This window comes from Silene latifolia, chromosome 11, assembly GCF_048544455.1.
Source record: "Silene latifolia isolate original U9 population chromosome 11, ASM4854445v1, whole genome shotgun sequence".
NCBI lineage: Eukaryota > Viridiplantae > Streptophyta > Magnoliopsida > Caryophyllales > Caryophyllaceae > Silene > Silene latifolia.
Window position 1 is genome coordinate 65,761,365 of NC_133536.1, and position 72,089 is coordinate 65,833,453.

Here is a 72,089-nt window from a genome sequence, read left to right on the forward strand (position 1 = left end):
ATTTACTCCAAGCTTGTGACAATGTTTTCACAAACTCCGCGGATCGTCCAATATGAGGCGGCCGCGGCATTGTTTGATCTCGACTTCAAAGAGGGCCAAAAGGTTAGCCCTCATGTGCTCAAACTTATGGAGCTTGTCGAGACCTTGAAGATTCAAAAGGTTGAAATCCCCAAAGAACTTGTTGTAGATAGGATTCTACACTCCTTGTCCAAAGTCAAAGCATATGTTCAATTCCGGGTGAATTTTAACATGCAAGACAAGGATGTGTCTCTTGAAGAATTGCACAAGTTACTTGTGCAAGCCGAGAGGGACATGGGGTTGAATGTGAACCCTCCAAAGGATGTGCTTAACATAAGCACAAAGAGTAAGGGGAAGTTAAAAAAAGAATGGGAGGAAGGGTAAAAAGCAAGCTCCCACATTCACCAAAGCTAGGACTTGTGAAGCTAGCACTTCAAAAATCAAGAAGGGTCCTCTTGATAAATGCCATTATTGTAATGGTATGGGACATTGGAAAAGAAATTGTTCCAAATACCTTGGTGATATTAAGGCTGGAAAGATCACTCCAGTAGGTAAATGACTATCCCTTCCTTTATGTTTCTAATTCAACTATGGTATTATGATACAAAGTTGTGATAATGTATCTCCCTTTTTATTGTAAATAGGGCCTCCACCAAGCAAAGACAAGGGAAAGGAAAAGCAAACATAAGATACCATCAAGGAGCTAGGAATAGCTTTCATGGAGCTTCGCTTTTTATTGTCTTATTTTATTCACGTTTTGAATTTTAGAACCTTAAGTTTCCGTGTTCGACTTGGAAAGGTATTTTGGATAATGGTTTGTATTTTGGATAATGGTGACTTGGTTTGCAACCCAAGTCACCCGTTTTATCATTTTATCCTTTTGTTCTAAAAATTCATGTTTAAATGCTTACTCTCAGAAACATATAACTTAAAGTGATCTAATAGACAAATATAATGACGGGTTTCATTATATGTCCACATGCTTAAGGCTTGTGTATGATCATTTATAAAGCGATTTTGAGTCTATGAACTCTCTTAAAGGAATGTCAATCACCAAGTACACTTACGAAATCTATAACTATTAGTCAATCTATGAGATAGTTCTCCTTATAACTTCAACATCATTATTTGTGTCTCATATGCTATCTTTGAATCTATAGTGTATTTATTCTAAAGATAGAGTGGGAGAAAAATGAGGACACAACACACAAGACAAGATAAATTTGTGTACTTATGTAAATGAGATCTACGCAAGGTAGAATGATTTGAATGAAGGGTATATCTATTCACATAGTATACCAAATAGATGAGATCTATTGTCTCAAGTAAGTTCTATATGACAAAAGAGACCAAGTGAAGTAATCGAAAGAGCATATTCTTAAGATAACTACACGAGGAGACCAAAAGAAAGTTTTGGAACAAAATGACTAATGTAAAGTCTTAACAAGAGTTTTGACTAAGTTTATGAAAATTTTGACCAATAGTTTCAACCTTGAGATTTACTTAAGAGCCTAAATGAATCAATGTAACATCCTAGTAATAAGCGATATTTATCACTAGAAGTTGCAAGGATTGATATACCGATATCTCCAATAGCCAAAGTTTTAAACCACGCAGATGTCATTACTTAACCTCATTGTGAAAATGAATTGGTTAAACCTCCTTCTAAAAGGGATATTTTGAAGGATGTGTATTAGATATTACTCATATTTAATAAATGATATTGCCACACATCATTATGATATGAATGTGTTAGAGATTTAAAATCTCTTTCCATAAGGTTAAAATGAGACCTCTTCGAAATAGGAATTTTGAAAGGATATGATGGGAACATATATGGTTTCATCTTAATAACTTTGCAAAGCAACATACATTCTAAATTTTTAAATGTGTTCAATTGAGTAATCAATTTCGAAACATATGGAATTAAGTGGGAGCATTATAAATTATCATGTGAAGACATGGGATTTAGTGGGAGCTATCATCCTTTGAATGTTTACAACTCATTACTCATTAAGAATGACGAGCTAATATCTTCTTTCACAAAGAAGTATTTGAGTTTTCAATTCTGGATGAATTTGGACTATGATGAATCCAATTACATCAAGAAATATTGGATTAGTATTAAGAGATACACATCGTATCAACATACACATAGGTTATTCATATAGATGAAAATGGAATTGCCATTAGCAGTCATGGTAGTTCATTGAACCTATGAACGGTTGATCTCATGATTATTAGTAACTAATGTTTCCGCCATTAGAATAATCATGCACATGTCCAATGGTGAATCATATGCATAAGAGCATGATGATTCATTGGTAAGCCATAATAGAAACGTCATGAATTCTCGAGTAGAATCCGATGAGCGATTTCGGTGTTTGACAGAATACTCTATTATGTGTTAAGAGGTTGCACATATTATAGAAAGTTCGAACACACGTAAAGATTTATGAAAATCCTAAACTTTTCAAATCAAAAGGAGAAATAAGAGGTTATTGGAAAGATACTTAGTTGAATAAGAAGTTACTCAAAACTAATCTTTCCTAACTATGCTAGGACTTGTAAGAAGTGCTAGGCTAATAATCTTGACAAATTGTTGCAAGACTCTACAAAACATGTACCTAGTGCATTGTGTGTGGATGGAGTACTTGATCAGTACAAGTTATATCATTCACCACAAATTCGTTCGTTATGTGATAATCGATAAGGAAGTTCTTTCAAGATAAAGAACCAAAACCGAGGTCGGGAACCTTGATGTGTACTTGGTAAGATTCATACTATGAGAGAGAACATGAATGTAAAGGAAAATGCGATTATAAGAAGTTTGAACACATGGACACATGACATGTTAAACTTCTATTGCAATCAACAAGTGTTTATACACTTACGATTTGCATCACAAGGTTGTAATATGGTATTGACTACCCGAGTGTGATGTCGACATTTGTCGTTTGAGTTATTATTAACTCACCTTGTACATTGTTATATCCAAACGGGTTGTGGAGACAATTGAACCCCGTTAAAGTGAACATGGATTAACATTGTATTTGCCCATAGTTACTTACATGAGGTGACATCTCGAAGTGACTACAGTGTGATGCAATTGATGGCAAGTTCAAGTGCCATAGATTCATATGAGAATGACTAGTCGATCACATAGGCGGACTGTTAGGAACATTTTGTCGGGCCTAATGACCGCTTATAGAGTTCTGGCAAATTTATATAGCCTGGTCGTGGCGAGAGCTGCTATAGTATTCAAATGAGTCGATTCTTTTGACTAAAGACTATTCGCCTAAGATGGCACAGTTTCAGATTAACTTTGATTTATGTTACTACGACCTTCGTAAATGGGGTCAAATGGGCATATTTTGGGTTATGATGGCTGTGGCTAGTCGAAGGGAATGAGTGCGATAGGAATTGTCCACCCCTAGTCAGGGTTATAACAATATCTCAGGGCCACTCAAGGAGTAATGAACTGGAAATGCGTGGCCACGCTCGGAAGGTATCTATGATAGATAAATCCGGTCAATCAGTTATTCTCCAGATCGAGGAAACCACTCTCGATATGATCACTTGCAAGTACGACCTGAAAGACACCTTGCATTGAGTGGGAGATAGTAATAGGACAAGAGAATTGGTGACGCACACTTGTCGAGGACAAGTGGGAGATTGTTGGAATATGTGTCCTCCGACAATAATGCGATCACGACTGTTGATCATGATGATCACATGTTTAAATCTCATTATAAAGAATACAATTGGGAAGTAATTTTTCTTGTCAATCTGGTCAACATATATCGGTAATGATTGGTGACTAGAGTTTGACATTCTCGTCGTGCGACGGTGGTGATCAGTTGACCCCTTAGGTCATACCTATAGGGCAACACTCTTAATTGATCATTTAATTAATCGTATAACGTTACGAGTTAATTAAATTACTTGAAATATTGACGGACGATCTTGGAAGTAAAATTTACGTATCTCATTGAAATTTGATTAAATGAGATACGGTCTGAGTAATTGAATTGTATCATTACTCAAATGAAATTATTGTTTAAAGAAACAATTGAAATTGAATGAATTATTATAAATACAATTTATTGTGATTTGTAAATTGGTAAAATATTTTGGTACAAGTAATTATGAATTACTAAGTCGATTTTTGTATATGACGTATTTTTATTAATACGTTGATTTTTAATATGTTAAAAATACATAACAAATTTATGTTACATATGACATGTGACATATTGACAAATTTGACAAAAATAAAATGGGTTCCATTTTATGGAGGTGCCGAAATAAGGAGGAGGTTTAGGCTAATATTGTGTTTGTTTAAATTAGTGGAAAACATAATCATTCACTAATAGCCTAGCCATGCAACCCTAGTTTGCATTGTGAAGACAAACAAAGCCATGCATTGGCTCCCCTACCCTCCTCCTACCCGGTTTTCTTGACAAAGAAAAGCAAGGGTTTTTGCCTTATATTTTTGATAAAACAATACATAATGTTGTTGTTGTTAACACACTTATTCATTCATCAAAAATTAAGAATTTTAGAAAGATAAAATACTTCCTCTCCTCTTCTCTCTCAACCGGTTTTTGGGAGATTAAAAACCAAATTATTTTGGGTCAATTTTCATACAAAATTAATATTATCTAGTATTCATAGTATTAATTTTAATTAAGAGTAAGCTTTGGGTATAAATCCTTGGGAGAGATCCTACACTTGGGTCTTTGTTCATGCAAAAGGGAAAGCTCAAGAACAAGAGAGAAAGGTGATCCTTCAAATTCAACCTCCCCATTCTCTTTGTATGTTGGCCTTGAAACAACACACATGAACATTACTTTAGTAATGTACCTCTTACTTTTAAAACATCTATATGTAGCTGGTTCAATGCTACCAATGTAGTATCTTGAGCTTTGTTTTACCATATAAAACCATTTCTCATCAATGTGCACAATAATGCCCATATCAAAGAATTTAATACACCTTAATAGCCTATCGAAAACTAGTTTACCCATGACAAAATGTAACCTAAGATGCTTATTGTCTTGGGTAAGAGCTAGTTTGATTGCATTTGTATGAGTTTTGCTGATACTTTCCTTTACTCACAATGACATGTTGAAGGTGCATGACCTATTGCCTTCCCCAATCTCTTAAGTGTTGTTCTTTTGGAGATATCTAATGTCATTATCACAGCAACTGGACAAGGTATCCTTTCTTTACCCTTCTTCCCAGCAATTTTACTCTTAACATTGATTGGAACTTCAGCTTGCCTCTGGATTTTTGCCTTTTTCCAGTATTAAAAATGCATTTTTCTTGTTACATTGAATTTGGCAGCCACTTCTTGAACATTACCATGTTCTGGTTTTCAATGTTTGCAGCTCTCAAACAATAGGCAAACGATTCGATGTCTCTCATCATCAGTTAGATTAGGTTTCTTCATTTTGTACCCTAGTATTGGTTGTGTAATTTCAGTAGGTGGATTATGTAAATTTATGAGAAATGTAATTTTAAGATGTGTAATTTCAGTAGGTTTGATGTCATTTCAGGACTTGGATTCTATAATTTCAGTATGGTTGATGTTTGTGTAATTGTTATAGGCACTTGTAGTGGGTTTTGATGAAGTGATGTAATTTTGGGGGAAATTCAAACATTGATGAATATGTTAGGAATATTACTTAGTCATTGTATTATAAATACTGTGACTATTTCATTAATAAGATCACTTCATTATATCGTTTATATTGTCTGACACTTTTGAATATCGGGAATGAAGCATAGTTCGCGTACGATGAGTCATGGCTCGAGTAGCCTGTGAGTAAAGCTGTATAAATGTTTATCTTTAGTAAGTTTAGCATTACACAAACAAAAGGTCTTGCTTGTAACTGTCACAAGTTTGTGACCTCTAATATTCCCTCTCCCACTTACTCTTCCATTTGCTCTCCTATTTGCACCTTGTGAAACCTTTCAATTTTCAAATATGACAAACTTGTTTTTGTAACACCCCCACTTACCAAGGAGCCTTCACAAGATCGTCCCTAATAAGTAAGGGCGGTACCATCTCGGTTGCCCGAAGTGATGTATATCAAATAGACCATAAAAGAACATTTAATAACTGAACTCATACTGTTATAAAAACATAACCAAAAAGGAATACAACTCCGATACAACTGAAAGAACAACTAAAGTATAAGTGACAGCGGCAACTAGTCAGATAGCGTGATGACTCGATCCCATCCATATCCCACAAGCAACATCAGCATCCAATACCTGCTAAGCCAACTGCTCACCATCCCTGAATGGATCACCATAGTTTTGAAACAATAAATGGGGTCAGTCAACTGTGCGATCAAAATAAGAAGTCACAACACAAATAAGGTACAATTCAATTCAGCTGTAGTAACCATCCTTTAAACTCCAGTGATAACCAGTAACCGACTACACACCAAAGTGCGTAGCCCTGCCAGGATACCCATCGCAACAGGTAACCCATACCGCCAGTGGGAGACCACAACCTTGCCCACTTAAGCCTTCTCATCGCAACGAGCGAACTCAAATCATTAATGTGCACATCCCTCTTATGACGGGAGCCATAATAAGCGAACATGAGGTTGGAACCATCTCCCGAAAATGGTCCCATAACAACAATACCAATCAACAATGTAATCTCAACCAATCTCAATCCAAATATACATGAAATACATTCAATCACAATCAATCTCAAATCAATTACGCAATCAACTGAGTAGGGAAACCCTACCTTTCCGCAAATCCACAGGACGCACCCATCACACCACGTCACTCAAGACTCCATATCGTATCCTACAACAACAATCGTACCCTGCCACTAAGCTATTCAAGATCTACTAAAAAGTAGACAATTAATCATAATCTCACCTTGACGAATAAACCGATACCGGTGCGGCAACAAACCCGACTCGATAACCTCATGCATAGACCGCCTCTCTTTCTGGATTAGTGTTCAAAGCTAACCAAAATGTGTAGAGTGAGATGAGAGAATTAGGAAAGAGGGTTTTGATTTTAGGAATGATAAAGTGAACCGTCGAAATGGATTATCTTTTGGTCGTCGCGTTTTAAAATAACACGTTGTCAGACGAGGTACTCGGTCGAGTATGGACATACTCGGCCAAGTACGCCGCACTCGGTCGAGTGCCCCAAATACTCGGCCGAGTGGCTCCTACTAGGTCGAGTATCGAGTCACGATGACTGCGTAGTCTTTCTTACGGTGTGCCTCCCAAGGTCAACGACTCAGTCAACGGATCCCTAATCAGGGCGGGTATTATAGTTTTGGTCTTAGACTTTGGTGGAGGAGGACCTAGAAAACCAAAGTCTAAGACCTGACATATATGGCAAAACTTCTTTTGGGCAAAAATGAGGAGTAAGGATCCTCATCATTTTCTCAAAGGAAATGGAAGCCCATTACCTACTAATAGTCTGAATTTAATTATGAACAAATGTTGGACCATATTGATATATGTTTTAAGTTTTGATAATGACAAGTGTGTGCTTCGTTTTATATATACTCTTGCTCGTAATCGTTTGTTTAGTCTTTACTAGATTGACTTAGGTTTAAAAGTTAAGCAAGTAATGTTATAGCATCATTGGCTATAACATTGAAGATTTGTGAAGCATCGTTCAAGTAATGTTATAGCAGCTTGAGCTATAACATTGAAGATTCTTAAAGCATCATTGCAACTGTAACTAGTTCCTAGTATGATGATCACTCAAGCAAAAGGCTCGATCAAGTCTTTAACAAGCACAAGATGAAGAGCTTATGATCAAGATAAAGAGAAGATCCTATTATGAAGATCTCCAGGAAGATTAGCTAGTTTAGGTCTTCATATAATAACGATATCGTAAGAAGAAATATTAGGAAAGTAAATTTATAGCTATTTCACCTATAACTTTACTTACCAAACTTAAAGTTATGGCTGTTTCTAATATAACTTTGAGTAGCAATTTTATGGCACGATTTTAATAATTTTAAAATCATTTTCAAAAGTTAAAATTTTTCAAATGTATTTTAAAATCATGTGTGTATATAATAGAGATGAAATATGGGTTGTTATAATGAATAATTCGCATTTCTCTATTGGTTAGTAAAACGGCTTATGGGTCGTCATGCTACCTAGGGTTTCTTGATTATTTGACCTAACCCTAATCCAAGGAATGAATTTTCGACCTAGCTGGACACGGCCAAGGGTTCGGCCGCACGGCTTGAGCCACTTTGGTTTCGTGAGTCCTCTAGTACAAGTAATCTATCAAATTAAATCTAATAATATTTTGATAAGATATTCTTATATCTTAAATATATATTTGATTTGATTTGTTTACTTAACAGAAAATCGTAGAGATTAATTTTAGGTAAGATAAGAATTACTTTTATCTTATTTGCTTAAATTAAATTATCTCATGGTTTAAATTAAGTAAGAGATAAGATTTATTTCTTGTGAAATAATCTTCCATCTCACGGCATCCATTAGGGTTTTGTCTAAACCCTAATCGTCCTCTCTACTATAAAAACACATGATAGTCTTTCAGTTGAAATAAGCTTTTCGAAATACATAAATCCCTTGCAAACAATTTTGGGTTTAAATTTAATCAGTTATTTTTATTGTTTTGCATTTGAAAAACCTTTGCGAAAAGTCGTGCTCTTAAAGTTGCATATTATTCTTAAGGTTACGTTATAAGATAATAGTACTTCATATTGTTTCTTACTCGTTCAATTATGTGAACACTTAGAAGAACAATCAAGTGCTTTCTTAGTAACTTAAGATAGTCAAATCGAATATCTAGTGATATTCAAATTGAGTTATAGCTAGAGTTAGCTATACGAGTTGGGTTGATAATTTTGTAATTCGGGGAAAGGTACTAAAATTATTAATCGAGAATAGTGGACGTAGGCTTCGACGTGTGAAGCTGAACCACTTCAAATATCATGTGTCCTTGCAGTTTTCTTTTTCGCTCGTTTCATTACGTTCATAATCGCTTAATTAATTAGTTAAAGTTTAATCAATAAACTTTAAGTAATTAATCGTTGATATAAAATAAAAAGTGGGCATAAGTTTCTTAAATACTCAATTCACCCCCCTCCTCCTCGAGTATTTCGGGTGTGATAGACTTTTCAATTGGTATCCGAGCCTCGTGCTCTTGATTGCCTAACCGCAAAGAAGCTAGATCCGTCTATCTTTTTATCCTTTTATTTTATTTTATTTCCGTTGCTTTACACGAGTGAAATGGATTCCAAGTATCTTAAGTGTCCCGTCTTTGATGGGAAGAGTTATGGACTTTGGAAAAACATGATGACACACTACGTAAAAGGACATGATTGGGAGTGCTGGATGATTATTAAGAATGGACCACACAAAATTTTGGTCGCATCTTCGGAAGGCACTACCTATGAGAAAAAGGAATAAGACTATATTGAGGCTGATTACAAGAAGGCTGAGAAAAACTCGAAAGCGATAAGCTTGTTACAAAACGGCATGACGTCGACTGAATTCGATCGTTTTTCTTCTTGCACTTCGGCCAAGGAAATATGGGATGGTCTTGAGTTGGCCTATGAAGGAACGTCGACTGTTAGGAAATATCGCATTGACTTGCTGATTCAAAAATATGAACTTTTTAGAATGGAAAAAAAATAAGTCACTTGATAGCATGTCAGCACGATTTTCTACTATAATCAATGAGCTTAAAAATCTTGGAAAAACTTTTAACTCCGAGGATATTGCTAGAAAAGTACTTAGGAGTTTAACCAAGAAATGGCGTCCCAAGGTCACGGTTATGGAAGAATTCAGAGATCTCACTTCTCTTCCCTATGCAGAACTTATTGATGCTCTCATGGCTCATGAACTCGTCTTAGAAGACGATGAGGCCGAGGCCAGTAACAGTAAGAGCATGGCTGTACAAGCTTCTGCTAAGGAAGAAGAAGACGTTGAAATAGAGGACGAAACCGTCTTGTTTGCCAAACGATTTAATAAACGAATTTTCAGAAACCCGCAAGCAAAGTCGTTCAACAACAACAACAAGTCCAATGATAAGAAAACTTCTAAGTCAAAGAATACGTTTGCTAATATAGGATGCTTCAAGTGTGGAGAATCCAGTCATATGATTAAGGATTGTCCCACATGGGAGAAAATTAATGACAAGGCAAAACGTGAGAAGACTAAGAAGGAATTCAAGCAAGTGATGATAGCATCATGCTGGGGAGATCTCGACACTGAGGACGACGAAGTTTCAGAAGAAGAAGAAGTTGCTAACCTATGCCTAAGCAACGTAAGTCTTGACTTAGACAATGATTAAAATAGCGTGGACTCCTATTGCTGCTTTCTAGGAGATTCTGACTCAGAAGAAAAAGAAGAGGTAAGCTATCTTGAACTTAAGAAAGGTGTTAAGAAATTGCCTTGGAATGCGTTAATTGAATACTTTCAGCAATCTCTTGATAAGTGTCACGAACAAGAGATGGAATTGAAAGACTTGAAAGAACAAATCCTCGATATTGCTGAAGAAAATTATCTCCTTAAAACAAAGGCCAAAAAGCTCAAATCTAATGTTACAGCTAATATAGCTACAACTTCAGATGTGACAAATGCTGAGAAAAAAAGCTCTTGAGTCTAAAGTTATAGCTAATGAAGCTATAACCTCAGATCTGAAACTCAACATTAAGCATCTTCAAGCCAAAGTTACAGCTAGTGAAGCTATAACCTTGGAATTGAGGAAAGTCAAAGAGCTTCTTGAGTCAAAGGCTACGGCTAGAGAAGCCGTGATCTCATATCAAAAGAAGGAGATTGAATCTCTAACTCAACAATTAAAGGAATCTAAAACCGTCCTATCAAATACTAAAAGAACGCATACCGAGACGGTACGAGTTCTTAATGATAGATTCCAAAACTTTCGTAACAATTATGAAGAGACTCATCCTCACAAGGTCATAGAGTCAGACCATTCCAAATGCAAAGAAGAGATACAATCCTTAAAAGAATTACTCTTGCGTGCTAGAAAGGTTCACGAAAAATGGGAAAGTAGCACACATGTCCTAAATTTCCTAACTGAGCAATCGGATAACAACATGAAAATGGGATTAGGGCACGAGTGCTATGGTCGTAGAGATCACTCTAAATGCAAATAAACCCCTTCCGAACGAGATTTTAGAAGGAGAAAATATACAAATTTACCAGAATATTTGATTTGCAATTACTGTGGTCATACTGGACATATCCAAGAAAATTGTGTCAAATATGCCCAGGATTTAAGAAAAGGGATCAACTTTGTTAAAACATCTGACACTGCTTTCGAGGAAAGTGATTTTACCCCATCTGAACCAAGTACCAATGAAGAACGCAACAATGATTATCGTTGGTTCTACGATATGAGCTTTGATTTCAAGAAGGCTACCAAATCAAAACAAACACCTAAACCTAAAGAGCCCTTCAAAACCAAAGCTCCTTCAAAACAACCTGAAAGACCATGACATAAGGAACCTAGAACTCAACCCAAAACGGTTCCCAGATAAACCTATTCACCTCCAAAACGTAAAGTTACTAAAAGGGTTTGGGTTAGAAAGGATATGGTCTTTAGAGTGACTAACGTCAAAGGGCCCAACTTAGCTTGGGTACCTAAAAACTGTCTCTAATCATTTTGCAGGTTGTAGTGAAAGAAAATAACTTATGGTACCTTGATAGTGGATGTTCAAGGCACATGACTGGAGATGTAAACTTATTTCTTTCACTTGAGCCCTTCGATGGAGGTAAGGTCACATTTGGTGATAACAAGAAGGGTAAGATCATCGGTGTTGGTAAAGTTGGAATATCTTCTTCTCATGATATTAGTGACGTTTATCTGGTTAGTGGTCTCAAGCACAATTTGTTGAGTATCTCTCAATTATGCGACAAAGGAAATAAAGTTGTCTTTCATTCATATTCCTGTCGAATAATAATTGAAGGAACAAGTAGTGTTATGCTTGAAGGACATCGTAGAAGGAATGTTTATATGATTGACCTAAATAATATTCCTACTAATTCATTCACGTGCATGAAAGTAACGATAGATGATCTGTGTCTTTGGCATAAAAGATTTGCTCACATAAATTCAACAACGTTGAATAAGCTAAAGAAATGGGATTTGGTTGAAGGACTTCCCTCAATCAAATTCTATCAAGAAACATTATGTGACTCATGTGCTCGATGCAAACATGTGAGGTCATCGTTCAAACCCAAGAGAATGATAAGTACCAAGGAACCACTAGAACTCGTGCATATGGATCTATGTGGCCCAATGAAGGTAAGAAGTAGAGGCAGATCCAGGTATATCTTCGTTCTAGTTGATGATTACTCTAGATAAGTTTGGCCAATTTTTCTCAATTCTAAAGATGAAACTTTCGAAGAGTTTGTAGTTCTAATGAAGCTTGCCCAAAATAAGTACAAATCAAAATTAGTCTCCATTCGTACGGATCATGGCACCGAATTTGACAACCATGCGTTTATAGAATATTGTAGGGAGAATGGTGTTGGGCATAACTTCTCAGCACCACGAACCCCACAACAAAATAGTGTTGTGGAACGTATGAATAGGACATTGGAGGATATGACACGCACTATGTTATTGTGTAGTGGACTACCTCGTAATTTTTGGGCTGAAGCTATTAGTACTGCATGCTATGTTCATAATCAAGCTTTGATTAGACCCATTCTCAGGAAGACTCCTTATGAGCTTCTTAGGGGACGTAAACCCAATATATCACATCTACGTTGTTTCGGGAGTAAATGTTTTGTCCATAATAATGGCAAAAATAGATTAAGCAAATTCGATCCCAGAAGTGACGAAGCTATTTTTGTTGGTTATTCTAATCATAGTAAAGCATATAAGGTTTTCAACAAAAGAACCTTATGCATCGAAGAAAGTGTTCATGTTGTTTTTGATGAGAATAATATGTTTGACAAAGCCGAACAGGATGAGGAAGAAGATTTGAACAAACCTGATTTGCAACTATCCAGGGATGAACTTCCAGAATTGGATGAGGAAGATAAATAAATTGAGGGCACAAATGATGAACAAGGAAGCCCCTCGAACGTTAAAGGAAAGAGAACTGAGAGTTTAGTTGATGATACTAAAACCTCTTCTCAATCTAAGCAATTGGAGGATAAAGTTATAACTGATGATGCTATAACATCAACTCCAAATCAACGAACTAGGTCCAATGTTATAACTGATTCTGTTATAACCTAGGATTGGATTCAAGGGGAACAAGGCTTGAACCCCAATCATTCAAAGAAGGCGAGACTAGTTCAGATGAAGACGTGCCTCATGTTTCTAAAAAATGGAGATATAAGGACTCTCATCCAATGGAAACCATCCTAGGAAGATTGAATGAAGGTGTTCGAACTTGTAGAAGACTTAACAAATTTTGCTCGTTCTACTCTTTTGTCTCAACCATTGAGCCAACAAACATCAAAGAAGCACTTGCAGAACCTAATTGGATCGTTGCTATACAAGAAGAACTTCAACAGTTCGAACGGAACAAAGTTTGGCATTTGGTTCCAAGACCTAAAGATCGAACAGTTATTGGTACAAGATGGGGTTTTTAGAAACAAGTTGGACGATATAGGAGTTATTGTACGAAATAAAGCTAGATTGGTTATACAAGGGTACAATCAACAAGAAGGAATTGACTATGATGAGACCTTCGCTCCTGTAGCCAGACTTGAGGCTATTAGAATATTAATAGCGTTTGCTGCTCATAAAGGAATTAAACTTTATGAAATGGACGTTAAGACATCATTTCTTAACGGTTATTTGAATGAGGAGGTTTTCGTCGAACAACCTCCAGGATATCTCGATAGCAAGTTTCAAAACCATGTTTTCAAATTAGATAAAGCCCTGTATGGTTTGAAACAAGCTCCGAGGTCGTGGTATGACAGACTGTTAAAATATCTTCTTGAAAGTGGTTTTAAAAGAGGACCTGTCGACAAAACCTTATTTCCGAAATCTGAGGATTCCGATTTATTAGTTGTACAAATTTATGTTGATGATATTATTTTTGGTTCAACTAATGATCGTTTATGTAAGTATTTTTCAGAATTAATGACCTCGGAATTCGATATGAGAATGATGGGAGAACTCAAGTTCTTCCTTGGACTCCAAATTCAACAAACTGCTGAAGGGATTATGATACACCAACAAAAATACATCAAGGAACTAATCAAGAAATTCGGTATGGAAAATTCTAATTCTAAGCCAACTCCTATGGGTACAGATAAGAAGTTGACTTTGGATGAAAACGGTAAGTCTGTCGATGAGATGACTTATCGAGGTATGATTTGCTCACTTCTTTATTTAACTGCAAGTTGTCCTGATATTATGTTTAGTGTATGCGTATGTGCTCGATTCCAGTCGTGCCCTAAAGAATCGCATATGATTGCAGTTAAGAGAATCTTGAAGTATTTAATTGGTACATCTAAATTATATCTATGGTATCCTATTGAGTGTAATTTCGATCTCATAGGGTATTCATGAAGGAAATGTAGATCTATATACACTAACATACTCATATATGTCTTAATTAATTTGTCATAAAATTAATAAAGGTCTTATGCATGCAAACAAATAAACAAAATAGAGAAGAAATCATATTCTTACAATGGGTATTTCGGTTTATATGGGCACAAAAGAGATCTCCTTCTCTTTTGTTCTTGAGCTCTCCAAATGGAAGAACAAGGATTCAAATGTAGAATCCCTCCCAAAAGCATATACCCAAGGAATACATCTTAATAACCAATATTATTTAGATCTAGTAATAATATTAGTTTTTGCTATAAAATTGATACAAAATAAATTGTATTTTTGGCTCTTGAATCACTCGGTCAAGAGGGAGTATATGTGAGATTTTATTTCTCTAGAAAATTCATATATTGTAGAGATTCACCACTTTCTTACACTAGAAAATGTTATATGTAAAAATGATGAATGAATGAATTGAAAAGAAAAAGCTCTCTTTCTTTTCTTGTATGGTTGGCCGAAAATTGGCTTGGGTAGGATGCCCAATACTTTTTTTTTTTTTTCTCTTCTCAAAAGCATAGGTGGGCATGGCTAGAGATTAGACTTTAATAATTATGTTTTCTCTTATTAAAATAATCAACATAATTATTCCACTAATACTCCTAATTTTCGGTTTATACAAGATAAAATGGAAGGTCCATTTTATTTTGTCATTTGTCAAGTGTGACATATGTGACATGTTACTTGACATGTGAATTTGTAATGTATTTTTAACATATTAAAAATCAACATACTCATAAAATATGTCATTTACAAAATCGACTAGTAATTCGTAATTACTTGTACCAAAAATGTTTCCAAATTATAAACTACAACATTCTGTATTTATAATAATTTATTCATTCCGTTTCAATTGTTTTCATAAACAATAATTTCATCTAAGTAATAAAACAATTCGATTACTTAGACCATGTCTCATTTAATCATATTTACAATGAGATACGTAAATTATACTCACAAAATTATCCGTCAATTTTAAGCAATTTAATTAACTCGTATCGGTATACGATTAATTAAATAATCAATTAAGAGTATTTCCTATAGGTATGACCTAAGGGGATCAATCGATCACCACCGTCGCACGACGATAATGTCAAACTCTAGTCACCAATCATTACCGATATGTGTGGACCAGTTGACTTGTAAAATATTACATCCCACATGTATTCTTAAAATGAGATTTAATAATGATATTTAAATCATGTGATCGCACTATTGTTGAGGACACATTTCCCAACAATCTCCCACTTGTCCTCGACAAGTGTGCGTCACCAATTCTCTTGTCCTATTACTATCTCCCACTCAATGCAAGGTGTCTTTCAGGTCGTACTTGCAAGTGATCATATCGAGAGTGGTTTCCTCGATCTGGAGAATAACTGATTGACCGGATTTATCTATCATAGATACCTTCCGAGCGTGGCCACGCATTTCCAGTTCATTACTCCTCGAGTGGCCCTGAGATATTGTTTTAACCCTGACAAGGGGATGGACAATTCCTATCGCACTCATTCCCTTCGACTAGCCACAGCCATCATAACCCAAAATATGCCCATTTGACCCCATTTACGAAGGTCGTAGTAACACAAATCAAAGTTAATCTGAAACTGTGCCATCTTAGGTGAATAGTCTTTAGTCAAAAGAATCGACTCATTTGAATACTATAGTAGCTCTCGCCACGACCAGGCTATATAAATTGCCAGAACTCTATAAGCGGTCATAAGGCCCGACAAAGTGTTCCTAACAATCTGCCTATGTGATCGACTAGTCATCTCTCATGACTGTATGGCACTTGAACTTGCCATCAATCGCATCACACTCTAGTCACTTCGAGACGTCACCTCATATAAGTGACTATGGGCGAATACAATGTTAATCCATGTTCACTTTAACGGGGTTCAATTGTCTCCATAACCCGTTTGGATGTAACAAAGTATAATAAAAGAGTTTTAAAATAAAACTCGAACGACAAATGCGATTATCACACATGAATAGTCAATGCCTGATTACTATTTCGTGTCCTATAATCTAATTTGATCTTGTACGTAGTTGTTCATTTCAATTCAATTGAAATGACATGACTCATCATGTTTAGCCTTTGAGAAGGCTTTGGTTAGTAGGTTTTATCAATTTCTTGTACCTTACTCAACCTTAATACATACTCGTTTTCCTTTGTAATGTATACATTTGCATCACAAAACTTTCTGAGTACGTGTCGAGACCCAATCAAGACATAGGTCCTCTAGCCTAAGAATAGCTCCCACTGTTTTCACAGTGTGCGGGACTCATCCTCTTGCACATCTCATGATTGCAAGTGTACTCAATTTCCGTTATAAATATCTCTCATTGTTCTTTATTGCCTAGAACGATTCTAGAAAATCTACTTCTTAATTAACATAGCCGCAATGGTATCTTAACCATCCTAATGTGTTTTGATTATGGTTTTGTCGGAAACCATGCGCAATCTCAATTGTCAATTGTCACTTTGTGTAACACCCTTACACAAAATTGCATCATAAACACTTTGCTTTACGTCCTTAATGCTTCTGCAAGCACTTAAGGGTAATCTTTATATACTAGGTAAAGATTACTTAAATTCGATTTTGAAAACAATTCATCATACTCAAAGTATATGAAGTGTTATACATCATTACTCATTTAATTGATCCGGCAGCGGAAGCAAATGGAATCAATCAAATAAGTTCAATTTAATTGAACTAGTCATGAATCTTATCAACATAAGACTTCTTACTGACGCTAATATCATGTGGATTTATCTTCATAAATCCGGATATTCAAGATGTATTATAATACTCCAAAAGTCTTAAATCATTCTCAATGATCAATATGTCATCCACATATCGGACTAATTAAAATTTCCGTAACTCCCACTAAACTCCATGTATAAACACAACTTCTCGACTTATCGAGAAATGTTTTATCACATGATCAAAATGTTGATTCTAACTCATTGATGTCTTACTTAAGACCCTCTCTTAAGTTTCACATTATCTTAGTATTGCAAGAATCTACTAAACTCAAGACATGTATTGAATACATTCCTTCTATTGAAGAAGTGGGTTTTAGATTCACTCGCTATGTATTTCATAACCTCATAATGCAACACAATCCCTAAGAAGATCCAAATAGACTTAAGCATTTCAATTAGTGCAAAACCCTTTGTCACTAATCAACCATCCTTGCTTTGAAATATCTCTTTATTAGTGCAAAACCCTTTGTCACTAATCAAGCCTTTTTATTTCGGATTTTCATGGCTTTAAGCCTTGTATTGAGTTGTGACTTGAACACTCTTATGTAAGTCATATGGTCATTACTTTCCAGAAGTAATCAACTTTAATCAAACAATTTCTTTGTAAGTTATAAGCTCTTTACTTTAAAAGTAGCATGAATTCATCATTTTTAACAAGTGACGAATTTAACCTCCTAGGTTTTGAAGAAACAATTTCTTACACAAAACGTCTCATGTAGCCAAGAAAGACCAGTTTCTTGCGACATAAAATCTTTGTGGCATTCTTTGTGGCTCTTGAATAATTTCTCCCACTCTGTCTTCTAGAAATAAACTTGTATTTTAGAAAGACAGCTTCACGAGCCGCAAACCCGTCGTTCTCGTGATAATTGAAGGGGAAAAATGAGCATCTGTTTCTTGTGAAAACTTACAAACATGGTACCCTTACCATTTCATATCTCATATGATTCGATTTAGTGGAAAAATAATTTAGACAAAATGATAAAATCCCCAAAAGGATCAAGTGACTCAAAGTAACTTGATCGAAGTTCAAACCATATTGAATAGCATTTGAATTCTTATCCAATCACACATTATTCCATAATGCGTGTTAAGAGAGATTAACTTGTGATACTATATCACATTTCTTTTGTCTTATATCAAAGTCTTCACTTTGATAATCCCATCACGACTAAATCGTGATTCCTTGAACTCTTTAAACTTCTTCAAAGATTTTTCTATTTACCTTATTAAGTGAACACATAAGCGTCAACTTAAATCGTTGGTAAAAGAAAATGATCAACCTATTATGGATCAATGATTTACAACCTCGATCTCCTTTTCAACCAAAAGGCACGAGACATCTTGCTTTGAATACAAGATACGCATATACCATTAACAATCTAATGGTTTCAAGAGTACTCGATAACTCCTTGCGTTTATCATTCCAAAATTTAAGGTTTAATCTTGGGTTACCAATTTGAATCTTTACATCATCTACATGATATATCATTCTAGTTTGGTTTAGAATATAATCACCTTGATAATGGGCTAGCCATACATCAAATCGTGGTGAATAGGATCACAAAAGTGAAAACCTCTTTTGTATCTTAACAAGTTTATATTCTTATTTAGAGTTTATGTACTTAATAGTCACAATTAAGTACAACTCCAAACCCAAAAACTAGATTGAGTACACAATTACTCTATCTCTCGATATTGTTGTTGCTAGTCGTCATATTCTTATCATCCCATGTATCAAACATAATGATGAAAACCACCACCGGTTTCTAATATTGACGAAGTAGTACTAGCAAAATTTATGTCAATCATATAAACATTTATAGAAGAAGATCCCATTAGATGTCCCACAACTAACTTGTTGATTCTTCAATAATTTGGGGTAGTTTCCTTTCTCGTGTCCAACATTTAAGACAATGGAAACTTTATCGGTCGGGATTGATAGGTTTAGTATCGTCATTCTCAACAACTTTACCTTTAACACAACCTTGTATCAATTCCATACTAATTTTACTTCTTTAACCTCGTCCTCATCTTAACGGTTTAAGAGAATGCTCCCACTCATTTCAATGAGTCTTTACTTAGAGAAGCAAAGGTGAATCTTATAAAGATTACTCTTCAATTCAATCGTTTTAGTCTTAAAACTTTCATTGAAGTGGTTGCGTTATTTTGGTCAATTACGAATTCTGACAAAACTAATTACCAAAACAATTTATCGCTTCAAGGTACTTAATTCAATTAAGTATATGAAACATAATCCATTGTAAGTAGAAGTGTTAGTCAAGAATCAAAAACCTGTTTGATAATGAATAACTTTAATCTATACTCTTTACAAGAGATCCTTAGCAATGGTTCATTCGAGGTTTTAGAAGCAAATTCATATTTGTCTTTAGTTACGATGTTTTAATGGAGATTTGAGTCAAAATCGAAATGATATCGTATATGAATTGTGGTAAAGAAATAGAACAATATAAAAACGGAATAGTGGAAAAACTTAACATTTATCGTTTTATAAATACTTGAAATAACAAGTATAGCATTTACATAGTGACCTCTACCCAACTATGATAAATGATTCCAAGACCCAAATTCATATTGACTTAGGCACGGGGTAGCCGATGCAACCTTTATCAATATAACTCGGTGGATTAACCTTTTAATCGATTCTACTTTTAGAACTCTTGGTCGATAAAATTACTCTAATGTTTATCTATAGCCCAAAACACATCAACAAGGGCACGGGGTAGCCGATGCAACCCTTATCAATAACTTTTGCTGAGTTCAATCCAAATTTCGAATAAATGTGTCCATTATCCAAACCCACATCAACTTGGGCACGGGGTAGCCGATACATCCCTTATCAACATGAATTCGGTGGATAGACATTTATCACCCACTTCCCCTACGTAACAAGGTTTGTACCCCGGGGTAGCCGAGCGCACTCCCTCGCGAAATAGGTTTTCATGGTTTCTATTATTTGGTAAGGCTATGTCTCAATTAATTGTTTTAGCGAGAGGTCATGTCAATTTATTATCTATCACGTTTTAAGTGAACTAAAGCGGTGAACTACGATAATTCGAATTGACACGGTCGATAAGCTCGATAAAATAAGGATGCATGTTTAGTTATGGCGATTTAGCGATGCATGTGACATAAAATAAAATGCAAGCATAAAATAAATAAATCCTAGTATGGCCTTTCCTAAAATAGAAAAACTATTTAACTATTACATATTCGGAAACCAACTCCATTGGTCCCTTGAACTTCGGTTGTGGCACGCATCTCGAGGTAACACCAACTTTATGTATCGCCATTCTTGAAGAAATCCGTCTTTGGGAACTCCGGAATGAATAAAATTACATAATGAATTACATAATTTCCTATTATACATTTGTAACTAAAATAAAATAAATCTATTAAATTACAAAACGGTGATACGAGATCACAATAAAAATTACAACCGAATCGGTATTCCAATACATTTCGGGAAATACCAATTAAAAACTAAGGCCATACTAAGTAAAATTACATAATTCAAAATTACATAAATTAAAATTATGACAATCATAAAGAAAATGCAGCATTATAATATGTATAAACATGCTCAATTTTATGCTAAATCGCCTTTAATTAGCCAATATCGTATATTACTCGGTTTTTACGGATTTGCGTGATTTCAACATTTTTATAATCACAAAAATACATAAACTCATATTTATGCATAAGTTAATTACCCTAACCTCTTAGGACTCAAAATTTAGTCTTCACTAATAATTTGACCATAATTAACCCATATTTTATAAAATTGTTCATAAATGGTCCAAAATTACAAAAATAAGCTATTAAACTTCAAATAAATCACAAAATTTCAAATAAATTCAAAATTTGAAATTGAAATTCATGAACATTCTGGAAAAAATACCATGACACTCATAATGTTCAAAATCTTAGGTTAAAAATTTCGAAATTTTCCGGAAAAATAATGTTGCGGTTTATCGATTTTTACTAAAATAATCAAAAACATGAGGAAAAATTATATCCATTAACTTTTCAATTTTAGATCTGAAAATGATAATAAAATGCAACATTTGATGTTTTTCCTAAGTCATAGATTATGTTTTATTAATTTTTCACTAATAATGTCACTATTTATGCTATTTTTCTTCAAAAATCCATAAATCATGCAAAAAGACTTCTTTATAGCCAATTATTTTACACACATCTTGTAAAATTGCATGTGACAACATATTAAATTTCTATGACCAGATTCGAAATTTATCTCATATTAACCTATTTATCACTTAAATCCGAATTTAATAATGAAAAATTCATTTTTCGAGCATAACAAATCCAAAAATTATGAAAATTTACAGGTTATCTCAAAATAATATATGTGACAACATATCCAAAAATCAACTTAAAATTCGAAGTATAGCTAATTTTAGACCAAAAATGACATTTTTACTCATAAAATCACATTTAAATGCCATTATTGTAAATTATGAACAATAAAAATCCGAAAAATTAACCAAAATATCCTAAAACATTTTAGGACCAGAAATATTAACATGCATGGATTAATTTCGTGATATATCATAATAACACAAATTTTACAAGTTTTATTTGTTATTCTTATAACTCGGAAAAACTTTTAACCGATTTGCATGCAAACAACCGTGGCTCTTGATACCGATTGAAGGAAATGTAGATCTATATACACTAACATGCTCATATATGTCTTAATTAATTTGTCATAAAATTAATAAAGGTCTTATGCATGCAAACAAATAAACAAAATAGAGAAGAAATCATATTCTTACAATGGGTATTTCGGTTTATATGGGCACAAAAGAGATCTCCTTCTCTTTTGTTCTTGAGCTCTCCAAATGGAAGAACAAGGATTCAAATGTAGAATCCCTCCCAAAAGCATATACCCAAGGAATACATCTTAATAACCAATATTATTTAGATCTAGTAATAATATTAGTTTTTGCTATAAAATTGATACAAAATAAATTGTATTTTTGGCTCTTGAATCACTCGGTCAAGAGGGAGTATATGTGAGATTTTATTTCTCTAGAAAATTCATATATTGTAGAGATTCACCACTTTCTTACACTAGAAAATGTTATATGTAAAAATGATGAATGAATGAATTGAAAAGAAAAAGCTCTCTTTCTTTTCTTGTATGGTTGGCCGAAAATTGGCTTGGGTAGGATGCCCAATACTTTTTGTTTTTGCTCTTCTCAAAAGCATAGGTGGGCATGGCTAGAGATTAGACTTTAATAATTATGTTTTCTCTTATTAAAATAATCAACATAATTATTCCACTAATACTCCTAATTTTCGGTTTATACAAGATAAAATGGAAGGTCCATTTTATTTTGTCATTTGTCAAGTGTGACATATGTGACATGTTACTTGACATGTGAATTTGTAATGTATTTTTAACATATTAAAAATCAACATACTCATAAAATATGTCATTTACAAAATCGACTAGTAATTCGTAATTACTTGTACCAAAAATGTTTCCAAATTATAAATTACAACATTCTGTATTTATAATAATTTATTCATTCCGTTTCAATTGTTTCTGTAAACAATAATTTCATCTAAGTAATAAAACAATTCGATTACTTAGACCATGTCTCATTTAATCATATTTACAATGAGATACGTAAATTATACTCACAAAATTATCCGTCAATTTTAAGCAATTTAATTAACTCGTATCGGTATACGATTAATTAAATAATCAATTAAGAGTATTTCCCTATAGGTATGACCTAAGGGGATCAACTGATCACCACCGTCGCACGACAGTAATGTCAAACTCTAGTCAGCCAATCATTACCGATATGTGTGGACCAGTTGACTTGTAAAATATTACATCCCACATGTATTCTTAAAATGAGATTTAATAATGATATTTAAATCATGTGATCGCACTATTGTTGAGGACACATTTCCCAACAATTCAGATGCAGATTATGCAGGTTGTTCACTTGACAGAAAAACCACTTCCGGCATAGCCACGTTTGTTGGACCGTGTATTATTACATAGGGGTCAAAGAAGCAAAATTCCGTTGCGTTATCTACTGCTGAAGCCGAATACATCGCCGCTGGGTTGGTATGTTCTCAACTTTTATGGCTTAAGCAACAGTTATGTGATTATGGTGTTAATGTTGGGTGTATACCTATTTTATGCGATAATACGAGTGCCATAATTATATCTAAAAACCCTGCGCAGCACTCACGAACTAAGCATATAGACATCAGACACCATTTTCTACGTGATCATATAGATAAGGGCAACATAAGACTGGAATTTTGTAGTACAGAAAAACAATGGGCTGACATTTTTACTAAAGCATTGGCTAGAGAACATTTTGAGATTTTACGGTTGGAAATTGGTTTAATCGGTGGCAACTAAACTTGTCACAAATATTTTATTCTCCGTATGACTGACTAGATTTGACGAGATTGTATGACTGTGTCCGTATTTTTTGTTGCAAGTTTATTTATGTTAAATGTTATATTATATTACGAGAATATTTCGTCTGCTAGTCATGTATATCTTGTTTTATTACGAACCATAAAGTCGGTAACAAATTATTCTTTTATATTATTTTTACTAAAATTCCTTGCCATAATTCTATCTCTTGCCAAATTATATCCTACCATATCTCGCAAAAAGATTTACCCTAACAACTTATATTATCCTTGTATTATATGGTAAGTACATAAAAAAAAATTTCACAAAATACACTTGCCTAAACCTACACGCCACCCTACTCCTTTCCTAATTCCACACAAACTCAACTTGCCATAATTCATCTTGATTACACCCATAAAAACCCCACCTCCATCCGTCACAATCACCTCACAACTCTCAAAAAATTTACCTCTCTCAAATATTTTCCACACTCAACCTCCAAAAATTAATTACCATCATGACTCCACCATCAACCCGCCTCCACTCACCCTCAACTCGGTCCACAACTCGGACCGGGTCCTCCAAACCACCATGCAACAAATCTTTTACCCCTATCAAAACTCCCTCACCTCAACCACGCCACAAGCCTACCAATCCCGATCATAACCGGGTTGATCCTAACTTAGAAGGGAAACGACGAAAGATAAACAAAGGTAAAAAGAAGGTTGTCGGTTTTGAAGGTTCGGTGGAGGAAACCGAGGTAGTAGTCAATCAAGAAGGTCCTCAAAGTGCCATGTTCCGTGAGTACATGCCGAATGCAACATCATCGGGTCTTGATAAGGTTAGACTTACCGCGGATGAAAGGACCCGGGTAAACAATGTTATGCGATATGGTATTCATGGCGGTCGGTCCTATTCCCGAGAAGTGGTATGAAAAAATTGAAGCTTTACAATTTTTCAAAGATTTTTTAACCTTTCAAGAATGGAAAAAGGTTAGCTCTTTCGTTGGTCCGGTATATCCGATTGAGGTAATCCAATTTTATTCTTTGGTTTCCATGAGAAATAATATGTTGCATGCAATGGTCAATGAGTCCGAAGTCACCATCTCCCTTGCCGATTTTTGTACTCTGTTTTCGGTTCCTGATGATGGGATCGAAATAAACCCGAGTGCGGAATGGGGGAATGTGATGGAGTAAGAGAAGCTCAAAATTAAAAGGTCTTTTGATGTGGATGCTACGGGGTCGAGTAATATGTTAGCGGGACCGTTTACTCCTAAGTTAAAATTCTTTTTAAACTTTCTTTGGAACACGGTTGTCCCGAGGAGAGGTGGTCGTGATAAGTTGTCAAGCTATGAAATGGTGTTGGTCTCAAAGTGGCTTGAAGGGACTAAGGTTAGTCTTCCTCGTCTTGTTTTTCATCGAATCATTCAAACAAGCATTTCCGTCACCGAGGAGAAATTGTATACTACTTTAGACTTGCCATTTGGGATGTGGATTTATCGGCTTTTGGAACAAAAAGGGGTGGTTGGGTCTTCTAGCTATGGTGTGATGGTAAAAGATGAGATGTGTGACACTCATCTAAAGTTTATGAAAATTGGAGCAATTGGACCCGATTTGGTGTTTTTGGCAAAGGGTAATGTGGTGGAATAATCTTCGGATGTGGTGTCGGTTGTGGAGCAAAAATTGGACTCGTTTATGGCGAGTATTTGTGAAAAATTAGATGCTAAAAACAAGTTGTTTGCAAAGTTGGTCTCGGGTTTGGGTAAAGACAAGAATGGGGCTTCGAGTTCGAATGGTTCGGGTCATTCCGAGGTCTTAGCCTACTTGCATGGGTTGGAAGATCGTGTTGATGCTATGGCTCGTGATGCGGCTAGGGTGGCTAAGGAGTGCGTTCGTCATTCCGGGTCATTGGCTAACTTGGCCAGCCAAGGAGAGGCAATTTGGCATGAGGGGAAGGCTATGCATGAGGACATGCGGGTTATTTATGAGGCTACTAAAGCCTTGTCCTTGAAGGTGCTTAATTTTGAGACGTGCCTCACGGCACAAGCTAACCTTGTCCGTTCGTGCTTTGATCGTCTTGACTCTCTTGAGTTTAGGACTCGTCCCGGTTATGTGAAACCAAATGTCGTGAAACGCGACTATCCTTAAACCCGCCACCATCCTTTTCTTGCTTTCCTTTTATTAGACTTTCTATTTTGGATAATTGTCTAATTCGGCCCATTTTGGCTTATACTTCTATTCGACCCATTAGGCTTTATGACTTGTTATTTCATTTGGCCCATTGGCATTAGACTACATGTTTTTTAGTAGACATATGTTATATTTTTGCATGCTTATCGTAGATTACTTTCTCGTTTTATAATCTCTCTATGCATGATTAATACGTGTCTCGTTCTATATTATTCTAGTTGTTTTATGTTTGTTCTCGTCTTTTCGATGATGTCAAGAGGGGGAAGAAATGATCGTGACTTAAGTATTTGCCTAAGCTTGCTCCTTGTCAGAACCTTTAATCTCTTAAGGTCCTTAGATGCTATACTTTGTATATAAGTGGATTGTTCTTGCGTTCAACTGACTATGACTTTTATAGTATTATGTTGAGGGGGAACTTACACTTAGTCATAAATCGTAAGAGACTTGTCATCATAAAAAATGGGGAATTTGTTGGACCATATTGATATATGTTTAAATTTTGATAATGACAAGTGTGTGCTTCGTTTTATATATACTCTTGCTCGTAATCGTTTGTTTAGTCTTTACTAGATTGACTTAGGTTTACAAGTTAAGCAAGTAATGTTATAGCATCCTTGGCTATAACATTGAAGATTTGTGAAGCATCGTTCAAGTAATGTTATAGCAACTTGAGCTATAACATTGAAGATTTTTAAAGCATCATAGAAACTGTAACTAGTTCTTAGTATGATGATCACTCAAGCAAAAGGCTCGATCAAGTCTTTAACAAGCTCAGGATGAAGAGCTTATGATCAAGATAAAAAGAAGATCCTATTCTGAAGATCTCCAGGAAGACTAGCTAGTTTAGGTCTTCATCTAATAACGATATCTTAAGAAGAAATATTGGGAAAGTAAAGTTATAGCTATTTCACCTATAACTTTACTTACCAAACTTAAAGTTATAGCTGTTTCTACTATAACTTTGAGTAGAAATTTTATGGCACGATTTTAATAGTTTTAAAATCATTTTCAAAAGATAAAATTTTTCAAATGTATTTTAAAATCATGTGTGTATATAATAGAGATGAAATATGGGTTGTTATAATGAATAATTCGCATTTCTCTATTGGTTAGTAAAACGGCTTATGGGTCATCATGCTATCTAGGGTTTGCTTGTTTATTTGACCTAACCCTAATCCAAGGAATGGATTTTCGACCTAGCTGGACACGGCCAAGGGTTCGACCGCACGGCTTAAGCCACTTTGGTTTCGTGAGTCCTCTAATACAAGTAATCTATCAAATTAAATCTAATAATATTTTGATAAGATATTCTTATATCTTAAATATATATTTGATTTGATTTGTTCACTTAATAGAAAATCATAGAGATTAATTTTAGGTAAGATAAGATTTACTTTTATCTTATTTGCTTAAATTAAATTATCTCATGGATTAAATTAAGTAAGAGATAAGATTTATTTCTTGTGAAATAATTTTCCATCTCATGGCATCCATTAGGGTTTTGCCTAAACCCTAATCGTCCTCTCTACTATAAAAACACATGATAGTCTTTCAGTTGAAATAAGCTTTTCGAAATACATAAATCCCTTGCAAACAATTTTGAGTTTAAATTTAATCATTTATTTTTATTGTTTTGCATTTGAAACACCTTTGCGAAAAGTCGTGCTCTTAAAGTTGCATATTATTCTTAAGGTTACGTTATAAGATAATAGTACTTGATATTGTTTCTTACTCGTTCAATTGTGTGAATACTAAGAAGAACAATCAAGTGCTTTCTTAGTAACTTAAGATGGTCAAATCGAATATATAGTGATATTCAAATTGAGTTATAGCTAGAGTTAGCTATACGAGTTGGGATGATAATTTTGTAATCCGGGGAAAGGTACTAAAATTATTAATCAAGAATAGTGGACGTAGGCTTCGACGTGTGAAGCTGAACCACTTCAAATATCGTGTGTCCTTGCAGTTTTCTTTTTTCGTTCATTTCATTACGTTCATAATCGCTTAATTAATTAGTTAAAGTTTAGTCAATAAATTTTAAGTAATTAATCGTTGATATAAAATAAAAAGTGGGCATAAGTTTCTTAAATACTCAATTCCCCCCCCTCTTTCTCTCGAGTATTTCGGGTGTGATAGACTCTTCAACAAATGAGGTGGTTATAAATACATTTGAGTAGGAAAAGGTAAATGGATATATATATATATATATATATATATATATATATATATATATATATATATATATATATATATATATATATATATATATAGTGTCGTGGATCCCGGTGAGAACCACTAACATAATGAGAACCGTGAGAACCTTCCTAAATCATCATCAAATCTTGTTTCGAAAGTTTTGATGTATCATTTACCGTTAGTTTAGTTTATTCAAACACATTCTTAAGTATAACTAAAGAAAATTTAATGATTTTATGAACAAAATATAAACTTAATGTACAAAAATATAATTAGGTATACTAAAACGGCTATAGATGCACGAAAACGAATACTAGGTGCATGAAAATTGTTACATGCATGAAAATGATTATTAGGTACATGAAAATAATAGGTTCTAGGTGCACGAAAACAAGTTTTAGTTGCGCGAAAATTGTCGGATACATGAAAATGAGTAGTCGGTGCATGAAATTAATAAAATGTATCTCGCCTCGATTTTCGTCACTAGTTTATACTTTTTAGACCAAGAAATATGTTATCTAGCCATAAAATTCTATGCCGAATCCAAATATGTCATCATTGTTTTAAAATTAATTCCATAAGGTGGAGTTCTCATGGTTCTCATTATGTTGGTGGTTCTCACCGGATCCCAATTCTCTCTCTCTCTCTCTCTCTCTATATATATATATATATATATATATATATATATATATATATATATATTGAAACGATGTGGATGCGCCACATGTCCTATAAAGTCTTAGTGACTAACATTTATCACAGCTAATCATTTAATATAAACATAATAAATGCTTCATAAATCTCAGTAAAATATTAATTATAGTTTAATAAATTTTATTATAAAATCTATACTATCTAATTAAAAGACTACCTTAACACATTCAATTTTACTCCACATGGGATTTGTACACCTTTTTATTTTCTATCATTTTTATATATCTATGAAATAATTATTAAATCTATACAATATAGTTAAAAGGTTAACTAAAGCATTCGATTTTATTCAAAGTGAGAATAATTAATTTTATTTATTATTTGATTATATAATGACCCTAATTAAAAATTTAGAATAACAAAATAAAAACCATTTAAAATAAAAACCCGAAAACCTTAACAGATTTTCACTTAAAATTTGATAATTTTAACCTGAAAAGTAAACGATGATTAAATGGGAAAACAAATAAAGGGAGTTGACGGTAGTCACAGTACGAAGTACCGTGTCATTATGTTTAATTTTCATAATTCACAACCTATCTTATCATTTGCCATGTTTCCAAATAATTCGTGTTTATATAAACATGCAGTATTAACCAAAAGAGGGAAACTTATACAAGACCCGTGATTTATTCACGAGTTTCAAAACTAGTATTAAATAATTACTTTGATTTGATTCTAAATTTATTAAAAAAATATTTTGATAAAAATTCTAAATTGTAAATAAATAAGTTTATTGCAAAAAATGCTTTCAATTGAGTATAATTTTCAATGTGTTTATTAAAATATTTGATATTTAGAGATAATTAGAGTGAGTGTCTTATAGTGTTTTACATTTGAAAAAGTTATAAAACTCATACCATTAAATTCATTAAGAAAAATATATTTGGAAAATTTATTGTATTTATTAAAAACAAAACTTAAAGAAAAATTCTCACATGTGCCTACAAGTTAAAATAATGATGGTAGAAGGGGGGAGTCGTTGGGAAAGGCCGAGGGAGGGGTGGCACAAGATCAACGTTGACGCGGGGGTAGCTGAAGGGATGGGAACGGGTTTGGGAATGGTGTGTCGAGATGAAGGGGGTAGCGTGCTATGGGGAGTGGTGTGGGGAGAGGAGGACCGTCTCACCGGAGATAGCTGAAGCGTTGGCGGTGTTACATGGACTAAAGGAAGCCAAGGCTGCTGGAATTCCGTTAGTGGTGATTGAAAGCGATTGCAGAGGAGTGATCGAGGATCTCAAAAGCCGTCGATCAGGGAGGAGCGAGATTTCTTTAATTTACAAGGATATTTTGAGTATTTGTAATTTCTTTGTTTCTGTTTCTTTTTCTTTTGTTCGTAGGAATTTTAATAGAGTAGCACATGGACTTGCTCATACGAGACCATGGGCTGCCGGTAGGCGTAGTTGGCAAACGGACTTTCCGGACTGGTTGTTATCTTTGGCTTGCGATGATCTAATAGAAAGGAATTAACCCTTACGGGTTTTTATCAAAAAAATAAAAATAAAAAAATAATGATCTGCGTAATGGTTTTTTAAGCTCGTTCATATAAATGTAATGCTCAAAACTTACAATATGGCTCGGAAAAAAATAGACTTGATAAAATTGAGCCCACCCTAATGACTTGGTTTCAGACACCAAACTTGCACGCGACCAAAGCCTGAGTAGAGGAGCTTGTTCAATCCAACTCAGATGTTTCTTGTTCTATATTGCTCACTATCCCTAAAGGCCTAAATAACTTGACAGCAACAAACTTGAAAAAAACCCGAACTTTAGATGACTTGACAAGCCCTTTCAATTCGAACCCTTGCAAATTCAAAATAACCCGATTCAAATTAACCTTACAGAAACCCAGTTGAATGTTTTTACCATAAATTAAGATAGATTGAAATTGATTTATTTTAGTGCGATTTCTCGTTAGGGGGCGAAAAACTTCAACGTAACAAACTAGTAATGCCGCAAAGTAAATCTCGAAAAAATCAAAAATTTTCACAAAAAAATTCGAAATTTCCAATATCCAACAAGAATGGCTGCTCCTACTAACCCCCCTAAATCCGCCATTGATTATATTAACCTTATAAATTATTTTTTTGCCGAAGAAAATAGGATGAATGATGAAGGACAGTCGAAGAAGAAGAGAGAGGAGATTAGGAGGAGGATGAGAAAGCACGTGAAGAGCATGAGACCAAAAATGGCAGGAATTGAAAATAGGGCCCAATTATAAGGGCCTCATTGGCGGTGGCCTCTCTTATAAACCCACTTCAAATTCACTTCTCTTTTCTCTTCCCACCAATTGTCTTCTTCCTCTCTTCTCTCTCTAAAGTCTAAACCACAACAGTAAAACACGCACACCTTAAACATAGTAAAATCTACAACTGAAAATGAGAATGAACATTGGAATATTTGTGTCGGTGCTTCTTGTTTTTGCCACTTGCCACTTTACCTCTGCCCTCATTGATGGTAATTCTTTCTCCTTATCCATTTCTTTTTTTTTTTTTTTTTTATGGGAAGGGTGTAATTCACTGTATAAACACATTTATATACGGACTAATGATCAACTCATTTTTAATCTATCGTAGCGGAACCATAATTTATAGTCAGACTCCAAAAAAAAAATATTGTGGATAAGATAAAAATTCAAATTTTGTTGTTGTTGCTTGGGATAATATTTACTTGCTAGCTCTTAGCTCGGCCACTGGTTAAAGCGAAAACATGAAACATAGATTCTGTACTTTCCAAAATTAGTATGAGCATAAACTTTTTTTTGTGTTTTTTAATCTTTTCTTTTGTTGTTGTAATTAGTAATTTACCCGTATTTAGTTAGTTGACCATGTTGATGTAGCTTTTGAGTCTTAGACATATTTAAACCAAAACATTAATGATATAGAATCTAGTAGTAATTATAGTAACTGGTTTTCATAATTGAGGCTGTCAAACCAAAACATTCGGCTATTGTTATGATTCTTTAGATTGAGTTTACTGAACTAACTTTAATTAGGTACTTGTTCACATTTATTAAAGGCGGCAACTACCGTCTACCCCTACACTCACTCATATCCGTCACTAAACAACTAACACAAATTATAGAATTAGACAGACTCAATCTCTGAGACGGTCCATTTTTTAGAACTATTCATCCACTACTAATAAATGAATTACTATACATTAATTATCCTTTTGTGTAACAGCTAGTCTTGCTTGTGACGGGAAAATCACGTCACAAGCTTGTGACCTCTCACAAAAAGGGAGAGGGAATAAGGTGGGGCACCCCCATGTGCTTCTCACTCACCTCTTAATGGGCATTTTGTGAGAGAAAACGGTATCCGTCACAAGCTTGTGACGGATATCCCCCGTCTTCAATGAGATTTTGTGTTTGTGTAAAGAGATTGTCTCACACAATAATTACTGAGCTCGGTCTTTTTATGACTGCATATAAGCACATTGAATTCTGCCTGAAAACAAACACAAGACACAGACACAGTAGTCAGTAGCAGTATTGCTTTGAATGCTTCTTTTATCCATTCATCACAAATTTGAATATTACTGTGTCACTACTTTGTGGTCCATGACTGGATATTTAAACGCACATGAACCATTAGATTCCATAAAGGAAAACGAGATATTGTCATCGCATCGCTGAATGCGATACTGAGTTTCAGTACCACCCTCTCACATGCATATGGTAGATCCTACACAATTCTCTCTCAATTTGTGAAAGGCCTCCATGAATCATGATGTACGTGAGATATACCACCCGTTGTCGCCCTATCATTTTTGTTGTAAATATCTTGTCCAAATTTGAGTTTTATAACCCATTTAAATTGAAGATGGAGTAATTGCTCACATGTTCTTGGTCCTAAACACTTGCCAATCTCAACTACTCCGTATCAACTTAGTGGTCTCCAGGATAACATTTGACCACGTATATTTGAAGATGGAGTAATTGCTCACATGTTTTAACTTTTATGTTAAGATGTACTGTAGTTTTGCGTATTTTGGAATATATGCCGTTAAAATTTTAAAAAACTTTCCCCTTAAAACAATCAAATTAGTCATCTTGAATGGGAAGAAGTAAGAAACATTTTCAAATTTTCACATATTATTAGTCCATCTAATAATTTCATTTTAATATGAATCACCCAATAATCCACCTATTCATCGAGTTATGTAATTAGCATCGCATGAGTATTACCTTAGAGGTCTTTTTGTATTCTTAATGCCGGTTTTATACGATGTTGGGATTTTGCAAGACCGGGTAATAATCTTGGAGTCCTTTTGTAAAAGTGGGAAATGAACTTAACAGTGTGAAATGCTTCTTAATTTCAGGATTATTACCAAATGGGGACTTTGAGAAAGGCCCAAGGCCCTCAGATATGAAGGGCACTCAGATAATTAACCGCCACTCCATCCCGAACTGGGAAGTAACAGGGTTTGTAGAGTACATAAAATCGGGCCAAAAACAAGGGGACATGTTACTAGTAGTACCAGAGGGTGCCTTTGCAATAAGACTAGGGAATGAGGCATCAATTAAACAAAGGGTGAATGTAACAAAAGGCATGTACTATGCTATAACATTTAGTGCCGCAAGGACTTGTGCTCAAGAGGAACAACTTAACGTGTCCGTGGCTCCCGAATCTGGTGTCCTTCCTATGCAAACCCTCTATAGTAGTAGTGGGTGGGACTCTTATGCGTGGGGTTGGCAAGCCAAGTCTAGCGTTGCTGAGATCGTGATTCATAACCCGGGTGTTGAGGAAGATCCTGCTTGTGGTCCCCTCATTGACTCGGTTGCTATCCGTACTTTGTACCCACCTAGACGCACCAGCTGTATGTTTTCTTATCCTTATCTTGCAGTATGATATTCATTTTCAGTAAAATTAATTTTCTTAATTGTGTTGTTAGTATTGATTGCATAATACTCCTTTGATCATTTAATTTCCATATGTTTAGCCAAGATATTCGTACATATTTTAAACAAACAAATGAAAATGAAGTGCATGGATCTAATATTGATCCTCTAAAAACGAGTGGATCTAATACGTTCAGACCGTCGACATAATTAGCATTGCACTTATTATTTCAACAAGTATTGGCTATGCTAGGTGTGGGTCTAAACTATGGTATGGATTAGACACTTGAGTTATTGTTCCACATGACTGTGTCTGCCTAAATCACCAAAAAACGAGTGGTCTTTGGGCTTGTCGTGGATTTGTAATTAATAACGGAGCTAGAAAAAAACAGTTTTAATAATCTTAGAGGGCGATGCTCTAATTCTCAAAATATTTCGACATTTTGCAGAGAAGGTATAAATTTTTTGGTACTTGTTATCCTTTGTTGGGGCCATGGGTCCCTTTACCATTGATGCAATGCACAGCTTAGTTAAATGAAGGCTCTACTTAATGTAATCAATTCAATTGCACATGGGAGATATGTAGATGTGTAGCATCATGTCACAGGGTACGCCGACGTGAGAAATTAATGTGTTAGATGACCATGGTTTATATCTTAGGTGATTGTACAGTGTGAAATGTCAGTTTCCATACTCTGCTATTCATGAGCTGTGCTTGAATTGTACGCGGCATGTGACACTTATGATGAATCATACTCTGTTAACATACCAACGAGGTGGTCGTCTGATGATCCTCCTTGATAAATTTGGCGAACAGTCTGATTGTGCCATTTTTGCGCCTTATAACGGGGAAAATGTACATTTCTAAATTACAATATTGTGCTTTAGTGTCTCTTTCATAAACCCCCATCCACAATGGTCGTAAAAGTTATTGTGCCCGATATTGGACAAAGGATGTTCGTATATGGATTAAATGTTATAGCTTTTTAGTTCAGAATGCATTGCAGGGATGACTGTGACCATATTACCGAGTATTAATTAAACTTGCTTTGTAAATGTAAAGTCATTGTCGACGTCTGTTAGAAACTATTAGTACCATGATTAATTGCATCCTAATCCTATATCGGCTTCTGATATGTTTCCTCTATCTCAAATGCAGTTAACCTATTGAAGAATGGAGATTTTGAAGAAGGTCCCTACATCTTCCCTAAAACCACATGGGGAACTCTAATCCCACCAAACATTGAAGACGTCCATTCCCCGCTCCCTGGATGGATGGTTGAGTCTCTAAAAGCCGTAAAATACGTGGACTCGGACCATTTTTATGTCCCCCAGGGGAAACGAGCTGTCGAGCTAGTTGCCGGCAAAGAAAGCGCACTGGCACAAGTGGTCCGTACAATTGTTGGTAAAGAATACGTGCTCTCCTTTGCTGTGGGTGATGCCAACAACGCCTGCAACGGGTCTATGGTCGTTGAGGCCTTTGCTAGTCAGGACACAGTGAAAGTACCCTACGAGTCTAAAGGAATAGGTGGGTCGAAACGAGCTATGCTTCGTTTCCTGGCTAAGACTGAGAGAACCCGCATAATGTTCCTGAGCACATTTTATTCGATGAGGAGCGATGACTTCTCATCGCTTTGTGGGCCCGTGATTGATGATGTCCGACTTGTGAGTATTCGAAAGCCGTGAAGAAATGGACCCCGTTGGGAACTAAGTGGAGTGAGCGGTGAGAGTATACGGTGAGATATAAGAAGGATTATGAGTTTTCGGTTTTCTTGGTATGCTATATGCTAAAGTTTATATGTATAATGGTATAAGCTAATTTTATTAAGCGGTTTGTTGTTGTTATTGTAGAACATCCTCCTCAAAACGTACGTTATATATAGATTCGTATGTAATGGTAATGAGATGTTCAAGTATTACTGTGGTGATATAAAACATATGGTTGCAGACTTGCGGCCTTACAGGTTATCGAAACTCTGTTTATTAATCTCATCTTTTTCTACATTCACCTCATGAAGCTGAGAGTGACTTGGTTGAGCAACAGAGCTGATTTCCGGCCATGAACAAACATGGATGATTTGCTCAGTGTCTTCTACATTATTTTCGATAAGTAATTTTATTTTGGCACACGAGTCTGGACAGCTACGATCAAGATTAAAACACTATTGCAATGTTACAGTACAGCAGTTCTTGTACTGTAATTCGACAATAATAACCAAAGGAGCCAAGCTCAACCTTGTGAATTATTGAGGAATTAGATAGAAGAGTAGAAAGAGAAGTAAAGATATAAAATGAGAATTGTAAGATTGATATTATGACTGAATGAATTCATTTGTTACAGTTATGTTGTATTTATATAACTAACTTGCCAGCTAATGACAACTAACAAACTGACAGCTAACAACCTTCTAACCGACTTTAACCAACTCAAGGGTTGTTACAATTAATTTCCTAACAAACTTGCCACACTGCATCATACTTCCTCCCATCAAGAATGACTTGTCCTCAAGTCAAGTATTAACTCCGGGAATGATAAAGTCAGGATATTTTGCTTCAAATACCAAAGCAGGCTCCCATGTAGCTTCAAATTCTGCAAATCCTTCCCATTGAATCAAGTACTGGACTTGAGCTCCATTTTGGAATTTAACAGTTCTTCTGTCCAGGATTGCAGTTGGTTGCAATGTCTGATCAGCTAGTCGTCCTTGTAGCCAGCTAGGAATATGGATGGCAATGGGCAGTGTACCCCTAAATTTCTTTAACTGTGATACATGGAAGACATCATGTATTTGAGCAGTAGTAGGTAGTTTGAGCTTGTAAGCAACCTGTCCAATTCTTGCCTCTACTTGATAGGGTCCTGAATATTTATGAGCTAGCTTTTGATTAGCCCTTTGTTGCACAGAGATTTGCCTATATGGTTGAAGTTTGAGCCATACCCAGTCCCCCACAAAGAAATTCCCTATCTCATCCCGTGTCCATCCGCCAACCGCTTCATTCTAGCTTGTGCTTTTACTAAATCTTTGTTTGATTAATGAAATCATTTGCTCCCTCTTCTTCGCAATGATCTATCAATTGCCTCAACTTCGATTCACCAGGTAAATAAGGCGGGTGTAATGGTGGAGGCCGATTGTAGACAACCTCATAAGGAGTATGGCCGAGTAGCATTGCAAAAATGAGTGTTGAACCACCACTCACCCAATGGCAACCATAAACTCCATTCCTTAGGTTTATCCCCACATACACATCTTAAGTATGCTTCCAAACACCTATTCACGACCTCTGTTTGACCATCTGTTTGGGGGTGATAAGCTGAGGAGAGTTTGAATTCAGTGCCATGCAAAGAGAATAATCCTTGCCAAAACTGACTAAGGAATACTGAATCTCTATCACTCACAATGCTTCTTGGCCAACCGTGCAGCTTGAATATGTTATCTAGGTAAGCTTGAGCCACTTGTCTTCTTTGAAAAAGGGTGAGCTAGTGCCACAAAATGAGCACTTTTGCTTAATCTATCTACCACCACAAATATGACATCCTTCCCATTAGATTTAGGAAGTCCAAGAATGAAATCCATGGAGATGTCTACCCACACCTCTTCCGGAATTGGCGTGGTGCGGCAATCCGGGTATGCGGGCACAATCGGCCTTTGCGGCTCGACAAATTGTGCAATTCCTCACAAATCTTGCCACCTCTTTTGTCATACCTTTCCAATAAAACAATGTCTTTACTCTTTTTAAAGTGTTATCTCGACAGAGTGGCTCGCTTCTCCTGAAGCATGAAGCCATTGTAAAAGTTGCCCTCTTAATTGCATATCATTTCCAACAACAATTTTCCCTTCCCTTCTAAGGAAACCATCTTGAAATGAATAATGGTTAACAATTTCTTGTTGATTGATTTTCGAATAATAGCCGATAGGTAATCATCTGTTGAATAGCTTTGTGCAATGAGTTGCTTAAGATCGAGATGACACTACGAAATAGCCATTAGTAATATTTCGACCCCTGGACCCTTGACAAAGCATCTGCGGCGATTCTCTTTTCCACTCCTATATTGTATCTCATAATCGAATCCCATCAATTTGGATAGCCAAAATTCTTTGGAAAGGAGTAGAGATTTTTCACGCAATAACCATTTAAGGCTCTTTTGGTCCGTTCGATAAGGAAATCTTTGTCCAGGCAGGTATTGTTCCCATTTTTGACCGCAAATACCATTGCCAACAATTCTTTTTCATACACGAGATAGCTTTTGCCATTTAGGCCCCAATGCTCTCGATATAGGCTAATGGGTGATCATCTTGCATGAGAAGCGCCCCTATTCCATCGGTTGAAGCATCTGTCTCCACTTGTAAATTGTTTGGAGAAATCAGGTTCTGCAAGTACGGGAGCAGTAGTTAATGCTATCTTTAGCTGTTCAAAGGCAGATTGAGCTTCTTGATTCCACACAAATGCCCCTTTCTTCAATAGATTGGTGAGAGGCCTGCTTATTACAGCATATGCTTTAACAAACTTCCTGTAATACCCTGCCAATCCTAAAAAGCTCCTCAACTCCTTGATTGATGCAGGTATGGGCCATTTTGCAACAGCCTGAATCTTCTTTGGATCTGTCTCCACCCCATTCCCAGAGATAAAGTGGCCCAAATATTCCACTTTCTTCATAGGAAAGGAACATTTAGATGCCTTAGCTGACATATTATGATGCTGCATTAGTTGAAAAACATCCTCCAAATGTTTCCAATGTTCTTCTGGTGAATTGCTATACACTAGTATATCATCAAAAAATACTAGCACGCATTTCCTTAGTAGCTTCTTAAAAACAGAATTCATCCATCCTTGGAAGGAGGCAGGTGCATTTGTAAGGCCAAAGGGCATCACCAAAAATTCATAATGGCCCTCGTGAGTTTTGAAGGCTGTTTTATAAACATCATCTTTATTCATTCTGAGTTGGTGATAGCCTGCCCTTAAATCCAGCTTACTGAATATGGTTGCTCCAGATAGTTCATCTATAAGCTCATCAATGACTGGAATTGGAAATTTGTCTTTGATTGTTGCTTTGTTGAGTGCTCTATAATCAATGCATAACCTCCAGGTACCATCCTTCTTGCCCACTAAAACCACAGGAGATGCAAATGGACTGCTACTATTTTGAATAATGCCATTTGCTAACATCTCTTCCACTAGTTTGAATTATCGCGGCAAGAAAAATATCGTCAACATATAAGACTAAAATAACAAATCTGCTCCCACTGATCTTAATGTAGATACACCGATCAACGGTAATCTCTACAAATCCATATGACATGATAGTATCATTAAATTTTAAATACCATTGTCTAGAAGCTTGTTTTAGTCCATATATCGACTTTCTCAGCCTACACACTTTATCTTCATTACCCGGGGATGCAAATCCTTCAGGTTGGTCCATATATACTTCTTCCTTAAGCTCACCGTTTAGAATGACGGTCTTTACATCCATTTGGTGAAGCTCCAGATCATAATGAGCTACCAAAGCCAAAACAATTCTTAAAGAATCTTTCTTTGACACCGGAGAGAAAGTTTCTTTGTACTCAATGCCATCCTTTTGAGTGAAACCTTTAGCAACAAGTCGAGCCTTATACCTTTCAATGTTGCCTTTAGAGTCCCTTTTGGTCTTACAGACCCATTTCGACCCAACGGCCTTAGAACCCTCAGGCAGCACTACTAAGTCCCATACTTTGTTGTCATCCATAGATTTTATCTCCTCTTTCATGGCAATTAACCATTTTTCAGAATTATCACTTTCCATGGCCTTATGGAATGAGACTGGATCCCCACTAATGCTCAAGTCACATTCAACCTCAACGTTATATGTCTCGTAGTCATCTGGGATGGCTGATCTTCTTTCTCTTACAGATCGCCTTAATTGTTCCTCTGGAACGTTGGCTAATCTCCTTCGCCTTACAGATTGTCTTGACTATTCACGTGACATATTATTCTCCCCTTGAATTGTGACTTGATCATCATTGTTGTTGTCATTTTGTGGGTTTTGCACGTCATTTCGTTGTTGTTCCATTATGTCATTTGACTGTGATGACACGATTGGTACAACAATTTCACGTGCAACTTCAGGAGAAGGAACTTCAACCTGAATTTCTTTAATGTCCACATTTCATGGTCCAATGCTCCCACTAGTTTGACCATTCTCAATGAATCTAGCATTTCTAGTCTCTACTATTCTCGTACTATGATTAGGACAATAAAATCTATACCCCTTTGACTTTTCAGGATAGCCAATGAAATAACCACTGACTGTCCTCGAATCTAGCTTTTTTCCATTTGGGTTATACAACCTTACTTCAGCTGGGCAACCCCAAACTCGAAGATGTCTTAAACTCGGTTTTCTTCCCGTCCATAGTTCATAAGGAGTCTTAGGAACTGCTTTACTAGGAACCCGATTTAAAACACAGGTTGTTGTCTTTAATGCATAAATCCATAGTGAAAGAGGTAGAGAACAATTACTTAACATGCTTCTAACCATTTCCATTAAAGTACGGTTCCCCCTTTCAGCAACACCGTTCTGCTGAGGTGTACCTGGCATTGTATATTGTGCACAAATACCCCTACTTTCAAGTAACTTTGCAAATGGACCAGGACATTGTCCATTTTCAGTAAACCTTCCATAAAACTCACCACCTCTATCAGACCTCACAATTTTCACTTTCTTTTCTAGCTGCCTTTCCACCTCATTTATGAATATCTCAAGGACATCCACAGAATGAGCCTTTTCATGCAACAAATAAGTGAAACCATACCGCGAGAAATCATCTATAAAAGTGATAAAGTACTTTTCACCACTCCAGGATGGAGCGTCAAAAGGTCCACATATATCGGTGTGTATAATTTCTAAAAGTTGAGAGCTCCTTGTAGCTGATTTATTTACTGTATGTTTAGTCTGCTTACCTTTAATACAGTCTACACATACATCTAAGTCACTAAAATCCAATTGAGGTAGAATTTCATCTTTTACCAACCTCGTTAACCTTTCTTTAGATATATGACCTAGCCTTTGATGCCACAAGTAAGCTGATTTTTCGTTCAAAGCACTACGTTTAATACCTTGACACTCAACATAAAATAGGGACTCGGAAAATGTAACATCAAGATTGGACCTATAAAGTGAATCAATCAAAGTACCACTACCATAAAAGTATTCATTACGGTACATAGAAAATACACCATGTCCAAACTTGAAATTAAAACCTAAATTATCCAATCTACTTAATGATACAAGATTTCTAGCACAATCGGGTACATAGAGACAATTCGTAAGATCTATATGACAACCAGCGTCTAAGATTAATCTGTAAGTCCCAATGCCCTCAATGCGTGCCTTCATCCTGTTTCTCATGGATACAAATTGTTCAGCTCCTTTTATGGGTTGGATCATACGATATCCCTGTTTAATGTGAGAAATATGAGTAGTTGCACCAGAATCTAACCACCAAGTATTATTAGGTACTTCTATAAGATTTGATTCAAAGCAAACAAAACTATAATGTTTACCTTTATTTTCGAACCATGCCTTCCTTTTAGGACAATCCTTCTTAAAGTGTCCCGTTTTCTTGTAAAAGTGACACTTCTTTTCTTTCTGGATCGCACTTTCAGGTCCTTTAAACAAAGACTTTCCCTTCTTACCATTCTTACCCTTCTTACTCGGTTTAGTCTTGCTGCTGCTGGCACCATCATGACTCAAGAAATGAACAACTTGATCTTTCATCTTCTTTAATCTCCCCTCCTCCTGTATAAGCATGGCTTTTAACTCTTGATAGTTCCATTTATCTTTAATGGTGTTATAGTTCACCTGAAATTGGCCAAACTCATAAGGTAGAGAGTTAATGATGAATTAGACCAAGAAAGTATCACTTACGTCCATTCCTAAAGTCTTCAACTTTGCTGCCAGGTTAGACATGTGTGTCACATGATCATGAATCGGTTGAGACCAGTCAAACCTTTTAGTAGTCAGCTCATTCATTAAACTACCAACAATTGACTTATCACCTAAATCCGACTGTGAACACTCCTTTATTTTGAGCATGAATTCCCTTGCTTTCTCTGTTTTAGGCATGGAGGGCTTAATGTTATCAGCCATAGTCATCTCATGAGGTGTAAACCCAACCTATTATATTTCTCCCAAGCCCGATAATGACCCTTTTCGGCTTCGGAGCTCTCAAGTGTAATTTTTGTGGTACCTCATCTGTCAGGATGTCAATGTCCAAAGCCATTATACCCAGTGTATACTGGATCTTTAAGGCCCACTCATCATAATTAAGCCCATTGAACTTTACAAAAGAGTCAGCAGATGCAAACATATTTTGAGATGCTGCAAACATTTATACATGTTACCAATTAGTGCTTTGAAAAACTATCATACATATTCAAATAATATTATATAAACTTTTATACATGTATTTAAATGACCTTTGGGCAACATTTAAACACAAGTAACCATCATTGATGTTAATATATACTTTAACAATTAATTATAACACACATGAATCAAATAAGAATGCTATCTTTGGATATACATACTATAAGACCCAATTTATGAATAACTAATCCTTTTATATTATCAACTATATCTAATGACCCACCTTTGGGTGATCTCCCAAAATATAGATGACAAAAATTAATTGATCAATCGATCTATAATGTCATTTATACATCTCTTTTAATCATGATCAACTAATAACTTTTATTTTAAATGTCTAAATATAATATAACAAGGCCACTTTGGTGACTAACATGTGATATACAAAATAAACATTCAACTTTAATGGTACATTTTGTTTGATGTGTTAATACTTCATAACACTAATTACCCATTACTTTAATGTTAAATTATATTGTCAAACTCCATGTATGTTTGCATAAGAAATCTATAAGCATTTATATCTTTCCTAACATACTGCCAAAAAAGAAGCATACAGTAGATACAAAACGATAGAATAAATATTAATATGACATCAAAGTGCCAAAATGAATTATTCAATAAACTACTACTGCCCACGCAACTTTTCTCTGCATTCATACAATATGCCAAAACTAATGCAACTTATCACCATCAATAATAATGCCATGTATAATTAATAACACATGGCTGATAATAACAATAATGACGGACAAATTGACGATACGACAAAACCAAGTGAATTAACATATAATATAATCATCCAATTTATGATGACGGTAAACAGCGGAAGAAAACTTAGTTTCAAACATTCAATATTGCAAATCTAGACTATCTTACAAACCCAGTAAACAAATGAAGCCATTAACATATATTGTCATAAGATGGTAAGGATTAATAAAAAATTTCATCGTTGTATGTAACACCTTAATCATCATACATACTTGGTTCATGTATAATCTCATTACATGATTTATATTACATCTAACAATAGACCAATGACTATAAACAAAAACAATAGTCAATTCATGAAACCATACAATCTGCCAACACACTAAAAAAAAAAATGTCATGAATGCATTTCCAAAATATCTACAGCTTCCTTTTACAAACAGGGATATGACCAAAAAATAATTAATGACAAACTCTTTTTAGTATAGTTAAGCAGCAGAAGCATCACGCAAATATAATCTAATTCACATAACCTTTAATGGGTAAATTAATCAAATCTATAATTGCTCTGATACCAAATATAAGATAAACTTTATGATTTCGATAATGAAATCAGTCCCAAGAATCAATATAGACTTGAATTAATTCAACCCTAATACAATCAATAGACGGAATAAAGGACTAACCTTGGTCCATGTCTTACAGACGCACTCAATACAATAATAAGAAGTATAGCAGATTGATTCTCCTCCTTGACCCTTTCCTTGATGTTTCTTGATGATGGAGAAAGAAACTATCTCACCCTTTCACTTTCTTAATCGTACGTGTGTTTTTGTTTTTATCAGATGATTTATTATCATTTAACTTCCAGTATATATATAATATATTACGTACCTTTTCGCACAATCAAACCCGATCGTATCTTTTCGTGAAAGAGGACGTATATTAGGGTAAGGTAAGAGGGAATAATAATTCCCGTACTTTAATTACATTTAATCGAGATCGATCCATCACGGTGTCGTCTTTTATATTAAAGTCTCGTAATATTTAATATGAACTTAACTTATATTTAAACCCGAAACACTTAGGCTATTCGAATATTATTAAATATTCTAACAAGGAGAAGATAAAATGATGATTGATGGGAATGCGGGATGAGAAAAAAAGGGATCTGAATTTGTTGATTAGGTATTTGATTTGTTGTTTTGATTTCCCTTGCCTCTGATTTGTTGTCTAAAAATAGTTTTTGGGTTCATTTTATGGACTCTTGTCCGTAGGATGATGGAATGACCCATTGCCATGTAATTGTGACGGTCCTATTCTTTTTTAATATACTTACATTTTATCGAAAAAAACACTCAAGGTGTAAAGATGATATAATCCAAGTCTGCCGTGGCTTGTCCAGGAGCAGTCAAGCCCTATTGATAACTCTATCCATATAAGCAATGTATAGATCATTCTGTAATCTAAGAATAATAATCAATAAAACTCTTTTTTTAGTTACCTTCGTTCTTACGCATATTCTCTGAAATTCGTTATATCTTCCAAATTCTTTTATGTTCATTAATGGAGTTGTGTTGAGCTTAAAGATTTCTTCACGGCATCATGGTCAACAAGATTATGTGATTTCCTTTTCTGAGATCTATTTCTTCCTTTCTTTGCATAATTCTGCTTGTATGGATAAATACTCTAGATAAATTAATTAAAGAGTTCTACCATGAGTCTATACACCTAGACTGCATCAATGTTTTTTACATTGGCTAGAATCTTAATATTAAGGTGTGTTTGGATTGAGTGATTGGAAGGGAAATAAAAGGGAGGAGGAGTAGAGAATTTAAAATCCCTTGTTTGGATAACAAATAAGGCTGGGGGAAAATGTAGGGGGAAGGATTTGAAGGGACCCATTTCCCCTCCTCCAATGCAAATCAAAATCTCTCCACAATAAGCAAGATTTGGAGGGAAATTGTATCCAAACACTTGCCTATTGTGTGTTTACTACATAACAATTGTTTACTATAACTAGTTATACGTAAGATTTCTACGTGTTTTATAGTATCGACCCGCGTAAATGTTTTTTCCTAACACCATCTTTATATTATCGTCAACTTTTTATTTCATTTTTATACTTTCAAAGCTTTGTTTTCCGTCATAATATTGTTTGTAAATCTAAATATTGTTTTCGTTTTTGTTATTTTTGTATGTATGTAGAAACTTTCGTAGAAATCTTATCAACGTCAATTTTTCACTATGATGTGAAATTCTAAAGATATTTCTTTTGGTTTATTTTTCATTTAAGTAGATTTTAGTTTCTTTACATAGTATGTTATTTGTTTTTCTATAGTATTTGATAAACTAGAAATCGTATAAGAAGCGTTGAACCTTTTATTATTGAATGATTGACAGCAGCATACAAACTCCTTCTTATATACATTTATACATATATTTACCCTAACTACATATCCTACAAATAAGGTAAGAATAGATATGATATATCAGTATACAAGTTAACGATATTATGTGATACGATATGATATTGATATTATACTAGAATATTCTCACACTCCCCCTCAAGTTGAAGCACTTGGGACACTAATGCCCAACTTGCGTTGCAAGTATTCTAATGCTTCCCTTCTAAGCACCTTTGTGAAAAGCTTCGCTATTTGTTCTTTGCTTCTAACATAAAAAGTCGCCACATTCTTATTGATCAAATGTTGACGTATAAAATGACAGTCAATCTCGATGTGCTTGGTACGATCATGAAAAACCGGATTTTTCGCTATATGTAACGCGGCTTGATTGTCACAGAAAACAGGCATTGGTTGTTTATGAGCAATACCAATCGACTTGAGAAAAGCCTTCAACCATATCAGCTCGCTAGTCAGCCCTGTCATCGCTTGATATTCCGCCTCTGCTGATGACTTAGCAACTGTGCCTTGTTTCTTTGCTCTCCACGATAAGGGAGTGTTGCCTAACGCCACAAAATACCCACTCAAGGACCGCCTCGTCAATGGACAACCCCCATGATTGGAGTCTGAATATCCATTTAATTGCAAGCTTGATTGTCTATCCATTAGTATTCCTTTTTTGGGGCTGCCCTTTATATATCGAATCACTCGAAGCACTGCTTCCCAATGCTCTTTTCTCGGTTCGTGCACAAATTGGGACAGTATGTGTACGACATAGGTTAAGTCTGGCCGAGTTATGGTTAGGTACCCAAGTTTTCCAACTAATCGTCGATACTTGAGCGGGTTTTTGAGAACGTACCCATTTGCCAACCCCAGCTAATGATGCTGCAAAATGGGCGTGTTTATTGGCTTTGCCCCTTCCATTCCCGCTTCTTTAACAATCTCGAATGCATACTTTCGTTGGCTGAGGAACAAGCCTTTTGACCCATGGGCTACCTCGATGCCCAAAAAATATTTGAGTCTTCCAAGGTCTTTGATTCCAAACTTCTTATTAAGAAACGATTTTAGATTATTACATATCTCAACATCGCTACTAACCACTATCATATCGTCAACATATACCAAAACACCAATGAAAATTCCTTGCTTGTTATACGTGAAAATAGAATAATCTGCCAATGATTGTTCGAAACCATACCTTTTCAATGAATCCGGCTAATTTTGCAAACCAATTCCTTGATGGTTGTTTTAAACCGTATAGCGATTTCAAGAGCTTGCAAACCTTATTGGGACCGACAGCGTCAAAACCTTATGGTAACCGCATATATACTTCTTCGTCTAAATCTCCATGTAAAAAGGCTTTGTTAACATCCAACTGTGCAATTACCCAATTCTTTGTGATAGCTACGGCCAAAAGACAGCGAACACTGGTCATTTTCACAACTGGCGCAAAGGTCTCGTGATAATATGTGCCCTCTATTTGCGTGAATCCTTGTCCCACCAATCTTTCTTTATAACGCTCTATCGATCCATCAGCCTTATACTTCACCTTGTAGACCCATTTGCATCAAATGGGTCGCTTTTTATCTGGAAGGTCAACTATTTTCCAAGTTCCATTATTTCCTTCCTCATTTCATTTCTCCACTCCTCCTTCTTGGCTGCCTCGTGATAGGTGCTTGGCTCTTTTATGACATCAATAGCAACTAAGAAGTTCCTGTAATAAGACGAGAAATATTTGGTTGTAACATAATTAGCTATCGGATAATGGGTACCTTTCATAGAAGATGTCGATTTTACTTGGTGAGCTGTCGTTGGGGGGTTTATGAGACGAGTTGAATTGCAAATTGTGGACACAGGGGGCCCACGGGGGCGCTTGGGAAACTAGCGTTTGCATTTGTGGAGTTGCCACCAATTTATTGTGGAAAATTGGAAACCGTTCGAATAATTCGCGTCATGTCAAGACACAAAGTAATGACATAGACACTAAGAACTCGTTACCCTTAGCATTCTATGTCTAGAATGACTCTCGTGGATGCCAATGAATACGGATGTTTACAGAGATCTGGAGTAAGGGGTGAGGGTACGTATTAGGAAGTCCTTTTAATGAACACCTAATCCCGCCCGCCTCGATAAAGGCCTCTACTAATGATTAGGGAAATCATTTGTAATTGATATTTTGTCGATTATATACATGCAATGCAACATCCAACGTTTTGATCCGAGCATGTGAAAATTAACTAAGTCGGTGAACATGTAATTAACACTCATTAATGTCGAAGTAGAGTTTAAAATTAATTACATGTGAAAACAAATAAATAAACCATACAATACAATAAATAAATAACGATAATTAAAATTACAATAATTACAACGGTTTAATTGATTTACGTCAAAAATATATTTAAGACGGACAATTTGAGAAAAACAAGAGAAAATACGGTTAGAAAATACGGACATATTAGAGTGATATTACGGTTAATAGTCGATTAATACGTAAACTAATGAATTAGGTCAAAGCAAAAACGGAAGTTCAGAGACAGAGCTCAACCCGGAACAGGCGCATCAATGCTGCGTCTCTTGGAAGAGGCGCATTGGTCACTGCATCTGTTCCTGGGGTGAGTTCTGGCTGTGAAGTCAGAACTGCGTGTTGTTAATGTTCGTTGGTGTGTTTAATGGTTGATTATGGATATTCGACTTGGATGAAAGTGATTTAGCATATTATTAACAGGTAAAATTGGTTATAAAAGCGGTAAAAATGAATTAAAACGAATTAGAACGAATTAAGACTAATTAGAAATTAATTACAAATTAATTTGGGTTATTTAGGTTAAACTATTAAGACGGAAACAATGCGAAAGTCATGATAAACAGATGAAAAGATATACAAAAGTCGAATTCCAAAGATTTTATATGAACAAATCGAATCTCCAAAATCCGGGTTTGATTTGCTGACGAAAACCCGCAAATATTGATTATAAGGGATTTAAGTCGGATTTAAGGCGATAAATTGTTAAGAACACGTGTTACAAATATTATATGCGAATGAAAGAGAAGAAAATAAGAAAAAGAAAACAAAAGAAGACGAATTAACAGAGAGGCGAGGAAGAAGAAGAAAAGCAGGAACTGCGATAACCTCTGGAAGAGGCGCAACAGATGCTGCGACTCTTCGAAGAAGCGCAGCAAGTGCTGCGTTTCTTCTCGACGTCTGCCTATAGTTAATCCGTAAAAACAATTTGATAAAAGGGTTTTTAGAAATCGTTCTTAAGCATATTTTTGACGTAAACCTTACATTAATTGGTACAATAATAAAAGATGGGATTTACATCCTCAGACTTACATGTTTGACGAAACGAGATTAACTCAGTTAACGTTTAGTGATTGCTCGACTCGAATGTATGATGAAAGTGCCCTCGTAAGAGGATTTAGATTAAATTGATTGATTAATTGAGTGTAGTTGATCAAATTGGTCGGTCATGCAAACGTGACTGGTACTCAGAAGGATCCGAGCTTACGTGGTCGATTGACCAAGCACGAAGACGTCAATAAGCTTAGAGCACGGTCTTAGAATGCAAAGGGAAAAGAGAAAGGCGGACACTCGCGTGAGAAATATGAGGACTAAGGTCCCTATTTATACTAATCACACGGAGGAATTATGGAATGACTAAAACTTTGGAAACAAATCTCAAAAAGATCTGAAAATATGCAGAAAAGGGCTGGGGAAGAGGCGCAGCAGCCACTGCGACTCTTGGAAGAGGCGCAGCAGGTGCTGCGTCCTTTCCCCAGAGGTTTCCTCCTGCGGAAGAAAGATTTCCGCGTTACTTTTATGGAATTGCGGTAGATCTCGACTTCCTTATTCCTTAAAATAAGATTTTCGGGAAATATTATACCAAAAGAATATAAAATTAAATTATGGAATAAATATCTGGAATATTCTAGGGCATTCCGGCTCGGCATTTTAAACGGTTTATTAGAAAATGAAGCGGTTTTTTACCCGGATTCCAAATGAACTCTAATTACTGTCAAAACAACCGTAATGGCGCGTAGATGACGGCCAAGGGGTAGACACAAGTATTTGAGCTATCACTTGGCGATAAACTTGCGAACAGTCATAAATCGTTCCGTGTACCAAACATGCGGCCCAATCATCACCGGGTGGTTTGCGGGAGATGCAGAAATGAGGTATCTACAGAGCCCCCAATTTGACTGAGGCTTGAACAAGGCGAAAGTCAAAGTATAGCCATCAGGTCAATCGAAGATTACAACCTGACGACTATGGCGACGCGAGGCGGCTCAAGGGGTCTGAGCCAAGGACCTGTCGCCGGGAACATTTTAGAGTCTGTCGACTTCCGGGGGGGGGGTCGTTTAAAGTCCATTAGACTACGTAAGGAGGCTCGCCAGCCATAAGAAGAAATCATACATGAGACTTCTTTATCGAGATGCTTCCGGAGGTGCGTAGGAGCTAAGGTTAAGCGTATGAACTAAGGCTAGGACCTAAAAGATATATAAGGGTTGTGCTAGGGGTGTGGGACCCTAAGAGGAAAACATCGGCAAGAAGGCGGCCTAAGGGTAACCATGGTTTGGGTGTATGAACCCGGAAAAAGGCGATCCCAAAGGGATTAGGATCCTATAGGTGAAGGCTAGGTGTGAGAACATGGGTAGGTTGGGAACCTAAAAGAAGGTTGGTATGAGAACATCCAGAGAACGATACCTTTGCCGAACTCCAAGGGGAAACAAAACATAATATTGAGGGCATCAGGACGTCGGTAGAAACTGCTGGGGAGAGTCTACTTGCGTCGGTCTCAAGCGAACTCCATATCTCGAGAAGTACAATCGGCTGTCATGAACTCTCGCTGGGAAAATAATAGGGTATTGATAAAGGCGTGTCGAAACACCGTCGGAAATCCGCTCGTTGTTGCAAGCGAAGTCTTGATGAAATATCCTTGCTGGGCTTGATAAAGTACTGCGACGATTCACAGTCAGCTCGAAGAAAAAATAATACCGGTTTGGACAAAATAAATGCCCAAGAATCCAAATATATGACATATGGTGTTGGAGAAGAGGCGCACCAAAGATGGGCCCACAAATAACGAACTTATAAAGAACTTTTGAAAATTGAGTTGGAGGGAAACTGGGGAAGAGGCACAGCAAGAGCTGCGACTCTTGGAAGAGGTGCAACATCTGTTGCATCCTTTCCTGAGCTCGTCCCTGTCTGAGTAAAAACTCGATAGAAGTCGTGTTTATTCATAATAACAAATCACATAAACTTCTTAAACTCTCTCAAATTCCAACCAAAATCCGTCAAAATTTGATCAAATCCTTTCATTAATCATGACTAATCGAGGTATGTGTCTTATCCTTGCTTTAATTCTTGTATTTGCTTGATTTTGATCGAAAAAATTAGGGTTTTCAACCCATTTATTTCGAAAATTTGGGGCTTTTCCCCCAACTGGATTTGCCTTGTAAAATTGACATTAGAAATGGATAATTGACAATGTTAGGAACATAACCATGTATTCTTTTTAAATTTTCGTCAAGTCTTGAGCATTTGAGTGAAATTGAGACGGTTTCTCAGCTATTTCGAAAATCACTTCGAAAATGGCCTTAGAATTGCCCATTTTTGATGAAATTTGGTTTTTGGAACCCTTGTGTGATGGGTAAACATCCTACCATTTCTGAATTTTGATTTGTGACGTCTTTTTCAAGACACTTTTCTAGGGCATAATCGCCATTATAGCGAAATGCTGCCGAAATTTCGACTCAAACCCGTGACTAGGCTTGGACTTAGACTTTACTTGACCCAATTTACCACATGAGCGGTCGGGTTTCAAAATAAATGGCCAAACATGGTGAGAAAAGGCCATTTTCGGGGCTTTAAAGGCTTAAAACCACCTTCACCGAGGCTCGTCGTCATTTGACGCGGCCTAAATTGCTTTAATGTTGTAGGTGACATGTCTTCTACATCAGGGAGGGCTCCCATTGACGTGGACTTCGACTTCGACCCTTCTCTCGTTCTTGAGGAGGTGGTCGAGGAGGTTTTCGAGGAGGTTGTCGAGGAGGTCCCGAGGCGGGCCAATGTCGGATGAGGTGGCCGCCAGCTAGCGGGGGCACCTGAGTGGGATGAGAAATGGGATGGTCGACATCTCATTTGGGCAGCAGAGTGCCACTTGTCTTATAGGACGGCGAGGAGTATGGTAAGTATTGAACTTGTTCTTTCCTCATCATTTTTCCTTATTCATTTGTCGTTTCATTTCTCTTTCGCTTTGAGCTAAAGACCGCTTTGCGTCAAATGGATACAGGAGGCCGGCAACATGAGGTCCTTTTCCGGCTATACGACGATGATGGAGGCCTACGGAGCTTTGGTGGAGGAAGAGAAGGCCATCATCGAGCTAGGAGCCTTCAGAGCTTTGGTGGGAGCGTGGAGAGCGATCAAGCAAAGGAAGCTTCAGGCTAACCTTTGCCTGATTCGAGCCTTCCTTGATCGGTACTGGGATACGACCTCGACCTTTCACATGCCTTTTGGGGAGGTCGGGGTCACTCTGGAGGACTACGGCATGATCTCTCGTCTGCCGTGCGGAGAGGAGGCTGTGGTGTGGCCGTTGATGGCCATGAGAGTGGACTCGGCCGAGGCGAGGAGGCTGATTGGCTGGAACTTGGTAGAGGGTGCTTCCAGCATTCCCGGGTTAGTGCCGAGCACTTACGTTAGGGACTACTTTGCAGGTAGGACCCCGGCGACGGTGATGATGGATGGGAGGAAGGTGGCTCCTTCTGCTTGTACTGCGGAGCTGAGGGCTCGTCTGTGGCTCTGGTGGTTCTTGTCTTCGCTTTACCTCGAAGACAAGGGGGAGAGGCTGTCGACGAAGCTTCTTCCGTTCCTTTCTGACTTGAGTGACCTGGGTCGGTGGGACTGGGTCACTCCTTGCTTTGCGGTCCTCACTCGCTACATGAGGGCCATGGTGTAGATACCTCATTTTTGCACCTCCCGCAAAACACCCGGTGATGATTGGGCCGCATGTTTCGTACGCGGAACGATTTATGACAGTTTGTAAGTTTATCGTCAAGTGATCGCTCAAACACTTATGTCTACCTCTTAATTGTCATCTACGTGCCGATACGGTCGTTTTGGCAGTAATTAGAGTACATTTGGAGTCCGGGTCATAAAACCGTCTTCATTTTCTGAAACCGAGTCAGAATGTTCTGGAATGTTCCGGATATTTCTATTCCATATTTTATAAATCTTTTAATCTTTGGCAAACAATTTCCCGTAATATTCACACAAAATATTAAGGAAAACAAGATAAATCTGTTATTCCATAACTTAAACACGGAAAACTTTCTTCCGCAGGAGGAAACCACTTGGGAAAGAATGCAGCAGGTGCTGCGCCTCTTCCAAGAGACGCAGTGCCTGCTGTGCCTCTCCCCAAGTCCTTTTCTGCGTATTTTCCGTATCTTTTCATATCTTTTTGAGATTCACTTCCAAAGTTTCTCCGAAAACCCTAATTTCCTCCACGTGATTAGTATAAATAGAGACCTTCGGTCTCACATATTTCTCACGCGAGTGTCCACCCTTCTCTTCTCCTTTTGCATTCTAGACCACGTTCTTACTTTTTGGCGTCTACGTGCTTGAACTTTCGACCACGTAAGCTCGGATATTTCTGAGTACCAGCCTCGTTTTGCATGACCGACCAATTTGACCAACTCCACAATAATCAACTTAATCAATCTGTTTAATTTCCTCTTACGAGGGCACTTTCGTCTACATTCGAGTCGAGCATCACTAAACGTATACTTAGTTCATCTCGTTTCGTCAAACATGTAAGTCTGAGGGTGTATAATCCCTATTTTATTATTGTTATTTATTTATTTTAATCACAATGTAAAGTTTATGTCGAAAGTATTTCTAAAACCGATTTCTAAAACCATGCTTTAAATCCTTTTTTACGAATTACCAGAAGATGACCGTCGAGAAAGGACGCAGCAACTGTTGCGCCTCTTCGAAGGGACGCAGCACCTGCTGCGCCTCTTCGTGAGGCTGCCGCAGTTCCTGCTTCCTTTCTTCTTCCTTCGTCCTTTGATGATTCGATTCATTTCTTTCTTCAATTGTTCATTGTTCATATGACGATTTAAGCATAATAATTCTAACATGTAATATATTCATCATCATTAATATTTAATCCATCATAAATTCCCGACTTAAATCCCTTATAATTCATATTTGCGGGTTTTCGTCATTAAAATCAAATTCGGGTTTTAGAGGTTCGATTCATCCATGTTGAATCTCTGGAATTCGTCATTGATATATTTTTTCACCTTTTGTTCATCATCACCATCATTAATTCGTCATTAATAACCTGTTTAACCTAATTAATTTGTTTAGTTTGTTAATTTGTTAATTAATCCTTATTAATCTTGTAAATAATCCGTTCTAACCGGTTTCATCCGTGTTTATTGCTTTCATGACCCTTTAATCACATGTAAATAGTATATTAATCACTTTCATCCGAGTCACATAGTATAATCAAGCCTTAAATCACCAACGAACATTAACGACTTGTAATTCCGGCTTCACAGCCAGAATTGAGCCAAGGAACAGACGTAGCAACTGTTGCGCCTCTTCCAAAGGACGCAGCTCTGCTGCGCCTGTTCCTGGTTGATTTCTGTCTCTGAACTCCCGTGTTGCCTTGACTTAATTACGTATTAATTAACTATTATTCGTATTATCGCCTTAATTCTTGTTCGTTAATTCATTTATTCTTTCTTTTCCAAATTATCCATTTGAAAAGTATTTTCGACATAAACCAATTAACCCAATGTAATTATTGTAATTTTATTATTTTATTTCTTGTATCAGTTGTATGCCTTAACATGTAATTAACTTAAATCCCTACTTTGACCCAATTGCATGTTAAATTACGTGTTTCACCGACTTAGTTAATTCTCACATGCTAGGATCAATTTATTGGATGTTGCATTGCATGCATATAACCGACAATATATCGAGTATAGACAATTTCCCTAATCATTAGTAGAGGCCGCTATCGAGGCGGGCGGGATTAGGTGTTCGATCAAAAGAGCTTCCTAATACGTACCCTCACCCCTTACTCTAGATCTCTGTGAACATCCGTGTTCATTGGCATCCACGAGAGTCATTCTAGACATAGAATGCTAAGGGTAATGAGTTCTTGGTGTCTATGTCACTACTTTGTGTCTTGACATGGCACAAGGTATTCGAACGGTTTCCAATTTTCCACTATAACTTGGTGGCGACTCCACAAAATGCAAACGCTTGTTCCCAAGCGCCCCGTGGCCCATGTCCACAGTTTGGCGACTCCGCTGGGGAAAATACACTTACGTGTAGCCAAAAGGGTGAAACTTGAACAAGGTTAGGGAATAGTTTGTACAAGACAATTGTCGGTTTGCATAACTCGGTCTTCCTAGATCGTTTATTCGGCCTTCCTAGGCCCAACCCAACCCATTCGACCAATCGTCCCGTCTAAACGGTCCTAATTCTTATTTGGGCCTAAGGATGGATAGCGATTGACGTCAACCATACCATGGTACTTACTCTTGTTTGTATCAAGAACTTTCACTACTTGAGGAATTGGACTAGGAATCGGCCTTACTCTTGTTTGGTACGAGCCTCTCCACAGACTTCGGGTTTGATTGTTCGGTATGGCAACCCACCCTTTAAACCAAAACCCTTTTAAATGCACTCAGCATCCCGTTATAATGCTTGTATATTGTTTGTACCATATGTGATCACCATTTTCTAAACGAAACCATGACGATTTTTGTAAATCAAAATCCTTCTTCAAAATGCAAATTTTCGAAACTTGGGCCTAATATTAGCAGAAAACAAATCGAAACTCTGTCCAATTGTCGAGTCAAAATTCGGGCCTCAAAACCCATTTCAAAACCTCACTTCGAGTCCACTCCTACAACTACACTAAAGTTGACTAGGACCAACATTTTTCAAATTTTGTCATTTCCTCAAAACTCACTTGACACAAATGGCACACTCCCACTTCACGAGTCAAAACATTTCTTTTCGAGTAAGTGTGCTAGAGTGGTCGACCGTGTTTTGATTCGTCGTCGATCTCTTATTCAGTTTCCAACATGCCTGAAACAAGCGACGCGAACTTCATCCAACTCCAGAATGGTAATGATCTAATCCTAACCGTGCTAGCTCGTCTCTAAGTTACTCAAGACCAAGTGTATGATCGCCTTGACACCATTGAGGGCCGAATATATGCCGTAGAAACGAGGATGCCTCCTCGAGAAAGTGAAGTGGCTGATGGATTTGTGAACAACTTCGAGGACGAAAACCCTCCCATAGGTATGACTGCAGCTGAGAAACGACTCCAATACTTGGAGGAGCAATTGATGTATCTCAAAGGGGATGACATTTATAGGGAGAACAATCGCAAATATGAGGCCGTAAGTTCCAAGTTGGCAACCAACTTTAACATGACGGATATCCCTAAATTCAAGGGGCATGAAAACCCTTTGAACCATATCCGTGCCTTCAAGGATTACATGTCTATCAAAGGCATTAAACCCGAGATGTTCTTAAGGATCTTTCCTTCATCTCTTGACACCATCCCAAACAATGGTTCTATTCGCTAGAACACAAGAAAATCGCTATCTGGGATGATGCCGCAATCGAGTTTGCTAAACAATATGCGGATAATGCTGAAATCCAAGTCAACACACGCACTTTAGAGCTTCTTACCCAAAATGACAAAGAAGGTTTCACCGACTTCCTAAGTCGGTGGAGGAAGACTAGTACTCAACATGTTGAACGTCCGGATGAGGTTACCCTCGTGGAGAAATTCGTGGACAACCTAAAGCCTATCTATGCGAATCATTTGAGGTATCAAAACATCAAGACCTTCAAAGATTTGACCGTACTAGGGACAAGGATCGAAGATGACACTCGTAAAGGGCTCTTGTCCAAAACGATAGGTCGTGGATATCAAGGCTCAACAAGTCGTTCTTACGGTTCTACTAGTAAGACTGATGAAGTTAACCTCCTCGAGCCATCTAAGAAGAGTACCCCTCCAAGGAAATTCACAAATCTAGGGGACACGTACTCCAACGCTCTGAAACGGTTGATGAAACTGGGTAAATTTCAACCCATAGGCCCTACACCCGAACCAGAAAAGAAATCCAAATTCTGGGATGAGAATTCGTACTGCGAATACCATAGAGGTAAGGGACATGATACAGAGAAATGCTACAAATTGAAAAATGTACTCCAAGATATGATTGAAGACGGTCGCTTACCAATACCACCTGGAGGTAAGCCTAATAACACTCAGAATCCTCTTGGAGTTCTGATGATCACACGTGTCGAATCTACCTTAGAGTGCTCACATCTTATCTCCCCAAAAGAAGAGGTGATCAACGGGATATCGACGGATAGCGAGGAAGATGTCTACCTCCAGGATCTTCCCTTAATCAAGAGCACCGAAAGTATCATAGATGAGATCATTGCCACACTGGACACAGAAACTAACACCAATCAGCAGAAAGGATGGAGAAAATTGATCAAGTGGACAAACAATCAAGGAAGACTCTTCAAGCTCACTACTGGAGAAGGAGAGATGTTCAAAGGAGAACCAAAAGACGATGAATTCGAGTCAGAGTCAGAGTAGGAGTCTAGAGAAGTTCCTAGAGAGTCTCCTCCTGTCGTCATTCCCACTCCCCTCATTTCTCCTAGCTTAGTGTCAAATAGTAACAGTAGTTCGGGAAATGTCCCAACCGCTGTCCCTTTACCGCCACTAACCACAGATCAGATGGCTTCTTTGTTTCAACTTTTGTCAAATCTTAATATGAATAAATTAGGTTCTGCTTACTCTTCGTGTTATCTTGAATGCAATTCTGTTTACGATGATAATGAGAATGACCCAGACTCAGACTCAATCGAAATACCTCCCTACATAGGCAAATAAATACTACAAGAGGGGGAAGAGGGACCAGTGATAGAGAATACTGAACCCATCAACGTAGGAACTGAACTAGAACCCCAAGAACTTAGGATATGGACAACCTTGAGCCCCACCGAAAGGGCCAATTTCATAGACCTCCTACACGAGTTCAAAGACGTTTTTGCTTGGTCCTACAAAGATATGCTAGGGAGATTGCAGAGCATAGAATCCCAATCAAACCAGGTTTCAAACCCGTAAAACAGAAGCTTCGTCGAATGAGGACAGAATGGGCTCTCAAGATCAAAGAAGAAGTCGATAAACAATTCAAAGCCGGGTTCATCAAAGTTTCCGAGTACTCAGACTGGGTAGCTAACATAGTACCCGTACCCAAAAAGGATGGGAGAATCCGTGTTTGTGTTGACTTTAGGGACTTAAACAAAGCAAGTCCTAAGGACGACTTTCCTCTACCACATATCGACATATTGGTGGATAATACGACGGATCACGCGTTACTATCCTTCATGGACGGATACGCAGGATATAACCAGATCAAGATGGCCTTAGAGGACATGCATAAGACCGCCTTCATCACTCAGTGGGGAACCTATTGCTACACAGTTATGCCGTATGGGTTAATCAACGTCGGAGCTACATACCAACGCACCGCAACTATGCTCTTACATGACATGATGCATAAAGAAGTTGAGGTATACGTAGACGACATGATTGTCAAGTCCAAGGAAAGAGAGGGACACATTGCGAACCTTCGCAAATTCTTCTCAAGGCTACGGAAGTACAACATGAGGCTCAATCCTCAGAAATGCGCATTCGGAGTAACATCTGGCAAACTCCTGGGATACGTTGTTAGCCAACGAGGTATAGAAATAGTCCCTTCTAAAATCAAAGCTCTAATCGAAATGCCACAACCTCAAACAGAGATAGAAGTCAGGGGATTCCTAGGTAAGGTACAATACATAAGTCGATTCATATCGAAACTCACCATGATCTGCGAACCCATATTCAAGAAGTTAAAGAAAACAGATCACACCATGTGGGATGATGACTGTCAGAAGGCTTTCGACCGAATCAAGGAAATACTAGCCAAACCGCCATTGCTCATGCCACCTCAACGAAATCAACCTCTTGGTTTATATCTCATGGTAACTGAAACGACCATGGGTGCCATGCTAGCTCAAACCGTAGGAAAAGAAGAAAGAGCCATCTACTACCTTAGTAAGAAGTTCTTAGAATACGAGTGCAAATACACGCCACTCGAGAAGACATGCCTCACTCTTGTGTGGGCGACGAAGAAGCTACGCCATTACATGCTTAGCTGCTCTGTCAAAATATTCTCCAAAATGGATCCTGTCAAATACCTCTTCGAGATACCCGTTCTCAATGGACGTCTAGCGAGATGGACTTTGATGCTCTCTGAGTTCGATCTCAAGTACGTGCCTTTGAATGTCATAAAGGGGCGCGCCGTTGCCGAATTCTTCGCAGAAAATCCCATCAATGTTACACAACCGATAGACACCTGGTCATTTCCAGATGAGGATATACTCCAAACAGACGTAGACTCCTGGGACCTTTATTTTGATGGAGCATCGAACTTAAGAGGATTTGGAATAGGAGTGTTGCTCATTTCTTCTGAAGGCGAGCATACACCAATTTCTGTCAAGCTCGACTTCGAGGTGACAAACAACGCTGCATAATACGAAGCCTGTCTCATTGGATTGCAAGCGGCAGTAAGTTTAGGCATCAAGAATCTTCGAGTACATGGGGATTCCTCTTTTATCATCAATCAAATTACGGTATCTTGGAAAATCTGAAGCGAAAGCCTGGCACCTTATCAAGCCAGAATAGATCAAGTTGCCCAATTATTCGATCAAGTAACCTACTTACATCTACCTCGAGAAGAAAATCAATTTGCAGATGCTCTTGCAAAACTCGCATATTTGATTAATATGCCGGATAGCATGGTAGAAATGCCTTTTTGCATCGAACGACGATCAGAGCCAGCTTACGTGCACCAAATCACCGATGAAGAGGAAATTACGGAGGAACCTTGGTTCCAAGAAATCCCGAACTTCAAACTCAATGGCACCTATCCACCAGAAATGGACAAAAGGGGACAACGCGCTATCCGCTTGCTAGCTTCCCAATACGTTCTCATCCAAGGAGAGCTATACAAAAGAACACCTCTTGGTGTAATCCTACGTTGTCTTGATCATTCACAGGCATGGAAAGTGATGGAAGAAGTCCATGATGGAGAATGTGGCCCTCATATGAGTGGACCCATGATGGCAAAGAAAATCACACGTTTAAGGTATTATTGGACCACGATGGAATCTGATTGCATCAAATATGTAAGACATTGCCATAATTGTCAAATCTTTGGGAACGTGCAACATGTTCCTCCTTCATTGCTTTACACCATGACATCCCCATGGCCATTTTCTGCTTGGGGAATTAACATCATCGGCAAAATCACCCAGCCGGAACAGGAGGTCATTGTTTCATCCTAGCAGCAATCGATTATTTCACCAAATGGGTAGAAGCGGCTTCCTACACCAGTATTACGGCCAAGAACGTAGCAAAGTTCATACAAACCAATATCATCTGTCGATATGGTTGCCCACACGAGATCATCAGTGACAATGGATCACATTTTCAAGCCGAGACTGAACAATTGCTAGCCAAGTACATATCAAGCATCACCACTCCTCGCCATACAGACCACAAACCAATGGCTCGGTGGAAGCAGCAAACAAAAACGTTGTCACGATTCTCAAGAAAATGATTGAAAACTATAGAGATTGGCCAAGCAAGATACCCTTCTCTTTATGGGGATACCGTACATCCGTTAGGACGCCCACTGGGGCTACTCCTTTCTATTTGACCTACGGCATGGAAGTCGTACAACCAGTCGAGCTAGAAATACCATCCTTGCGTATTTTACTCGAAAGTCAAATCCCAGAAGCCGAGTGGAAGAGGGATATATATGAAGAACTCATCGTCCTGGATGAACGAAGGTTGCGCGCATTACATAATGTGCAATCATACCAGGCGCGTATCAAACGAGCCTTCAACAAAAGGGTTAAGCCAAGGAACATCAAGGAAGGAGACTTGGTCCTCAAATCAATTAGAGTTCTTTTACCTGTCAATCCACGAGGAAAATTCAAACCCAATTAGGCCGGGCCATTCCTAGTCAAGTCCATACTTCCAGGGGGTGCGGTTAGGATCACAGACCTAGATGGGAACGAATTTGCCAACCCAACAAACCTTGACCAATTAAAACGTTACTATGCCTAGAATAGGAGCAAAAACGCGCCTCGCGTGACCTCACGTGTCGCTCTTATGGCACGTAATAAACGGCCCCTAGCCAAGCTAAATCAAGCTAATGTCATCTTGCTCTTGCATTTTGACAATTTGTCACTCTCATATCATCAAATAAACTAAATTGCATTTTAGGAGTAAGTAAAGAACATGCTTATTTTCTAAAGTTCATTACAAGCTCTTACTTAGAACAATTATTCTTTTACATTTACTCGAACTACGCGCAAGGGTTTGATTTCATTTTTTAAATGAATACGTAGGCAATCCTTCACGGGATACAACCCATTTCATCATTTTAAATGTAAATAGAAGGACATTTGCGAATGCATTTGAAATTCGACAAGAATAATGAAAAGAAAATCACAACGGTTTCATAACCATTTAACCTTTTTGTTTCATTAATAATAATAGTAAGTTACATAATAAAATCGTAATAAAAATAAATAGGCTAGGATTCTAAAAACCCCACCTTCTTATTGCAATAATAATAATAATAAATAATAATAAAGACTTAGGCTACTCTTCCATTTTCCCTTTGCCTTTGTCATTTTTATCACACTTCTTGTCACGACCTCGAGCCGGACGCTCTTGCACCACTTCCGACCTAATCACCAATGGTCTCTCTCGTGGTCTTGCTTTGCCATTCTTGTCAACCACCATCTCGACGACAGGAGAAGTCTTCGGTTTCTTCAAAGGATGAACGACTCGAAGCCCGACTTCCTCCTCTCCCTCAGTCAGATGCTTCTCCTTCTCCCTTTCCACCTCGCGAACCTTGTAGTCAACAGGTTCACGCTTTCTCAGTCTCTCGCGCTCCTCCGGAGTAGCAGCTTTCCTCCACCGCAGATAGGAATCTGACACCCACAGAGCACTGACAGAAGAATTCAAGAACCAAATGTTCCTCTGAGCCCATTTGATGGCCCATTCTTTTCGACTCTCAGTAGTAAGCGCCACGGCGTCTCGGATGATGTGTCAAGCTTCGGGATCATCTGCTTCAATCCAACCTGCCTCATCAACCTCTCCGGAAAAATGCATATCATAAACTCCAAGCCGGGAATGCAAACAGAACGGGTGGGATCCAGGGAAGATACTCCAGTGACAAATTTAAGATGCCACCCTGGTACGATCCATCTGATTAAGGGGCCATCTTCACTCTTCAATTTATTTTCCCAGTAATTGCAAACTCGAGAGAAGTCCACCATGTAAAGCCTGGTCCTCATTGAAAATGAGCGAGCATGATAAGCAGAAACATTAACTGATGGCTCGATCAATCGAAGACGCTCCATAAGCCAGACCTACCAAAAGCAGGTATTAAAAAAAACAAAAAAAAAACGAAAAAACGAAAAAAACAAAAAGAAAAAGAAGAAAAAAAACGAAAAAAAACAAACGAAAAAGAGAAAAAGGGTTCTTTTGCCTGCAAAATAATGGGACTTCCCAAGTAAGGTAGGTCGCGATTAGCTTTCCTGTTATCCAAGCCCAATAGGATCTCTCCTAAACACGGACAAGCTGGGCTCCTACGCAGCTCCATTTGCTAAATTAAGCTCAAAAGACGAGGGTCGCCCCTCATATCCTCATCAACATGCCCTTGAAGGACATATACATGCAATAGGCAAAACCCGAATGCCCTTCGCCTCGCAACATAAGAGACAGTGGGATCAGCCCTATTGATGAAGCGATCGATGAAATCCAACATTTGCACTCATTTAGGAGTCACAAGACGATCAACATCAACTCTTGCCAATCCAAGCAAGTCTCTAAACTTGTTCTTATACTCTTGAGAAGTGGAGGGAATAGCAGGCAAATATTCCGGGTCCCAACCACCAATCGCAGCAATTTCCTCGGGAAATGGGCAAATGTCGCCTCCAGGGAAGGCAAACACATGATAATTCGGGTCCCAATAGTCAAGACAAGCATCTAGGAATGGTTTGACTACCTTGATCAATTTCAAGCTCAAAAGCGATCCAAAATTATAAGCACCCATGTCGTGTTTCTCCACATTGGAAAACTTATTTGTCCATTCTTTTAGACGAATCTCAAGAGTATTCATGATGTATGCTTATTTTGGGAGATTTGTGTAATAAGACGAAGAAAGACGGAAGATTTGTGTGAATAGAACCTCCCTCGACGTCTCTATTTATACTAAAAGTTGTTTCCTAAAATCCGTCAGAACGGACGCACTGGGGAACAGGCGCAGCAGGTGCTGCGCCTCTTCGAATGGACGCAACTCTTGCTGCGCCTCTTCCTCAGCCCTCTTTCTATGATTTTCCGCGTTGGATCTTTCCTAAACTCCTCAACGAATAATTTCCTATTCATACGGGTTATTATTTTAGTAAATGCGTCAGGTTGCCATATTTTGTGTTTCCAAATTTCGCGAACGCGCATTTCGAGACGATATCGACTTTTTTGTCATTTTAGCACACTTGTACATTTCTTTTTAATTTTCTTTTTTGGGGAATCATTTCACCAATTTAATTTAATTTTTTTTTTCTTTTTTCAAATCTATACATTTTTGTATTTAATTTAATTATATCATTTTTCAAACTTATACATTTCATTTTTACGTTTTCTTTTTGGGGAATCAATTAACTCTCCATTTCAAACTTATATGTTTTTTTTAGGGGTAACCCTCCCTACCGTCCGGCAATTTCCGTCCAAAATTTTTGCATTTTCATTTCTGGTCCAGTTTTCGCATTTTTGAGTCATTATTTTGCCCTAATTTAGGCCATGTGTACAAATGTATGTTCTATGTATATTTCGGCAGCATGACGGCGCAAACCGTCATCTACCAAACCTGTTCAAAGCTAACCTGCAGGTACAAACAAAGCAACCCAGCAGCAAAGGCACTCAGGCCATCATATATACAACCAAAAATGGGATATGTACACCAAAGTGGGGGCTCGAGCCCAAAAACAAGATCCAAGTGTCGAAAAGTGGGTCCTAAAATGTATAAATATACAAAAATACAGCCAGAAAAACAAAAAGCAAAAAAAGCTACTGCTGGTCGCCGTCTAGCTCAGCAACTCTCGCCTCAAGAGCAGCAACCTCGGCGTCGCGGACCTCGAGCTCCCTCAGCAGGCGAGCTGTCTCCTCTCGGGACTGGGCGTGCTCTCGCTCCAACTCGCGATCCCTCTGCAAACAACAAAAACCGGCTCATGTCAATCATTTCAAACATAAAGGAATATTAGAAAATTCGAAAATGAAGTAAACGAAACGTTCATACCTGACGTCCTCGGCCACCAGCAAGTGCCTCGACGGCAGTAGCCCGTAGCCTGTTGGCTACCCTCCACAAAGCCACAAACCGGGATGGCGCAACCTGCATTTTAAAAGAAAAATTCTCAAACGATTGGACAAACTCGAGCAAATGTGTTCTTACACGAAAACTATACAAGTTAGAAGGCTCACCCTCCGAATCAGATGCTGCCACTCGTCCAAGCCAGCATCTCTCACCGCCACGTCAAAGTCACGTAGCTCGGAGATCGTCGTCATCCCCGTCATGTCGGTGTACTCAAGGGTCTCGGGGTACTCTGGGGGCTCGATGCCCGCTGCCTCGACCTCCTGCAAAGTCAAATGATTTTCGTTAACCGATGATCTTTCATCGTATTCTCAAAATAATCAAAAAATGAAAGAGGATAAAGCACTTACCACAACCGGACAGTACGCTAACCTCCTGTAGAGGAACACTGAGTAGTCCTCACCAGGAAGAAGGAGGGCGTCGCCACAGACGCCATCCAGGTCAGCCTCCCTCTCAGCCTCAGAAGGCTCCCTAAACATCGCCCGAGGAGGATCGATGGGAACCGTTAAGACGTCCCAAGAGCACTGACGAGCCAGGCGCTCACCCAAGTACCACACATGACTCATCGACGTCCTCAACAGCAGTCGGCTCGAGCTCCTAGGTCGAAGGACCTCAGCCACGAAAGGAGGAGCGCCAGTGTACTCCTCCCAAGGCCTGGGCACCCACTAGAAAAGCAAATGAAGGGTAATTCCTAGATCAGTTCTAAAGTAAAGGAAGAGAAACAAATAAAGTGTAAGGTGAAATACTCACGCCGTCCAGCTGAAGAGCGTTCACCTCCTGCCGACAAACGTCATGGAAAGAACGCCGACTCCTCGTGCGGCACATCACCCAATCCCTCACAACGGGATAGGCTTTCTCCACTGGCTCCATCCTCTTGGGCGTGAGGCCCGGAAAGTAGGAGTACACCCACGCCTGTAAAGCAGATAATTAATAACGATCTTTCGTGATTTGACAAGAAAAAGAAATAATCTTTCATGAGAAAAAATGAAGGTTCTTACCTCCAACAACAGTCCAGGGCCGACAGCAGCAGGAGAGGTCCTCTTCTCCATCAACTCCGGACGAACCATGGCCCTCATGAAGCGGATGAGGACCGCAAAACCAGAAGTGACCCAATCCCAATGGCCTAGGGAGCTCAGGTCAGAAAGAAAAGGAAGAAGCTTTGTCGAAAGCCTCTCCCCCTTGTCTCCGAGGTAAATCGAAGACAAGAACCACCAGAGCCACAAGCGGACTCTCTGCTCTGCAGTACAGGGAGGAGGAGCCGTCTCCCTCCCCTCGATCACCACCAACGCCGGGGTCTTCCCCGCGAAGTAGTGACGTGGGTGCGATGTCGTCGAGTCACATCCAATCAAAAACATTTATAATACTCAACAAACAACTAGTTAGCAGTAAGTCGAGGTCGATCCATGGGACGGTGTGCTTTGGGTTCTAAGTCTATCTATCTCAATTTATGCTAGTGTCATAATTGATTTGGGTTTGTAGTTGTGTCTATGCTAATAAAAGCAATAAAGTAAAGCAAACAATGAAAGGAAGGATGTAAACAATTGATTAAAATCACTAGGATGTCATGGGGTCATAGAGAATTCATGGGAGTTGACCATACAAACATGTTTACAAAGTTGCAAGCAATTAGTGTTGTAATTGAACCGAGTTGGTTTATGTCTTACGGATCATAGGAAGAGTTGGGTCCCGGAGCCGAATCGATTAGATTGTACAATACCTACAAGTCGACTTAATTTTCTCCTATTCAACTTCTATGCATGGTCTAACAAGACTCGAGTTGGTTTATATCTTACAAGTCTTGTTGAGTAGATAAGAGATGGGTAAAAATGCAAGGATTCATAGGCTTAGCATTTCATCAAACATAACATGTGCATAGGTTGACATCACAACAAGCAAGCAATTTTAATCATGTGAACATATTAGATTAAGCATGAATCAATCCCATGTTGGTTTCCCCTAATTACCCACTAATCCTAGTTAAGAGACTACTCATTTATTATCATGGTAAACATGTCATTAATGGTGTCAATAATCACAACAAGTATAAACATGATAATAGAATGGAGAAATGAACAATAAAGAGTAAAGGGTAAAATAATTATACCAAACTTGAGATTCCAAATAATAAAGCAAAGAATAAAAGAAGAGAACTTGATTTATTGATGAAAGGTTGTCAATCTCCCAATAATAACCCAATAATCTTCAATTACCCAATAATAATAAACTAGAACAATAATTAAGGAAAGATTAATGTGTAATTTTGTGGAAAGATTGAGATTAATCTATTCTAATCTACTCCTAATTGAATCTAAGAGGAACCTCTAATACGGAGGCTTAATATCCTCTCAAACTCTCCTATGATTATTTACAAATGGGGTATATATAGTAGAGCTTCATTAGGTTAACTAAGGCTAAATTAGTAATTACATTTTTGAGTTTTAAGCAGGGAAATGCTAGTCTTTTTGGAGGGATGAGCATCTCGGCTGAAGACGTTGCGGTCCGCCCGTCCAGGAAGGGAAGACGCTCGGATTCTTGAGGGGGTGCACAGGCGTCTTTCTGCAAATCCGCTCGGATTGTAGTAGAGGAATCCGAGCATCTTTGTTGCTTGGACGCTCGGATTGTCACTCTGGACGGGCGTCTCGCCTGTTTGGCCGCTCGGGTTCTGCTACAGAATCCTTTTCTTCACTTTCTTTTTATTCTTGTAGGATTGGTCTTTAGTTCTTGCTTCCTCTTCATACTAGTCCATCAAATATCGGCAATAAGCTTCCAAATACGCACGAAAGACGGGAATTTCCGCCTAATTATCTTCTTTCCTACAAAACATACGAAATGCACTAGGAAAGCAAATAGGAAGGTTTTGACGGATAAAATGGCCAAGGAAAGATATAATAGTATGCAAAATAGGCTCAATTAGGGGACTAAATATGCTCAAATAATGGTCACATCAAATATCCCCAAACCGAACCTTTACTCGTCCCGAGTAAAGAGGTGACAAAAACTAGACCTTTATTTAAACTAACCTACTAATATAGCCGATATGAGACAATTAGCGGGTCTCACTCCGCCCCTTCAACTCACAACAAGACAACCATGAGGTAGGATGCCTTCTTACAAGGCAAGGTGGGTCTTGCCAAAATGGCAACACATCCAAACATTAAAGCACACAAAACAAGTAATGGATGCATCTACAAAAGAATAGCCACTTTCCTCATCTAAGTGGCGGAAATTATCTACAAGGGAAGCAATTCAAGGGTACACACTCCTTCATAGATGCAATTTCTTCAAACTACTAAGCCTAGAAGGATACCAATAAATCACCTCCAAGTTGTGTCAAGCTAGGGTACCTTTGTCCTCAATCGTTAAATGCTTTTGTCAAGAATAGACTCCCTATGGTGTTAGAAACACTGGAGGATCACGGAATTCCCCTTCTCGCCTAGACAAGAAGAAGAGTCGTCCCCTCTCTACCATGCACAAAAATGGATACGATGGATAAAGGGATCGATAGTATTTGAGTTTCATTTGGGAGTTTGCTTTGTTGTTGTTTTTTCCCCCAATTTCTTGTGGCATTTGACATTTGAGAACACTTTCTTGCCATTTCTTTTTGATTTTTGGCATTTCAACACTTAACAATTTTCAAATTTTTGCATTTTCTTTTAAACATTTTCAAAGTCACCCCAATTAGTAACGAGGGTGCCTTATTTTTGAAGCATGGGAGTTCTATTTTTGCTCCTCTTTTCATTTGATGCATTTTTGCAAACTTTCTTTCACTTTTCATTTCATTGAACTCAAATCAATTTCTTTTTGTGCCCATTCCCTTTGATGACAAAAATGTGGTAGAACATGGATGATGGATGGATGCATGGTTTCAAGGGTCACCTTGGAATAAACGGTAGCCAAGGAGTTATCACATCACAAGGTACTCTTGACTAGGCCTTAATCAATGGGTCAAAGGATACTAGCATGACACATCCTAGGGTGTTTTACAAGTATTCTAACAAGCAAAGTCTTAAGAAGAAAAAGCATCTACTAGGGCCTATATACACTTGTCAAGCTTCCCAAGTAGACGGTTCCACAAAATTTTTCTAACATGCAACTATATGCCATGATGCAACTAGCATATAAACATCCTAATGCAAATGATTCTACCAACTAATATGACATATAAACTAAATGCAAGTCCTAAGTTCAAATTGTTATACCGCATCAATAAAAATAAAGCCACATAGTCATTAACATAGAGAGGAAAAAGGAGATTGGAAAAATCATACCATGCGGTCTTCATATTCCTCATGTCTCGGATATGGCATAGTCGATCAATGTGAAAAAGGATGAACAAACACAATATATACAAAACAATATATACAAGTCTACACTGCAAGGGAAATGAACATGTTTTTGGGTTTTCAATTTTTCAAATTTTTATGGTTTTTGATTTTATGAAATAAAAAGATATGTTTTTGTGATTTTTCGAAATTTTTCAATTTTTATGCATTTTTGGAATATAAATTCCCATCCCCCACTTTATTTTGGACATTGTCCTCAATGTACATGTAGGAGTAGGAATAAAAGAGAAATACATATTTTTTTGGATTTTTGATCTTTTTGAAATAAAGTACAAATGCAATGATATGATATGAATGAATGCATGCTCTAACTAAATGCAATTCTATATGACATATATAATAAATGAATGCAATCTAAACTACACTATATGATTTCTAGTAAATTATGGTCACCGATGATTAAACCTCCCCGAACCGATTTAAACACTATTTCTAGTGTAGAAATGAATAGGTTTGGCCATTAGTAACTATGCATGAATTCTAGTCTATATGCAACTAACTACATGAATCATGTGAGATATATTACAATGCAACCTATACTATATGAACTAGCTAATGCAAATGCAATATGATACAAATGTATGCGAAAGCTACACTAAATGTAATGTATAAACAAAGGAGAGATGGAGAGAGGAGTATCATACAAATAGAGGTGATAAGGTAGGCCTCTTTCACTCGTCATCATCCTCATCTTGGGGGTAGCCATACCGGTGAGAACTCCCGCCTTGGTCATACCCTCCTTCTTGGCCCCAGTACCCTCCTTGGTCAAACCCTCCTTGGTCATGACCTCCTCCTTGGCCCGAGTACCCTCCACCACCGAGATTCCAAGCTTGGTCCCCTTGATTAGGGAACAAATGTTGTGGTTGGGCCCAAGAGGGCTTAGAACCATTGGGGTCAATATACCCTTGTTGAGCCATGTTATAGTATTGGGGATAAAGAGCCAAGTAGTTGTCGACCCTCCCTTCATGTACCCCGAGGTCCACTCTATTCATGAGTTTCATCAAATCATTAATGCCCGGGGTATTGGGGATTTCCGGTCGGAATTCGGTATAAGGAGTAGGGTATGGTGGGATAGGCACATAGGAAGGTGGGAGAGTAGACCTTGCCGGTACCCCACGAGGTACTTGTTGTTGGCGGGGCGGCTCTTCCCTTTGAGGGGGATTTTCGAGGATTTGGATATCAAGGAGGTAGCTTGGTGCAGGTGAATATGGGCTCAATCTTGGGTCGGTGCCCGGTATATTCCAACCCGCAAGGATGATGGGGGTGCAACCTTTTGTGAGCCATTCTACACTCCCTTCTTGAGTGTAGTTACACCACCGGTGGTGGGTGAAGATGGCGTGTTCATCAATTAAAGTACTCCCCTCAAGAGGAGTATAAATCCCTTGGGAGTTGAACCCGGGGCAAAGGTAGTTGGCTAAAATAGTAACTATACCTCCCATTACGAAGGTCTTGAGTTTTTTTTTTTTTTTTTTTTTTTGTCAGCTGTAAAAGAAGGTTCTACAGTTTCATGGCTTGCTTAGCAAGGCTATGCGCAATGCCATTCATCTGCCTCGGAATAAAATTGAAACATAAACAGTGAAAGAAACTAAAAGAACCCCTAAGGTCCTCCAAGAGCCCTGCGATCCTGTGATTATCCTTGTCCACTCCTGCTATTTGGCTGATAAGTTGCAAGCAATCCGACGAGATATAAAGATGTAAAATCTGCTCTTCACGTGCCCACTCCACGATATCCCGAACCCCCAGGGCTTCAGCTTGCAGCAGTGATTCAGCTCTGGTGCGTACCTGTCTACGACCTAATTCCTGCCCCGTGCCATCATAAGCAATCCACCCGAAAGCCGCCTCAAAAGTCTGGTTCCAGTTAGCATCCACTTTTACGCGTACCACCGTACAGCCGGATGACTTGCCTACAACACACATAGGATGGCCGTTGCGAATATCGACCACATCCCTTTGGAGGGATCCTTCTTCCTCACATCGCAGATCACTCCGATTTTGCCTCAAGTTCATGGAATTACACAAGATGTGTACTTTCTCCCCAATAACCTTGTAGACCATATTCGTGATCACATGCGAATTGACCGCTTGATCTTGGAATTTAATTTTGTTCCTCATTGTCCATAAGCCCCAAAAAGTTGCCACAAAATAGATCACCTGGTTCATCCCCTCATCCTTTTTTTGTAAATAGTGTATCCAGTCGCAAATCCAATTTGAAATTGGAATGCCCCATGCACCCTCGACCCGAATGCCTAGGACCGATCCAGCCCAGATCCTTCCTGAGAGACCACAGTCCCTGAACAGGTGTTCAGGTGTTTCCATAATGTGCTGGTCTCCTCCGCACATGTCACAGAACGGATCCGCATCAATCTTCCGCTTCATGATCTCATTCCCGGTCGGAAGCACATTTGTAATAATCTTCCAGAGTAGGAGTTTCCACATCTGTGGGATAGGCAACCTCCATAACACTTTCCGACAGAACAGTCATCCTCGATCGCTGAGTCTACAGTTGTCCTTATCCGTCCCAACTTTGGCCATGTAATCGGTAAATATTAAACCATATCCACTCTTTACCGTATAATTGCCTGTTGTTGTGAGCGGCCAAAAAACCTTATCTTCGCTTCTCACTTCGCACCTTGGTATAGCAAGGATCCGTGTAGCCCACTCCTCAGTGAACAACCCTTCAATGAAGACCTTATACCACCTACCATTAGATTGGAACAGGTTCCGTACCTGCAGATTAGCAAGGAATCCATTGCTAAGGTTTAGCCAGTCTTCTTTAGGCTCCGGTCTCTCTCCCCTCACCCATCTTGCAGTCCAGACATTGATCTTCGAGTTAAAACCAGGCTTCCACCCCATATTCTCCATGATGACAGATAACCCATATAGGATGCTCCGTGTACCCCATGAACACCAGGTGCCCCTAAGGGGGGTCATACCTTGCTGGATCACCTGTGTGCCAAAAATCTTTTGCCTGAAAATCTTGCAGAAAAGAGATGATTCTCCAGAAACGATTCTCCACCCATGTTTGGCCAATAATGCTTGATTAAGACATTTCACATTTCGAATGCCCAAGCCACCCCCACTCTTTGGTAGGCTCAGAAAATTTTTGCTACACCAGTGGATATTATGCCCCATCCTACATCCCGTCCACCAAAATTGTGCCAAAATAGAGTTAATCTTATTTGCCACACTTACCGGTATTTTGAAGACCGATAGAAAGTAATTTGAAAGATTTGATAGAACCGATGAGATTAGAGTAAGTCGTCCAGCTGGTGAAAGAAAAATCCCATTCCATGAAGAAATGCGTCTCGTGACATGTTCAATAAGAGCGTTAAAAATTCCTTGTTTTGAGTCTTTAAATTCAGCAGGGATACCCAGATACTTCCCAATACCATTGTTCTTCTTGATATCAAAAGCCTTCATAATCCTCTGGGCTTTGGCTAAAGTAGTACTCAGACTGAACAGAATCCCTGACTTATCCACATTCAACCTTTGACCCGACGCGTCGCAGTACTCCTTGATGATTTGCACTAAATGGGTTACTGAATTCCCCTTATCCTTGAAGAAGAAGATTGAATCATCTGCGAAAAAGAGGTGTGTAATAGGGCTAACTTCCTTAACCAATTGAATACCATGTACCAATCTAAGCTCGTGTGCGTGTCTAACATTTCGGGACAGAACCTCCATACACAGAATGAAAAGGTAAGGGGATAGCGGGTCCCCTTGCCTTAAACCATACCTAGGCCTGAATTGTGGTAAAGGAACACCATTTACCAGAATTTCATAACTCACCGTCGTGACACAACTCATCATAAGTGAAATCAAATGCGGAGGGAAACCGTATTTTACCAATACCGCTTCCAAAAAATCCCATCTGACTCTGTCATATGCCTTGCTCATATCTGCTTTGAAGGCACATAATGCTTATCTCCCC

The 72,089-nt window shown here is 37.8% G+C and overlaps 2 protein-coding genes and 1 long non-coding RNA gene across 3 annotated transcripts; 1 reads left to right on the forward strand and 2 right to left on the reverse strand.

Moving 5' to 3' along the window:
- The first annotated feature begins 31,008 nt into the window (after nt 1-31,008).
- On the forward strand, nt 31,009-35,723 carry LOC141611713 (BIIDXI-like protein At5g11420). The gene is made up of 3 exons (XM_074430311.1): nt 31,009-31,363; nt 33,230-33,727; nt 34,909-35,723. The coding sequence occupies exons 1-3, from the start codon at nt 31,285-31,287 to the stop codon at nt 35,433-35,435; spliced, it is 1,104 nt and encodes a 367-aa protein (XP_074286412.1). The 5' UTR covers nt 31,009-31,284; the 3' UTR covers nt 35,436-35,723.
- Nucleotides 35,724-40,882: 5,159 nt separating this feature from the next.
- LOC141614901 (uncharacterized) lies at nt 40,883-43,705 on the reverse strand. The gene is made up of 3 exons (XR_012529453.1): nt 43,545-43,705; nt 41,283-42,099; nt 40,883-41,175 (listed from the first exon to the last, which is right to left on the reverse strand). It is a non-coding gene; the product is annotated as an uncharacterized LOC141614901 (long non-coding RNA).
- Nucleotides 43,706-69,655: 25,950 nt separating this feature from the next.
- Nucleotides 69,656-70,594, reverse strand: LOC141613503 (uncharacterized). The gene has a single exon (XM_074432244.1). It carries the CDS (start codon nt 70,592-70,594, stop codon nt 69,656-69,658), a length of 939 nt encoding a protein of 312 aa, XP_074288345.1.
- Nucleotides 70,595-72,089: the final 1,495 nt, after the last annotated feature.

Excerpts from the sequence above, each read along its gene's own strand:
- LOC141613503 (XM_074432244.1), bottom strand. The coding sequence starts at position 70,594 with ATGTGGAAACTCCTACTCTGGAAGATTATTACAAATGTGCTTCCGACC.
- LOC141611713 (XM_074430311.1), top strand. The coding sequence starts at position 31,285 with ATGAGAATGAACATTGGAATATTTGTGTCGGTGCTTCTTGTTTTTGCC. Across the intron at positions 31,364-33,229 it reads TACCTCTGCCCTCATTGATG|GATTATTACCAAATGGGGAC; the intron begins GTAATTCTTTCT and ends TCTTAATTTCAG. Across the intron at positions 33,728-34,908 it reads CCCACCTAGACGCACCAGCT|TTAACCTATTGAAGAATGGA; the intron begins GTATGTTTTCTT and ends TCTCAAATGCAG.